The sequence below is a fragment of the Camellia sinensis genome, chromosome 7 (assembly GCF_055761805.1).
Source record: "Camellia sinensis isolate YWXY chromosome 7, ASM5576180v1, whole genome shotgun sequence".
NCBI classification, from domain to species: Eukaryota; Viridiplantae; Streptophyta; class Magnoliopsida; order Ericales; family Theaceae; genus Camellia; species Camellia sinensis.
The window spans coordinates 42,699,407-42,771,495 of NC_138967.1; the positions used below are offsets into that span (position 1 = coordinate 42,699,407).

General features: G+C 40.4%; 1 protein-coding gene and 1 long non-coding RNA gene across 2 annotated transcripts; both read left to right on the top strand.

The window, feature by feature from the left end:
• The first annotated feature begins 42,740 nt into the window (after positions 1-42,740).
• Positions 42,741-43,661, top strand: LOC145795065 (UPF0481 protein At3g47200-like). The gene has a single exon (XM_082877807.1). The coding sequence runs from the start codon at positions 42,741-42,743 to the stop codon at positions 43,644-43,646; it is 906 nt and encodes a 301-aa protein (XP_082733933.1). The 3' UTR covers positions 43,647-43,661.
• Positions 43,662-48,174: 4,513 nt separating this feature from the next.
• Positions 48,175-48,836, top strand: LOC145794636 (uncharacterized). The gene is made up of 3 exons (XR_014334565.1): positions 48,175-48,377; positions 48,592-48,679; positions 48,752-48,836. It is a non-coding gene; the product is annotated as an uncharacterized LOC145794636 (long non-coding RNA).
• Positions 48,837-72,089: the final 23,253 nt, after the last annotated feature.

Genomic DNA, 72,089 nt, shown 5'->3' on the forward strand with positions numbered 1-72,089 from the left:
AAAGGCGGTCTCCTCCACCCTACATCAAGTGGTGAAATACCCCTATGGGAAGGGAGTAGCCATTGTTTTCAGAAATTCATCAATTCATCCGCCGCCGGAGGTATCTACGCCTGTTCTAGAAATCGAGCACGGTATGGAATATGTGTTCATATCAGGTTTTACCTTAGCTGAGGCTCGGGTTGTACAGGACATCATGGTAGCTAATGAAGGGGTATATGTCAGTGCTCAAGCAGTCTACCTCATGAACAAGCTCCAACACATCCCCGGGATGGGATTGGGAAAGAGCGGCCGGAAGGGCATCGTAGCATTGGCTGAAGTGCCACACAACCCTCATACCTTTGGATTGGGTTATCTACCCACCAAAGAGGACTGGGTAAGGAAAGGAAAGGAAATGGCCGGAAGAGCCAGAGCGAAACAGATGGGGAAGCCCTTTGACTTGATGCACCGGCCCATTCAGGGTACCCTAAACGGACGCTTCGTTCGGGAGGGGGAGGACTTTCCGTTCTGTGGCTTCCCAGAGCCGTGGTTGAACGCGGAAAAGAAGCGCGTGCCAGGGTTTGAGATTTTCTTTGATCTACAGTTACCTGGGGATGACATTGCTGAAGAGCAGACAGACCCATTAGCCAAGGCTGAGCAAAGTAAGGAAGTGCAGTCTGAGGACGCTGAAAATGAAATGGGGGTAGTATTGGCATGTCTACTTTCAGATCCTCCGATCGAACAGAAGTGCTTGGGGGATAACTCCTCGGTATGCATGATGGGGAATGAAACGGCTGCGGGCCTACCATCAACTATTTTGGATGCATCCATCGCACCCTCTCTCGTCTGGCAATATGAAGAGGGATTTTTATCAAGCAGCACCGAGTCAGGTAGTGAGCCGGAATCTAATTCCACCGAATCTTGTGAGTCGGAATCAGGTTCCAGCTCAACTGAGTCTGAGTCCGGTATTCCAGGGGGTGATAACCCGAATGCCACAGTCCTGTCTAGGTCGTCATTTTCTTTCTCTTTTGAGTCTGTTGTAACAGAAGAATCGGACGGCTTGGAAGTATTTAATGAGAATGATGTGGATGTGGTTTCTGAGTATTTTTCTGTGCCTTTGATTTATTGTTTAAATCAGGATTTTCAAATTTTTGATGAAAACGACGATGAAGAAATTCCTCCGGTTTTGCAACGATTAATTGATCAAGAGCAGGAAAGATTTGTCAAACCCTTAATGGATGAAATCACTTCTGTGAATGTTGGTACTGAGAAGGACCCGCGGCTGGTCCAGATCGGGTCCACGTTGTCTTCGGAGGAACGCGAGCGCTTAGTTGCTTTATTAAAAGATTTCAAAGACGTTTTCGCGTGGTCCTACGAAGACATGCCTGGAATCGATCCTGAGATTGTACAGCACCGGATCCCTCTTGACCCCGAGGCCCGACCGATCAAACAGGAGCTCAGAAGGATTCGTCCGGACTGGGCCATCAAAATTAAGGAAGAGGTCACCAAGCAAATCGATGCAGGCTTCCTGTTAGTATCCGAATACCCGACTTGGTTGGCCAACATTGTTCCGGTGTCGAAGAAGGATGGCAAGATCCGAGTATGCGTGGATTTCAGGGATTTGAATAGAGCTAGTCCGAATGACGACTTTCCCTTGCCACATATTGATGAGTTGGTGGATTTTACAGTGGGGCATGCTTTGCTCTCGTTTATGGATGGTTTCTCAGGCTACAATCAGATAGTGATGGCACCCGAAGACCGGGAGAAAACTGCTTTCACCACCCCGTGGGGGACATACTGTTACAGAGTGATGCCGTTTGGGTTGAAGAATGCTGGGGCCACATATCAACGGGCTGCGACCACAATATTGCATGATATGATCCACAAAGAGGTTGAGGTGTACATAGATGACATGATTGTCAAGTCCAAAGAAAGAGAAGGCCACTACACCGCCTTGCAAAAGTTTTTCCAAAGGATCAGAGAATTTCGGTTACGGCTAAATCCTCAGAAGTGTACATTCGGTGTTACAGCGGGAAAAATGCTGGGATTTCTGATTACACAAAGGAGCATCAAAGTCGACCCTTCCAAAATCAAGGCCATCTTAGAAATGCCACCACCAAGGACTGAAAAGGAGGCGTGAGGCTTTCTAGGTAAAGTGCAATTCATAAGACGGTTTATTTCAAAACTAACCTTGACTTGTAAACCACTTTTTGGTCACCTGAAGAAAGGAAAGAAATTCCAATGGGACGGCCGATGTCAAGCAGCTTTTGAATAGATCAAAGAATATTTACAGAACCTGCCCGTGTTGTCACCACTAGAGCTGGGGAAATCGTTGATATTGTACCTTTCAGTAACTGAGACTACCATGGGTTGCATGCTTGCGCAAGAATCAGAGGACAAAGTGGAGAGAGCCATCTACTATCTGAGCAAGAAGATGCTGGATTACGAGACCCGCTACACTCCACTGGAGAAGGCTTGTTTGGCCTTGGTATGGACTACCAGGAAACTACGGCACTACCTGTTAGCTCACTCTGTAATGTTGGTTTCACGCTTGGATCCCATTAAATATCTTTTCGAGAAACTGGCACTTACGGGTAGGCTAGCTCGTTGGCTGCTGTTGCTTTCTGAATTTGATCTAAAGTATGTGACACGCAAGTCAGTAAAAGGAAGAGCGGTAGTGGAGTTCCTTGCCGACCACCCGGTTGAAGGGGATGAGGCGGTTGAGTACCTATTCCCAGATGAAGCCATTCTGCACATCGAAGATGAAACTTGGACGATGTACTTTGACAGAGCGTCAAACCAGTACGGGTATGGGATAGAAGTGTTGTTGATAGCGTCTGACGATTCCCGTATCCCTTTAGCATTCAAGCTCCGGTTCAAAGTCTCGAACAATGAAGCAGAATATGAGGCATGTATTGCCGGCCTAGAAGCAGCCCTAGAACTAGGGGCAAGGCGGTTGGACGTCATTGGGGACTCGAACCTTGTTGTGTCTCTAGCAAAAGGAGACTGGAAAGTCAAAGAAGAGAAGATGATAATTTACCACCAGACCTTGGATTTGTTAATTCCTCGGTTTGAGAAGCTAAATTTCACCCACCTAGTGAGAGAGAACAACAGGTTCGCAGATTCACTAGCAACTCTATCTTCCATGATAGACATCCCGTCCGGAGTCCGGATGCGTCCAGTCATTATTGACCAAAAGTTTGCGCCAGCATATGAGTCAATTTCTGCCATAGATGAGGCTCAGGACGACAACCCCTGGTATTACGATATTTGGAACTTCTTGGAGAAAGAGATGTATCCACCAGGGGCAAATGCCAAAGATAATAGGGCGATCAGAAGAATGGCCGTTCAGTTCATCATCTGTGGGGGTAAGCTATATAAGAGGGGCCATCTGGGAATGCACAAGCTATGTGTCGAAGCCAAAGAATCGAAGCGCCTGATGGAGGCCATCCATGGAGGAGAGTGTAGTGCACACATGAGCGGAGTAATGCTAGCACGGAAGATCCTCCGACAGGGTTACTACTGGTCCACCATGAACAAGGATTGTATTAGCTTTGTTCGGCGATGCCACAAATGTCAAATCCATGCGAATCGCATGAATATCCCGCCGTCGAAGCTGTACAACATGACTTCACCACGGCCATTTTCAGTTTGGGGAATTGATGTGTTCGGGGCTGTTACTCCAAAAGGGTCGAATGGGCATGAGTTTATCTTGGTCGCGATAGATTATTTCACGAAGTGGGTCGAGGCCCAATCATATGCCGTGTTGAAGGCGTCGCACGTTGCAAAGTTTATCAAAAACAACATCATCTGTCGCTACGGGGTCCCAAACGAGATTATTTCGGATAATGGTTCCCACTTTAAGAAGGAAGTAATTGACTTGTTGGAGAAATATAACGTGACCTTTCATAAGTCATCCACATACCGGCCGCAAACCAACGGAGCAGTTGAGGCTGCCAACAAGAACATTAAGCATATACTGCAGAAGATGGTGGAAACCTACCGGGATTGGCCAAATAAACTGCCATTTGCTCTGTGGGGTTACAGGACTTCAATTAGAACTTCTACCGGAGCGACTCCGTATTCATTGGTTTATGGGATGGAGGCCGTTCTACCTATCGAAATTGAGGTTCCGTCATTACGAGTATTGGCTGAATGTCAAATAGCCGAAGCAGATTGGCAGCAGAGCAGGTTTGTGGAACTCATGCTCTTTGATGAGAGAAGACTGAAAGCACTGTACCATGTTCAAAGTTATCAGCGCAGAATTACCTGGGCTTTCAACAAGAAAGTTAAGTCCAGGAATCTAAAGGAAGGGGATTTGGTGCTCAAGGACAACCGAGCTCCCATCCATGACCCAAGGGGCAAGTTCAGACCTAATTGGACGGGTCCCTACATCATCAAAGCTATCTGGTCTGGTGGAGCTGTGGTTCTGATGGACCTAGATGGCCTGGAATTTTCCCAACCGATCAACATGGACAAGTTGAAGAAATATTACCCTTGAGAGGCTCGCTAGGCCGAAAATCCGAAAGGGCGACCTAGGCAAAAGTTAGAGCATAGAAAATTAGAAAATATAAAAACTGAGCTCACAAGGTTGAAAACCCGCAAAGGGCGACCTTGGCAAAAGTTAGAGCGTAAAAGGAGAGTGAAAATACTCGAGTGAACCTAAGCCTGAACTACGTAAGGCTTGATTCCCATCTTTGGGATATGTAGGCAACTTCCTCCTGGAGTTCAGCCATAACCCTTTTCCCCGATCAATTTTGTCCATTTGATCATCTCGGTCATCTTTGTCTATTCAGCATTCAAGGGTTCGGTTATGATCTCCGGTGCAGCGCTCTTCAGACTAGGGGCAACTTTCCAGTTGCAGGGATCCGGGGTTGTGCATCTCGGTGACAGATCTTAGGCGTATCCAGTTCTGATCCACATCGAAAATGATTTTGAGAAGTTTTAATAAAAGCTGACTTTGTTCAAAATAATCTTTTTACAACTTTGACCATTTTTGGACCAAAGTGGAAAATTTTCAGTACCACAACCTTCAATTTCATTGATTTCAAAACAGAGTTCTCCTGCTCTTGCATACAATCGAAGTTGCTTTTTATTACATTCATGACGAAAACTTGAAAGTACTCATAAAGCAATAAATCCGGGGCATAGTCAAGTCAGGTGCTCCTGCGCCCCCTCCCAGAGCTGGTCGAAGCTTCTGACGCCAAGGTGGGCCCGACCTGTGCCTCCTCATTAAGCCAATCCAAGCACTCATCAGACAAAGTGCAACTGAAAGTAGGAGTGGGGGCCAGGAGTTCTCTCGTCCTCCACGCGGTGGCCTGCCAAGCAAGCTGTGCGCCTCGGGCTGGGAATGCAACAGGATACTCTATCCCCTCTAGCGGGCAGGTCTGATCATGGCCAAATTGGCGTCGAATCCGGAATGGGAAGTAGAATACATAGTGAGTAAGACCAATCAATTGAATCCCAGTCTGCCGGAACATATTGTAACTCATTGCCGGAAGGCTCAGCCAAGGGCACCGCCAAGCAATACGGTCTGCGGACAAGTGGCACATCCAAGAGAAACCACCATCCTTCATCCAGGGCATTGACTAGACGGTGCCGGAAGAAGTAGCCGCGAGCTGAATATGCTGGGCAAGAGTCCACAACCTGCAGTTTGTGCATCAACCATACCTGGGGAGGGATGAAAAATGAGAGAATAAAGAATAGAGAGATGTACGAGGAGAGAAAATCGAGAATAGGGTTTTGTGAGAAAAGACCAAGCTTGAGGGCCGAGTGATGTGAGCAATGCATATGTGAGATTGGGTGGGAAACATTACCTGTAGTAACAGTGGACTCCCTGCTAATCTGGTCGTCTCATGACGATAAAAGGCGTCTAAGCCCATCAACGTCTCAGCCAGAGTCATGGCAATACAGCTCTTGCCCTCCTTCAAGCCTTGGGCAACCTCGGTCAGCCGGACACTAGACCCTCCGGAGCCTGAGACAAATAGAAAATGAGATAGCATGCACAAACAGAGGGCGTGTCGCCAGAAGCCTTGCCAGTGATGGTTGTTGCGATCACCAGCATCGGAAAACCGATCGGTCAAACTCGGAATGTCCAGCATCCCGTCACAAATCAGAGACCGAACGTCACGCATACTGAGTCCACACATTCGCCCTAAGGATTGGGCATGGCCAAAATTAAGTTTTGGCAGGAGCTCCTCGTCGCACTCGGACTCCATTAAGGCTCAGAAATCTTCAAAGGTAGGACATATCTCTTGCCCAGCGAAGCTAAAGACATGCGTCACCGGATTCCAAAACCTTGCCGCGACATGGAGAAAAGGGAGATGCAATGGGGTACGACCCAGAGTGAATAGTGCATTTATGCCGAAACCCCGGAAATTCAACTTTTCCGAGCCATCCAAGCTAGCAATCCAAGCTGTGAGATTTTGACCAAGAAACTCTTCCATTAGAGCAGATCAGTGTGGAATTGAGAAAAACTACGAAGCTGGGGTCTTTTGTAGGAGATAAGGTTGGATGGATGACAAGTGTCAACATTCTGGTGATTCCCTCATTCATAGCCGGCCGGCCAAATATCCTGCCGACCAGCCATTATCTTTTGCCGACCGAACAAATTTCTAGCCGGTGGCCATTCCTTGTGGCCGATAGCCTCTACCCCTGGCTGATGGGCTTCCTCCTGGTTCCCTGAGCTGTTTATGCTAGGGATTGGAGAACTCCACCACCTCCGATCCCTTCCCCGGTGATCGATTCTTGCGGAGTCACACCTGTCTGCTTATCAAGTCATTGAACATTTGCTTATCGAGTTGTACTTCACTCTCTTTGAGTTTTTGATTTGTCTATCGAGTTGTACTCACACTTGTTCGGTTATATCATGCCTTTGCTTTGCTTATCGAGTTGTAAGTCGGTTCACTACCTGATTATTACGATGCAAATATTCGGTGTTCAAAATAGGTTCAATTTCGTTCACATTGTGGTGTGATACCTTGCGATGCGATGCATAGAAAGTTTACAAATGCAACATCTTTTGAACAAAATGGTTGTTTCATTCCCGTCACGTGTTTTGCAAAATTTGTAATTTTGAGAAAAAAATAAAACCTGCCCGAGGCAGTGCATTGTGCTTAAACTACCAGTAAAAAATAAAAGTAAAGCATAGAATGGCAAGGTAGCAAAGTGTCGGAATTGATACCAGTAAAACTCCCCTTGCGGTCAACGCACCCTCCGCACCTTTGTTCGGGTTAACTACATGGTTTGGCGCCTTCATCACTCGAGACAATACGGGAAAGCACACTTTTGAAACGTGAACATTCGAGTTGACCTCAGGCCACAACTTCTGCGAGCAATGCTCGATACGTACGAAGAACGTCCCGTCCCGTATCCTTTTCATGTCTTGTGAACTCCACAAATCGTTTCAATTATGCTGTGTTACAGTACTTTACATTCCAGCATCGTGAATGACATGTTTTTACTTACATGTGTACATTCAACTCTTCTCATACACACTACTTGCGTAGACCGCATGTTTTGCTTGCGTAGACCGCATGTTTCACTTGCGTAGACCACATGTTTTCGTTGTGTAGACCTCATGTTTCACTTGCGTAGACCGCATGTTTTCCTTGCGTAGACCGCATGTTTTCCTTGCGTAGACCGCATGTTTTCCTTGCGTAGACCGCATGTTTGTTCAATTTCATTGCTTACGTAGACCGCATATTTTGCTTGCGTAGACCGCATGTTTGTTCAATTTCATTACTTGCATAGACCGCATGTTTTGCTTGCGTAGACCGCATATTTGTAATCAATTTCATTACTTGCGTAGACCGCATGTTTTACTTGCGTAGACCGCACGTTTGAAACCAATTTCATTGCTTGCGTAGACCGCATGTTTCACTTGCGTAGACCGCATGTTTTCCTTGCGTAGACCGCATGTTTCGCTTGCGTAGACCGCATGTTTGTAATCAATTTCATTACCTGCGTAGACCGCATGTTTTGCTTGCGTAGACCGCATGTTCTGCTTGCGTTGACCGCATTCTTATGTTCAAATTCATTACTTGCGTAGACCGCGATGCTTTCTTTGCATAGACCGCATGTTCTGCTTGCATAGACCGCATGCTTATGTTCAATTTCATTGCTTGCGTAGACCGCATGCTTATGATCAATTTCGTTGCCTACGTAGACTGCGAGCTCCACTTATATGTCTGCGCTTTCACAGCATTGTTATGCTTCCCACTTGCTTTGCGTTGTCACGCATTTTGAGTACACTAATATGCATGTTGCTAACGATATCGTACCTGTTAAGTTTGTTTTCTTTGCAGGCACGATATTGTATGTACGGTTCATTTGAGGCTGGTGCAACCAGACGAGCCGCACAAGTATTGTATCCTCCGAATGAGACGTATCGAGAATTACATAATTCTCTTACATCCTTTCTGCATTGTAGTGTAGTTTGGTGTATGCTAGCTTAAAACTATCGCATGTGTGCTTCGTTATAGCTTTTCTTTGCATGATCATAAGTTATGCTCGGCTTTGTGCATTGTCTTGCATTTTGGCCCTGCCTTCGGGCGCATACCCTGTTTATTTTGCATGTTTGTCTAAGTCTTCGGCCTTGTCAAAAATGGGTCGTCTCTGGGCTTTGACATTCACTCCCGTCATTGTTATGACTTTTGAGTTCTGTCAAAGAGGGGCAACTGTAGACACCCCATTTTTGACCGTCCTCAAGACTTGGATGTCGCCGTTTGAACACTCGGTGATCATCCATGTTTGTGTTCGTCTTGAGTTCCCGGAGGTCTCGGCTTGCGCGCCTTGCCTCAGGATCTCTCGACTCGACTGTTTAGTGTCTGGTTTTGCACCAAACACTTGTGTTTTGCCTTGGAGGGGCAGGGAATGCCTTGTGAGGCATCTCCACACATCACCGGCCATGGCCAGAGGCCACCGGCTGGTGTTTTGTTGCCATCGGCAATGTATATTGCCGGTCGGCATTCTTTGTTGCCGGCTGGCAGTCCATTTTGTCAAAATGGCAATTTTGAATGGCCGATCACTGTTCATCTACTTTTGGTAGATATTTTGTGCCAGCTGTGATAGCTGGCACCCACTCTGTTCCCTTCCATACACGTGTACGGAGGGATTTCCCTCTAAGCAAGCTTGTTTGGTAAGCTTTGCAAGGGGGACTTCTATAAGAGGAGAGCTCTCCTCCTTCTTCTAGGTTGGCAATTTTGAAAGAAACACCAGAGCTTATACATATACATACACACTCTCTCTCTCTATATTTCCCTCTTTCTCCTCCCTTGTGTGTGTTTTGTGGCCTAAAAGTGCATTTTTACCTTAGTTTTTCACTAACACACACACTACCACACCTTACTTCGACTTTGGGGGATTTTGAGGGTTGTTTGTTGAGGTTTTGGACTAGTTTTGGTCAATAGAGGGTGGCTGGACCAACTGCTCTTCAAAGGTTCTTCAAGGGTAATCACTTTACTTTAGTTTTCCCAATTTTGCATTGGCTTTTGACCTATCTTGCTTTCTGTTTTAGGCTTTGTGTATAACATGAAAAAGCTTTGTATTTTCATGCTTAAGATATCTCATTGAGGTCGTTTTGGCATTGGGGGTCGAACTCCTCCCCTTAGTCCTCTTTTGGCCTATTTTGGTGCCCTTTTCTTTAAGCTTTGTTTACTTTGTTGTGTTGGTCTTCTCACCACTGAAATCTAGTGGATTTTTAGTGGTGATGGAGTGCTTTTGAGGTCTTGCATAGGGGAGGGACACCCCTCTCCCCTTTTGTCTCTCTTTTATCCTTGTTTTGGCTTAAAGGGCAACATGCATGCTTGATCATTTTTGGTCCCATTTCAGAAGCTTTTTGGGTGTTTTGGGTCATATTATATCTCTGTCCAATGGTGGTTTGTTGGCCCTTAGCATGCATTTTATACTTGCTTTGTAATTCTCCATCTTGCCTAGAAGTGTGCTATGTGTTTAGCCTAGCATATCCTCTTGTTTTGGCTTTGCTTTGTGAGGCTCTTGGCCATATTTTGTCATGCATGAGGTTTGTTGGCCACTGATTTGGACTTGTTTAGCATGCTTGGTATAGTTACTTTGCATTTTGGCTTGTAAGCCTCGAGTGTGTGAGTCTCTAGCATGTTTAGCTTACCTTAATCTCATAACTTGACATCATTGTAGATCATATTTCAGTCCCTAATCCATACTCGTATGTTTGTCTTCATCATCTCTTTCATGCTTTGAGGGGTTGTCCTTTTATGCCTTGGAAATGGTCATTGTGCATGCCCATGCATTTAGATATTAGGCTGCCATATCAGTGGGTTTTGAGGGTCCTTTTTGTATACTAGAACTCTGTTTCGTATTGAAAAATTCATGCCATGTTTGGTTGGGATAAGTATTGAGTGATGCTCTCTTTTGGTGACCTCGAACGCCCTTGTTTTGGACTCATTCCTTGGCATGTTTTGACCATGATCTACGCATGCTTTAGTCTTGTTTTGGAGTCCCTTGGGACTGTTTTAGGTCATTTTGGTCCTTTAAGGTTTGGTTGACATAGCTTTTGTAACGCCCTCAAGATAATAACATTAAACCCATCAATAGAGACATGCATTGATATATAAAAGTTCCACATCCTTTTATTCACCAGAGTTTCATTACAAAAGTATTACATGTTAACGACAAAAGCAAAATGCCCTACAGGCTTACAGCTTTCCAAGTTAACACTTGGTTACAACAAAAGAGTGCTAACTCATCTACACATTAAGCCCTCGGCTTGAATAAACATGTAATACATCAAAGGGAACTTAAACAACAAAAATCTGCCCGCCTCTAGCCTCCCAAGCTATGACCTTGGAGGTGGCATGCTACCTGTACCTGAAAATGATGTTCCCACATAGGGTGAGCCACAGCCCAGTAGAAATACACTAAACCAACCATGAACAATGACTAAAAGATTAGCAATTGATAGATGGCCATCAGTGATACATCCACATAAATCACACTTTATGTCATACGACTTATGAGTCCAAGTTACTTTTCATTTTCCCTTTTTCAACAGATAAGCATATTAGCTCTATCATCATCTCAACAGATATGTATAAAAACTATATCTCACATTCACAGATAAGCATATAAGCTATATCCACATTCTCCACAAATATGTATAACAACTATATCCCACATTCACAGATAAGCATATAAGTTGTATCCACACTTCACAAAGATAAGCATATGAGCTCTATCTTCACTTCTCTAGACAAGCATATGAGCTGTATCTACGGAGTTCATCCCTTATCTTCTCCCAATACTATCCGGTTTAGAGGTACATCTCCCATCTTTCCCTAAACCGCGGAGTACATCCCCCATCTCCTCCTCTACACATAACGTATACAAACATTGGTTCTATATACAATCACTCAATACATACAGTTAATGTATTCTATCAACCGTCAAATTCCATGACACATTCCATTGATTAGTTTTCATTTGCCTAATCATCATGCATTGTCTACAACAATCACGACTATCCTCCACCGATAGCCCAAAGCAGTTATTTCTAAACTAAAAATAAATGCACAAATGGATATTCAATCAACATTTCATTTCGGTGAGTGATAAATAATTCAACTACACCCTTTAACCCCATGCACTCCCAATCTCAACAATTTCATTCCGTTTCCTCATTTCTCGCAATTCATTATCCCAATTAATCAAACAATGTAATTAGGTCATTTTCCATAATTAACATTACAACCCTTAGGTCCCATTTCCATCAATGATTCAACGTTTATTCCATTTCTTTATGCCAAACATGCATCTAGGTTTATTATAAATAAAACCCCAACTTTTGTAAAATAACACAAAAGCCCCAAACTTTCACAAAACTACCAAACCAACCCCAACATCCCAAAATACTAAAATTTAAAGACAAAATCCATAGAGAGGAGTAGGATATCCCTACCTCAAATCCGGAGCCCCAAGGGAGAAGATGACAAAACCCAACATGCTCCAAATCCCGAAATTTTCAGATTAAAATGTAGCCCTCGACGATCAACAACTTTTTTGTAAAGGCCAAAGATGAGCAAATCACTCCTACTAGATCAAAACCTAGAGAGAAGGTAGAGTTCTAGAGTGAGAGGCTCAACAATGGTGTTTTTGGAAAAGTAGGAGAGAGAAGAGAAAGTTAAAAAGTGATTTGAAAAGTCAAAATTCGGAACTTAAACCCAGTCTCCCCGCTCGAGCGTCAAACTCCCCGCTCGAGCGTCACTCACAGACTCCCGCTCGAGCGTCAACCATCCCGCTCGAGCGGCGGATGCACACTCCCAGAACTTTTACAGAACTAGGTTCCCGCTCGAGCGTCAACTCTCCCGCTCGAGCGTCACACACAGAACCCCGCTCGAGCGGCCAATCCCATGCTCGAGTTTCCAACACTGCATAGGAAATACTAGATGGGTGCAATTTCCGCTCGAGCGCCAAAACCCCCGCTCGAGCGGACAGGTCAAAATCTGGGCAACTAGTTTTGGTTTGTAAACTCAACCAACCTGTAACAAACCTGCCCAACACATCCCATCACTCAAACACAAAGTAAAAAGGATGTAAACAAGATAATAATCAACTACCAACATCCACGGACATATGTCTGGATCACTGTACAACAAGGGTAAATCCGGGATCGCTATAACCTCCCCCCCTTAAAGAATTTCGTCCCCGAAATTAAGCACAAGCTTTCAAAAACCGGTTTTCCTCCATTTTAAACAATGTTACATTCTAACATTCAACAATTCGACCCATTACCGGTCATCCCATCCCTTTAACAAGAGGCATTTCACAATATGTAAACAACATATGTACTTTCAATATGCATTAACATTACGCATTTCCTTTCCAATTTCAACAATATATTCAACATATATAATGTTACATTCAACTTCCATATGAGGCAAGTTTCAAAACATACTTCCAATAAACCAAAACATTTTTAATGTTTCACAACTTAAGACATATATAAAAGTTCTTAAGTTCAATAATAGTTCAAAATCTAAATACAAGATTACATATCAACAAACAAGTCCGGATATTTCTCACGAACTTCCAACTCACGTTCCCAAGTGGCTTCCTCCACTCCGTGATGTTTCCACAAGACTTTCACCAAAGGAATGGTCTTGCCACGCAGGACCTGATCCCGCCTATCCAAGACCCGAACCGGTCTCTCCTCATACGAGGCATCCTCATCTACCTCTAAATCGGTCCAATCCAATACATGTGATGGATCTGGCTCGTACTTCCGAAGCATACTCATATGAAACACGTCATGAACTCCGGACAACTGCGGCGGTAAAGCTAACCGATAAGCAACCTCTCTAACTCTCTCAAGGATCTCAAAAGGACCAATAAACCGAGGGGATAACTTCCCAGTCTTCCCAAACCTCATCAAGCCTCGCCTAGGTGATATTTTCAAGAAAACATGATCACCTACCTCAAACACCAAAGGCCTCCTCCTACGGTCAGCATAAGATTTCTGACGACTCTGAGCTGTAACAAGCCTCCTACGGATAAGTTCAACTTTCTCCGTCGTCTCCCTAACCAACTCCGGACCCAACAAAGGTGCATCACCGACCTCGGTCCAACAAACTGGAGACCTACACGGTCGGCCATACAAGGCCTCAAACGGTGCCATACCGATACTAGACTGAAAACTGTTGTTATAGGCAAACTCTACCAAGGGTAAGTGCCTCTCCCACGTCCCACTGAAGTCCAGGACACAACCCCGAAGCATATCCTCGAGGATCTGAATAGTATGCTCGGACTGTCCGTCAGTCTGAGGATGATAAGCCGTACTAAAGGTCAACTTGGTGCCCAAGGCACTCTGCAGGCTCTGCCACAACCTGGCGGTAAAACGAGGATCTTTATCTGAGACGATCGTCACTGGGACCCCGTGCAATCTCACTATGTCCCGAATATACAAGTCGGCAAGATGATCTACCGAATCTCTCACGCGCATAGGAATGAAGTGCGCTGACTTAGTCAACCGGTCTACAACCACCCAAATAGCATCACTACCCCACTGAGTCCTCGGAAGACCTACAACGAAGTCCATAGTGACCTGCTCCCACTTCCACTCGGCAATAGGCAAGGGTTGCAACAAACCCGCTGGCCTCTAATGCTCGACCTTCACTTGCTGGCAAGTAAGGCACTTCGATACGAAAACAGCCACATCTCTCTTCATACCCCGCCACCAAAACTGGTGACCCAAATCCCGATACATCTTAGTGCCTCCCGGATGCACCGCAAGACGTGAATGGTGAAACTCTCGGAGTACTTCCTCTCGGCAAGACTCCGGCACAAACAAACGGTTTCGGTATCTCACACTTAGGTCGGGATACACCGTCAAACCCTTCTTAACTTTCCCACTGGAGATCTTCTCTCGAAGGGATTCTACCTCAAGGTCACCTCTCTGTGCCTCTAACACTCTAGTCACAAGTGTAGGCTGCGCGACAACGGAAAACAAGGCCGCAGCCTCAACAGATTCGCCCAGTAGCAAATCAAACTCGCCAAGTGCTCCCAACATCTCCCATTCCCAGATGGCTATACAAGCTACATCACTAATGGATTTCCTACTAAGGGCATCGGCCACAAAATTGGCCTTTCCCGGGTGATAGTGCAACTCAAAATCATAGTCCTCAATGAACTCCATCCATCTCCTCTGTCTCAAATTCAAGTCTCTCTGTGTAAACAGATACTTCAAACTCTTGTGGTCCGAGAACACCTCGAACTTCTCACCATAAAGGTAGTGCCTCCAAATTTTCAAGGCAAAGATCACTGCTGCTAATTCTAGGTCGTGTGTGGGGTAATTCTTCTCGTGAATTTTCAACTGACGTGAGCCATAAGCTACCACTTTCCCTTCTTGCATCAACACACAACCCAAACCCTCTCGCAAGGCATCACAATAAACTGCATAACCCAACCCTCTCTCCGGAATAATCAAAACCGGAGCGGTGGTCAATCTAACTTTCAGCTCTTGGAACGACTTTTCACAAGTCTCACTCCATACAAACTTGACCCCTTTCCGCGTCAATCTAGTCAACGGCGAAGCTAGCCTGGAAAAATCCTTCACAAACCGACGGTAATACCCAGCTAATCCCAAAAAACTGCGGATCTCAAACACACTCTTAGGCTGTGCCCAATCTTGCACTGCCTGAACCTTGGATGCATCAACAGACACCCCTTCCCCGGATACTACGTGGCCTAAGAATTTGGCTTCCCTCAGCCAGAACTCACACTTTCCAAACTTGGCATACAGCCTATGGGCTCTAAGCAACTCAAGCACCACTCTCAAGTGTTCCTCGTGCTCCTCCTCTAAAGGCGAATAGATAAGGATGTTGTCCACGAAAACGACTACAAATCGATCCAACAATTCCCGGAAGATCCGGTTCATCAAGTCCATAAAGACTGCCGGTGCATTGGTAAGCCCGAATGGCATCACCAGAAACTCATAATGGCCATACCGCGTACGGAATGCCGTCTTAGGAATATCCTCCTCCCTGACCCTCAACTGGTGGTAACCCGATCTCAAGTCTACCTTAGAGAAACAACGGGAACCCTTCAACTGGTCAAACAAATCATCTATACGTGGCATAGGGTACTTATTCTTGACCGTAGCCCGATTCAACTTCCGGTAGTCTATACACAATCTCAAGGCACCATCTTTCTTTTTAGCAAAGAGGGCCGGTGCTCCCCACGGTGAAACACTAGGGCGAACAAAACCCTTATCTAGCAATTCCTGGAGCTGAACTTTCAACTCAACCAACTCTGCTGGAGCAAAACGGTAAGGTGCCATAGAAATCGGCGCCGTGCCAGGCACTAAATAAATAGAGAACTCTATCTCTCGGTGAGGTGGCAAACTAACAAGGTCTTCGGGAAAGACATCCGAATACTCACAAACCACCCTCGGCAATACAAGTTGGGTCTCACTACACACACCACTCTCAAAGCTAGCAAGTAGACCACTAAGCTCACTTCGCCCTCGCGAATCATACCCCGGTGGTAAAACACAACCAACCCGGTCTCCCAAGAAGTGGAACCACTCCCCGCTCAAGGTACATAACGTGACCCTCTGGCAGTAGCAATCGATAACAGCCCGGTATGACGATAGCCAGTCCATACCCAAAATAACATCAAAGCCCTTCATGGGCATGACAACAAACGGAAAATGAAGCCTATGGTCGGCGACCTCTATATCACAACCTCTAACACCCTGTTTCAAGATCAACTCACCACCAATAGGCGATACCACACAAATAGGAGATGCTAACTGTGCTAACTCCAATTCCAAAACAGATGCAAATGCAGCAGATACAAAAGAATGAGATGCACTCGTGTCAATCAACACACTAGCAACCGAGTTGCAAAACAGAAAAGTACCTCTCACTACTGGCGGAGCCGGTACTAAATCCTGCGCGGTAACAACATACACGCGCCCTGTAGGTCCCTGATCTACCTGCTCACCCCTCGGAGCAAAAGACTGCTGCATAGACTGGGATGACGAAGCTCCCTGATTGGCCCTCGAGGCCTGCACAGACTGAGCTGGCTGAAAACTCTGCGTCTGCCTGGAACCAGACGCTCCCGAAGTGGCACTCAACTGTGGGCAAAACCTCTTCAGGTGCCCAGGCTGTCCACACTGATAATAAGACAAGGGCTGCCCCCTGCCCAAACTCTGACTCTGCGGTCTAGCTGAAGAAGAAGCAGCTCTCTGACCCCCACCTTTCTGCGGGCAAACTGAAACCTTGTGACCCAGCTGGCCATACTTGTAACAAGCAAACTCCCCCTGATTGCCTCTCCCCGAGCCTACACTCGGCACTGGAAAGGTCGATCTAGAAACTGCACCCTGAGACTGCTGAGGGTTATAACCCCTCTATCTCCTGCCATCACCCTGACCATCCTGGCTCCTCTTGGAGCCCCTCTGCTCTTCCTCCTCTTCCTGCATCATAATTTCCATATGAGCAGCAGCATCTACCAGGTGTCTATACTCTCGGATGTAAGACCCACCAACTCTCAACTTGAGGCCCTGCCTCAACTTCCGCTCAAACTCATAGCAACGGCGTTCCTCGGACGCCACCAGTTCAGGTGCAAACCTGGACAGACTGGTAAAAGTAGCCTCAAACTCGGCCACTGACAGGCCCTGCTGTTTAAGCCGGCTAAACTGATCCCTCAGCTTCTCCCTAGCTGCTGCAGACAAAAACCTCTCCTGAAAAGCATTTACAAACGCCTCCCATGTACCCCCAACACGAGCCTTCTCGTACTTCCACCATTGACCCGCATCTCCCTTCAGCTGGAAGGATGCCAAGGTCACTTTCAGTGCTCCGTCCTCGATGCCAAGCATCTCGAACGTCTTACTCATTTGCTCTAGCCACTCATCAGCCTTCAGTGGCTCCTTCGGATCCCCGATAAACTCATCCGGATTAGACCGGAAAAACTCCCTCTTCAAGAAAGAAGGCCCTGCCTCAGCTACCTGATTCCCAGCTCTAAGAATACCCAAAACTCCTGCTATCTCTCTGGCCAAGGCACCCATGGCCTGCTGACCCGCTGGCTCGGCCACATTGGCCTGGCCAACTCCCTCCTGTACTGCCGGAATCTCATCCAGTAAAGGTACTTCCTGCCTCGCAGGTCTACCACGCCTAGCACCTCTTCCTCGTCCTGACATCCTAATAAAGGTAATACAGAACATTAGCACATTCATAAATGTGCCGAAACTAAACACTCACGTCCTAGTGCACGGACAACAGTAATTCACTCCACGTAAGCACATAAACACATAAACACTTACGAATTTCATCTCCGGATAATGATAGTCCCGAGGCGTTACTAGAGTTCCGGTTAGAAACAGCATTGATCAAGTGCTTTTCCAACAAGACTCCCAGAAACCCAAGGATCCAATCAACATCCTAGAAACTACATTCCATACCCACATAGTCACATAAGCATGTTATCAATTAAGCACATAGCATATGATACTACATATAAGTCTCTATCAAGCGAGACGAACCCATTGTGATCCTAATCACTTCCCACGTACCCAAAGTATTCGAACCCGGTACGCTTTGATACCAAGTTGTAACGCCCTCAAAATAATAGCATTAAACCCATCAATAGAGACATGCATTGATATATAAAAGTTCCACATCCTTTTATTCACCAGAGTTTCATTACAAAAGTATTACTTGTTAACGACAAAAGCAAAATGCCCTACGAGCTTACAGCTTTCCAAGTTAACACTTGGTTACAACAAAAGAGTGCTAACTCATCTACACATTAAGCCCTCGGCTTGAATATACATGTAATACATCAAAGGGAACTTAAACAACAAAAATCTGCCCGCCTCTAGCCTCCCAAGCTATGACCTTGGAGGTGGCATGCTACCTGTACCTGAAAATGATGTTCCCATATAGGGTGAGCCACAGCCCAGTAGAAATACACTAAACCAACCATGAACAATGACTAAAAGATTAGCAATTGATAGATGGCCATCACTGATACATCCACATAAATCACACTTTATGTCATTCGACTTATGAGTTCAAGTTACTTTTCATTTTCCCTTTTTCAACAGATAAGCATATTAGCTCTATCATCATCTCAACAGATATGTATAAAAACTATATCTCACATTCACAGATAAGCATATAAGCTATATCCACATTCTCCACAGATATGTATAACAACTATATCCCACATTCACAGATAAGTATATAAGCTGTATCCACACTTCACAAAGATAAACATATGAGCTATATCTTCACTTCTCTAGACAAGCATATGAGCTGTATCTACGGAGTTCATCCCATATCTTCTCCCAATACTATCCGGTTTAGAGGTACATCCCTCATCTTCCCCTAAACCGCGGAGTACATCCCCCATCTCCTCCTCTACACATAACGTATACAAACACATTGGTTCTATATACAATCACTCAATACATACAATTAATGTATTCTATCAACTGTCAAATTCCATGACACATTCCATTGACTAGTTTTTATTTTCCTAATCATCATGCATTGTTTACAACAATCACGACTATCCTCCACCGATAGCCCAAAGCAGTTATTTCTAAATAGAAAATAAATGCACAAATGGATATTCAATCAACATTTCATTTCGGTGAGTGATAAACAATTCAACTACACCCTTTAACCCCATGCACTCCCAATCTCAACAATTTCATTCCGTTTCCTCATTTCTCGCAATTAATTATCCCAATTAATCAAACAATGTAATTAGGTCATTTTCCATAATTAACATTACAACCCTTAGGTCCCATTTCCATCAATGATTCAAGGTTTATTCCATTTCTTTATGCCAAACATGCATCTAGGTTTATTATAAATAAAACCCCAACTTTTGTAAAATAACACAAAAGCCCCAAACTTTCACAAAATTACCAAACCAACCCCAACATCCCAAAATACTAAAATTTAAAGACAAAATCCATAGAGAGGAGTAGGATATCCCTACCTCAAATCCGGAGCCCCAAGGGAGAAGATGACAAAACCCAACGTGCTCCAAATCCCGAAATTTTCAGATTAAAATGTAGCCCTCGACGATCAACAACTTTTTTGTAAAGGCCAAAGATGAGCAAATCACTCCTACTAGATCAAAACCTAGAGAGAAGGTAGAGTTCTAGAGTGAGAGGCTCAACAATGGTGTTTTTGGAAAGTAGGAGAGAGAAGAGAAAGTGAAAAAGCGATTTGAAAAGTCAAAACTCGGAACTTAAACCCAGTCTCCCCACTCGAGCGTCAAACTCTCCGCTCGAGCGTCACTCACAGACTCCCGCTCGAGCGTCAACCATCCCGCTCGAGCGACGGATGCACACTCCCAGAACTTTTACAGAACTAGGTCTCCGCTCGAGCGTCAACTCTCCCACTCGAGCGTCACACACAGAACCCCGCTCGAGCGGCCAATCCCACGCTCGAGCTTCCAACACTGCACAAGAAATACTGGATGGGTGCAATTCCCGCTCGAGCGCCAAAACCCCCGCTCGAGCGGATAGGTCAAAATCTGGGCAACTAGTTTTGGTTTCTAAACTCAACCAACCTGTAACAAACCTGCCCAACACATCCCATCACTCAAACACAAAGTAAAAAGGATGTAAACAAGACAATAATCAACTACCAACATCCACGGACACATGTCCGGATCACTGTACAACAAGGGTAAATCCGGGATCGCTATAGCTTTGGTTTGACCCCCTTTATTGGCTTCAAGTAGTGGTCATTGTTGCATGCCTTACTTGCATGATTTGTTCGATTTGGCATCATCCTCTATTCATTTTTAGAGCCTAGCATGTTGGTTTATTGCCCTTTTATATCGCCTTTAAGTATGCTTAGAGTCGTCCCCTTTCATGCTTGGGTGAGGGACCTTGATGTGTGCATGCTTGCATGCATCATTTGTGCTCTTGTACATCATTTTGGCCACTGTTTATGGCAAGGTTGAGGTCTGCCATTTATGGTTTAAGTCCACCATTGCATGCTTATCATATGTTTGTTGCTTATTTGGTTCATTATATGTTGTCCCATGCTAGCCTTATGGCATATTGGTCCATGTTTGCATCACATTTGCATCTCATATGACTAGCATTTTGCATACTTAACATGGTAGATTGCATCACATTTGACATGTTTTGCATCTTAGAATTATGTTACATTTTGAGCCATGTTGGCATAACATGTATTGCATTGCTTGGTTTGGGGTGTCAAACCAAGTGTGAGGGATGAAGGGTGTTTGTACTTCGAGTGACAAAACACACCTCAACCCTCGGTCACCGAGGCCCTTGACTTTGGCATGATAGGATCTTGGTCCTCATTTATGTGTTGCGTGCATTTGTACATCAAATTGCAACCTTGGCTCCTTAGGCTATCATGCATCAAATGCACTATTGATAGCCCGAGGGTCAAGGGCTATACTCCCTTGAGTCCGTTACATGATTGGGAGAGTAGCCATTCATACACTTGCTTGAAATTCCATGCCATACACTGTCTGTCCTTGTTGCTGTCAAAAACCAGATTCTGCAGGAACTTTCTGCCGACCGGCAGTGTTTAGTGCCGACCGGCAACCCTTCCTGGGCCGATATCTTCATCAACAGCCGATGGATATTTTCAATGGCTGGTGGACATTTCCTTCAGCCGATGGTGTTCCACAGTGTTCAGGGGACCTGTCCCAGAACTTTGGCAATTTTCAGAGAAGCAGGGCAGTGTAAACAGAGGCGGCAGTGGTATGGTACGGACTTTCTGGGCAAGACGGGTTCGAGCATGCATCATTCGCGCATCCCAAGGCGAGGGCTGTGGCCACCTTTCTTTTTGAATTCATTCTGTTAATTAATTAGAAATTCTGTAATAATTCATGTGTTTATTATTCGGACTGTAATATTTATTTGGACCCTCCGAGTGAGGGCAATTGTGTAATAAGTGTGCGTGAGTGTGTGTATGTCTTCCAACCCCACATCTTTCTTCCCTTTTATTTACCCGCTTATGATGGTAGACTAGGGCATATTTAAATTAGCATACCTTATGCTATGCATGCGTGCATCCATACATTTGTCTTGCATGCACCTGGCTCGCGCACATCATTCTAACTGCATCTGTATTTCAATTCCAAATTGAATACGTGTTAGTTGCAGCATTTCACATACCATGTTTAGGATAGCCGAGCCTGTTTGGATTGCATCTTTGCATGTGTTGCATTAGCCATTTCAAATATGAACTAGGATCATGCATGTGATTACTAACTAGTTCCTGTCTTGGCTTGGAGTACTCTGTAAGTTCTTTTGCTTTAGCATCCTTGCATGCGTGTGAGTGTTGCCATAACGGCATGATTACCATGAGGCTAGCTGCTTATGTGATATAACTGCTTGAATGCCTGCAGATGGAGGTTGAGTTACCTAAATTGGAAAAAACGCATTAAAGTTGTGAATTTTAAGCCCACTTGAGGGTGGCAAAACCTGCATTTTAACCTACTTGCGAGTAGCAAGCCATTTTCAAAACAAACATGAAATGTTTTTGCTCCAATTTAGGCGATTTGATCTATACTTGTTTGTTGTGCGCATAACATAGTAATGCTAGGCTAATAAATGGAATAAGAACACATAATGCTTTCAAAACGGATATCATGGTTAGTAGAGACCGATCTTCAGATCGGGCGAGAGGGGGTGCTCATAGCTGACCTTCCCCAATCGTACCCAAGTTCCCGAGTCGAGGCAACTTTGGTGATGACGGACACGTGGCCTTTGGCACCGAGTCATGGTTTCCTAAATTCCCCCAAAATAAAATATTTAGGTGGCGACTCTGTATCTGGCAAAGCAGTCTATGTTTGGCACTTCTTTTCAAAAATCTGTTTCTCAAAACGATTTGCCGGATTTGGACTCTTTGGTTTAGATTAAGAACCGTGACACAAATCGAGTCCAAACTGTAGCGAGGGCCCCCTACGCGGGCGCGTCTACAACATTGCCTTGCTCCTCTGAAATTTATGAATGTTTCTAGAATCCTTCTGAATCACTCCCTGAGTGTTGCGGAATATCACCGGCCACAATTCGAATCCACCGGCCATGGGAATAGGCTTATCGACCAAATATTGAACCACCGGCTAGACACTGATGGTCGGTCGGCACCAAAAGTGGTCGGCCGGCCATTTCTTCCTGCAGAGCCCTGTTTTGACAGCAACAGAGGACAGACAGTGCATGGTATGGAATTTTCAAAGCAATGTGTGCATGGCTACTCTCCCTATCATGCTATGGGCTCAAGGGAGTTTGGTACTCGACCCTCGGACCACCAATCGCGTATTTCGATGTGTGATGGTCCAAGAAGTCAAGTATGTATTTCAATGTGAATGAATGCAACAAAACACATGAGTGCCACACGCCCTATCATGTTGAGATCAAGGACATCGGCGACCGAGGATTGAGGCGCGTTACGTCACTTTGAGTACGAATGCCCCTCATTCCTCATGCTTGGTTTGACACCCCAAACCAAGCAAAATGTAATACAAGTATGCAATATGACTCAAGTATGCAACATGAGGCTAAGGTAACAAACATGCCAAGTGCAATGTGCTAAACATGCAAGATACAATGCAATGCAACCTATCATGCAAGCTAGGATATGGAATGCAACTAGCTAAACAACATGCAAACGTGCAAAGATGAGACAATGCGAGCATAAAACCAAAGTAATGCAACAAGTCAAAACATGCAATGGTGGACTTAAACCGCAAAGGGGCAGACCTCAACCTTGCCATAAACAGTGGCCAAAGATGATGCGAATGATGGACAAATGCTCATGCAAACATGCGCACCAATGGGCCTAAAGTTAAGGCACAAAGGGTGACTTTCAAGAACACTCAAAAGATGATAACCATGGACATTAGACCAACATGTTAAACTCTAAAAATGCATAGAGGATGATGCCAAACCAACCATGTTATGCAAGTAAGGCATGTAATAATGACTAAAACTTGAGGCCAACAAAGGGGTCCAAACCATAGCTGTGTCAACCAAACCCCAAAGGACCAACATGGCTTAAAACAGTCCTAAGGCACTCCAAAACAAGACTTAAGCATGCATAGAACATGATCAAAACATGCCAAGGAATGGGCCCAAAACAAAGGGCATTCAAAGCCACGAAAGGGAGCATTGTTCTACACCCACCCCAACCAAACATGGCATGGATTATTTAATGCAAAACAGAGTTTCAATACATCAAAATGCACCCCAAAACCCACTGATATGGCAGCCCAAAGCCTCAAACACATAGGCATATACCAAGGCCCTAACATAGAGCATAAGATCACATCTCTTCAAGGCATCAAAAGGATAGAAAATGCAAGCATGTAAGCACAAAACATGGACTGAAATGGCATAATAAGTGATTCCAAATTACTGAAATAGCCTAGGTAATGCAAGCTAATGGCTCACACACTCAAGGCTCACAAGCCAAAATGCAAAGAGGCTATACCAAACATGGCAAACATGATCAAATCAGCACCCAACAGACCTTAAGCATGATAAAATATGACCAAAAACTTCATGAAGTCAAGCTAGAACATGCAAGCATGGAGATCTAAAGGCAAGATGCATTTCTAGGCAAAATGGAGGAATACAAGGCAAGTATATTATGCATGCAAGGGGGCAATAAACCAACATAGAACAAAGGTAAAACATGCTAAATAAACTCCAAATAACCTCTGAAACAAGACCAAACAAAACTAAGCATGCATGCTACCCTTATGAGCCAAAAACATGAACAAACGAGACACAAAGGGAGAAGGGTGTCCCTCCCCTATGCAAGACTTCAAAACCTCTTCTTCAACACTGAGAATCCTCTGGATTTTAGAGGTGAGAAGGCCATTGCACAAAAGTATTCAAAGCTCAACCAAAGAAGGTACAAAAGGGGCCCAACAAGGCTCAAGAGGGAGAGGTCGACCTCAAACACAAAAGAGACCTTAATGAAACATCTTAAGCATGAAAAATCAGAGTTTTTATCAGTTATACACAAAGCTCAAAATAGCATGAAAAGTGGGCTAAAAGCTAGTGCAAGATTGGGAAATATAAAGCAAAAGTGTTTACCCTTGAAGAACACTTCAAGAACAACAAGTCCAACGCCCGTTTTCTAATCAAAATCACCTCAAAACTCCAAGAACAAACTCTCAACACCTCCAAAACCGAAGTATGGTGTAATACTAGGTGCCTTAGTGCAAAACTAAGAACAAAACACCCTTTTAGGCCCTCTAACACACACAAATGAAGAGAGAGAGGGAGATATAGAGAGAGAGTGGTGTATATATGCTATATAACTCTGATTTGCTAAACCTCTTCAAAGGAGAAGGAAGGCTTCCTTTTATAGAGGAAGACAAAGTGCTAAGCTTCTAAGGGAAGCTAATAAAAGGGGTCAAGACTTCTTAAAGAAGCTAAGGCTGAGGGGCCAAGACTTCCTGAGGAAGCTGAGACAGGGGTCCAAGCTTCTTAAGGAAGCTAAGACAAAGGTCCAAGCTTCCTCATGAAGCTAGACCAAAAGGGTGCAAATGGTGCAAATTCTTCCATACACGTGTATGGAGGAAAGGTCCGTGCACTCCAGCTGGTACAGCTGGCATGCATAATGCCTCAAAAAGGCAAAAATGAGGTGTCGGCCAGAGAAAGATACTATCGGCCAAATAAATGGCCGGCCGACCACACAAAGAGCCGATACACCTAATACAAGTGCCGACTGACCAAATATTTGGTTGGTAGCATGAAAAGTAAGGCCGGTGGCTTCATTCCACGGCCGGTGGGTTTTAGGGGATGGCTAACAAGCCACCTCCTACCCTCATGTGCAAAAACCACAAGTCTTTGGTCCACAACCAAGCACAAAACAGTCAAGTCGTGAGATCCTAAGGCAAGGCACGCAACCGAGTCCTCCGGGATCTCAAAACAAACACGAACATGGATGATCACCGAGTGTTCAAACGGTGACTTCCAAGTCTTGAGGATGGTCAAAAATTGGGTGTCTACACAGACACAAAAAATTAGACCCACTCGAGCGCAATAAAAGTCACTCAAGCTCCAAGTCACAATTAGCAAAGCACTAACCGCTCGAGCGCAATGAGGCCCACTTGAGCGTAGAATACACTCATCCAGTATTTTACAAACTTCAGATAGTCGCTCGAGCGCTAGAAGGGCCGCTCTAGCTCAAACCCACTCGAGCGTGGGAAACTCCGCTTGAGCTTGAAAAACACTTCTGCAGTATTTTTTTTACAGATGCTCAAAGTACTGAATGAATGCAAACCTCACTCGAGCACAAGAAGACCCGCTCGAGCGGAATACCAAAATTCTGGACAACAAAGTTCTAGACCAAATAGCAACCAAGCTGTTCTAAACACGCCCAAGACATTCCAAAACTCAAATTCAAAGAGTCGAAGAAGAAAAGTATAGACAATGACATACAACCACGGAACCCGAGTCCGAAATACAATAAATGACGGGGAGAAACTGGGATCGCTATAACCTCCCCCCCTTAAAAAATTTCGTCCTCGAAATTACAAATTAAGTTCAAAATCAACGTTCGGTCATTCCCAACCATGTTATTCTTACAAATCCAATACCATGACTCATCCTCCGGCCATTTATTCCCACCGACTTGATACACGAGCCCCATATTGAGACGAAATTTACAATTTCCAAAACACTGACCATGTTTAATCAAAATTCAAATTTTCAATAAGTGTACATGGCATATACAATACTCCCAAGGTAACATAATACACGTGATATTCCATATTTCCAAACATATGCAATGTTTATAATAAAATCATGTTTCCAAGATGTCTATGACATATACAATGTTCTCATAGTTCATCAACAAAACAAAGTTTTCAACATATACTCAAACATTAGCAAATAGGTCCGAATATTTCTTTTGGACCTCCAATTCATGCTCCCAAGTTTCTTTCTCAACCTGATGATATTTCCACAACACCTTAATTAATGGAAAGGTTCTGCTTCACAAGACTCGATAACCACAATAACAGTAATGATTTCAACAACTACAGCGCTCTAATACATCCATCACGTCTCAACTATCGACAATACCCATACCAGTATTGAGTGCTTAACACTCCAACGTAGGAAACACGAAACCACACGTACATAAGGCTTTTGGTCAACTCTCATAGAACAAGATCGCAAAATAAAGCACGAATAATCAATAGCATTTATGCACATTAATGCCTGACAATTTCAAGTCCTTGCCAAAAGACACATCACATGTAACCAACAACTCAAGCTAGATCAAAATCTGACTTCTCATAAGATCTTCCGTCCAGGTTAAAGAAGTTGCTTTATTTACCCCATTTGTTCCAAAATACACAATTTTTCCCAAAAGGGTGTTCAGACTTACACCGTCACAATTTAAACACCACATTAACGACTGGTCACAGCAATGCTCAAAGATTTTTAGATTATTTTCCGAAAATAAAAATTACAATTTCACATTTTGACCCAAAACCGTTTTAGTTTATGAAGAGCATCCAAATTTATTTTATTTTATTTTATTTTTTGTCTTCCTCAAAATTATTCATCATCATTCCTTCAGTGAATCACAACACAGTCATCCTATAAAACCCAACACACTCACGGTGGTGCTACAATACCCCAAACGACATTTTCATGATGAGAGCCCCCGAAAATCTTAGAAATGCTAGCAACGTAGTAACACAAAGAAAGAAATTGCACACCCATTAATCACATAATGGTACAAAGCGCTTATAAGACCAAAGTTCTCAACAGGAATCCCAAACCGGTCACTACCACTCGAAACAACCTTCCAGCTGTCCAGGTGGGATTTACATTCCACACCAAGACACCGTTTAATTACACAACCTACAATGTCAACCAACCCAAGTATTGACTAATCAACTATCCAGCATTATTCACCCGTTCCAGTCTTCAAATACCAACACACCACTTAACCTTACCCAGCTTTGGACTAATACCAACATCTTGCCCAACCTCACCAACTCTTAAATGGAGTTCCATACACGACCTCTCTGGTCCAATGAATCACTCTAAATTCTTCAAAGTTAATTCATGGTGCTCTGATTTTTCATTCACCCCTCACACGTATGCTTAAGTGGCATGCACATTTTCGCTTCACATTTAAGTCCTAACGAAACTTTTCAAGTAAAACATAATATACCATCTCAGTCAACGCACACACCCATGCCTTACACTACGCGCACAAGGACTGAACAAGTTGAAATAACTCAGACAGAGTGCATCACTCACTCTACACAATCTTATGACCTCACTCGGAGTTTTACTATCCAAACTGGACGACAGACACCCACATCAAAGTGACCCAACATCATCAAACATTAAACTACTCAATTCCATCATTAACCACACTATTGCCTTACAAAGGCACTCTCCTGGGATTGCCCTATGCCCGATCCCCTCCTACACATCATTTAATAACAACATACGAACCACACCACCACACACCATACTAGCCAAACCTCCTCACTTAATGCCTAATATCCTACACCCACACTGAATCCCTTATTCCGAGAAGGTACTCACAACCTCGACCGAATTCACAATAATGAAATTCACATACTTGTTCCCTCGCACCAAGTTAACTAGCAAGACTTACCACGCCATAACACCTATCGTTACCACGTAATCTCCCAAACCAAATTATACATTCATCCCTCAGTAACCAATAAGGTCAACTCTTTAATCTACATACTACTCATCACTTAATACACTAGTACAACCAGAACACTAAGTCTCTTAGTCCACCCACCATCGGTTGATACTTATAGAACAATTACCTTAAACCGAGCCCTAGGCACACACATGAGACCTACAAGCTTTTCAAAGTCTTACCATCCCAACTCTATAGAAGGACAAATGAAGTTTCCAACACACTCACTGATATTCCAAACCCCAACTCAAAACACCAAACCACTGTAACCCTACACATGGGTCACACACTAACTATGGGCTATACACCCGATCGATCCTTCCCATAACATCTCTTAACTTAACTAGAATTGAGATACACACTCCTCACACCCACCAAATACAATAGGGAATCCTAGAACTAAGGAAACGCTCGCTATACCATTGTTCAAAATATAATACCAGCTACTCAGAGCACACTACCCATCGACGTCAACAATCACTACTACGATAAAGGGCTAACATCTCTCTACAAGAAACAACCAACCAAATAATACAGAGATCCGTTACCATAACCTGCCTTTAGGGTACAAATCTGCGAAACTATACGCAATTCACCATTGAGGACAACGCGTTGTATATATAAAACCTAGTGCCAATCACACACTTCACGACCTCTCGAGGAGTTCCCACGACAATAGACCAAAATCTCTAACACGCACATAAAGTCAAATAAGTAGCGCTCATGAAATTCTGCACACTCGGCAAGTATAACTGTTCTCACCCCATGGTTGTTTCGACCAAAACACGCACTCCTCAATAACTCTTTTAAATCTCAAAATACGGCTCGCCGGCCACCATATTTCCACATCAAGTCACAAGTATATACATGCATCAACACAAAAAAATTTCGATCCCACAACAACTTGTCATATTAATAAAACTTGAGAGTCATTACATACTCCAATTTACCCAGTCGATGGAAATAAACAAGCAAGCAAAGGTGTATACATATAAACAAGCAATTTTGATGTTTCAACATCCCCCAAAACACATTGGTTACACAACAGAACCCAATGATTACAAAACATTAAATTACTGGTTACAAAATAGCATAGTCCAAAACAAAACCATCTCATCGCTACTACCATCGTTACCGTCCCTCGCTGGATCTAAAATTGGTTATTCTCAAACCTAAGATATCCTGCGAGCTTACAAGCTAAGGACAAGAACTACTGATGTGTCCCCATTGGTCACACCTGGAACAACTGCATAATTCCCCACTAGGGGTCTGAGAACTCGACTCTCCCGAGGCCCACGAAATCTGGCCTGCTTGTTTCTCATAACGGTAATGCCCCTTCCTAGATGAATAAGGTTGAACCCAACTAGGTTGCAACACTCCCAAAGAAGCCCTCGACTGGGTACATAAACGTTTAAGATGACCCGACTGATTACACCCCCAGCAAGTAAGTGGTTCCCGAATACGTGATTGGTTCAAGGTCTGAACTGGCGAGGATCCCAATGATTGCTTCTCCATTGAGCACCTGATCACTCTCGATCTTGGCTGACTGGATGATCCCAACAGTACAACTACTAGTTGAACTACCAACTTTGCCCCTTTCCTCTGTGGGCAAGCCGGAGACTTGTGGCCCAGCTGACCACATTTGAAACAAGTGAAATTCCTCTGCTTACCCTTCCCCAAACCCAAACTCGGCACTGGAAAGGTAGAGCTAGACTGAGCTCTCTGAAACTGTTGTGCGTTAAAGCTCTTCTGCCTCTTAAAAGGTCTACTAACACCCCGAGTCACTGGGGTTGCCAAGATGGCCTCCCCTCTACTCTGATCCATGACTAATACCGTTGCCTCTACATGAGCCGCAGCTTCAACAAGTACACTATAACTTCTATGCCAAGATCCAGCAATCCTTTCTCGGATGTCATCACACAACCTACTCTCAAACTCCGAACAACGAAGTTCCTTAGTCTCCACCAACTCCAGAGCAAATCTTGACAGGTTAGCAAACCACGCTTCAAACTGTACCAAAGGTATAATACCTTGGCGTAGCTCCACAAACTGTTTTCGCAACTCTTCCCATATGGAAGGAGGGAAATTGTTACTTCCTTGCCTAGGCATCCTAATAAGTGTAGCCCAAAGATTAGCATAGTAATAAATGTACCGAGGCCAATTCACTCAAGTTCTAGTACAATAGACAACACTAACTCATTCCACATGAGCACGTAATCACATAAACACATACAAATTTCATTTCCAGAATATGACCGTCCCGTGGCATTGCTAGGGTTCTAGTTAGAAACGGCAGTAATCAAGTACCTTTCCAACAGGACTCCCAGAAACCCATGGACTCGATCAACATCCTAGAAATTAAACCCCATACCCATATAGTCACATAAGCATGTTATCACATAAACACTTAATATCATGCATAAGTCTCTAACAAGCGAGACAAACCCATTGTGGTACTAACCACTTCCCACGTACCCAAATCATTCAAACCCGGTACGCTTTGATACAAAGTTGTAACGCCCTCAAAAAAATACAAGACAACCATTCACAAATTGTTATAAACATATGAGAAATACCATCTCTTCATTCATCAGAGTTTCCTATTCAAAAGACATTACATGCATTACATTTTCATAAACATTAATCTTGAAACTATAGCATGTAACTCTAACTTTTAGACAACAAAATAAGTGCCCAAAAGGGCTTACAGCTTTCCAAGTTAACACTTGGTTACAACAAAAGAAGAGTTCTAACTTTTTACATATAAAGCCCTCGGCTTAGATTTACATTTAACACCAAATATAAATAACAAAATGGAGTCTTCGACTCATAAACCTCCCAAACTAAGATCTTGGAGGCTGCATATCACTTGTACCTGAAAAAAAATGATGCCCCAAGTAGGGTGAGCCAAAGCCCAGTAGAGATATGCTAAACAGTATATAAGAATTAACTAAAACATCAACATTCGATAAATGTTCAATGCTTGTAAACCAACTTATACCCTTTTCGTAACCAATCAACATTGACATCCATATTTCAATCCACTTCCATTTATTTATCCGAATCAATTCATTGACATGGTTCATTTTTTTATTCAAACAATTCAAATGAGACTACAACTCATATTATCAACACTTCAATCATAACACCAATCATACATTTCTATTTTCTTGCCATTTTACGGAACTACATCCGAGGGAACCGGCACCAATATATGCATATAAACTCAAGTTTTGCCATTTTACGAAGTTTTCATCTGAGGGAACTGGCACCCATATATACACAAGATTTCATGATTTTCCATTTTACGGAATTTTCATCTGAGGGAATCGGCACCCATATATGCAAGGTTTTGGGACTTTCACCCTGGACACTCCGGCCAACTTAATTATAAATGGAGTCCATCCCCTATCTCCTCCCAAACAATGTTACATATACAATGTATTTGAAAGCATGCCATATGCAATGACTACCACAATTCATATATTCCACAGTTTTATCAATCCGTCATATTCAATGACATAGTTCACATGATTAATTCCAATTTACCTAGTCCTTATGCAGTTTCTACAACAATCATAGCTACCCTCCACCGATAGCCCAAAACAAATATTTCTAACAGATAAACAAATCTATCAAACAGACAATCTGCAAATTTTCCATAGGTGCATGACTAACCAAATCTAACTACACCATCTTATCACATGTTCCTTCAATTCCATAATTTTCAAGCCAATTTCACTAATTACACAATGAATTCACTATTTATACAAAATAGTCATTTAATTCCAAACTAGGGCATTTCCCCCCCCCCCCAAGTTCCAAAAACATTGACCCATGGTCTAAATCTCACAATTTCAACAACTATACACCATTAACCTCATTTTCAAGATCCCTCTTACACATAAGGAGTTTAAGTTTAAACATGCCTTTTTCTCAAATCAACACCCAAACCCTAACTTCATCCAAGCCAACCATTTATACGAAATAACCAATATTTATGTTAAAGCTCATAGAAATGAGTAGATTATCCTTACCTCAAGAAGAGAAGACGAGCCAAACAAGAGATAACTCCAAGGATGACGAAACCCCACTCTATTCGGTTCAAAAGGTAGATCTTGAGATGCTCCAACTCTTTAATGCAGACACAATTGTGTAGAGAACACTTGATCTAGGCCAAAAAGTAGAGAGATGGAGTATTTTAGAAAGAGAAGGTGTGGATTTAGGTTTTTGAAAAGTTTTAGAGAGAGAAAGGACAGAAAAAGTGATTTAAAAAGTCATTTTCATGATCTGATATACGCGCAGTCCTCTCGAGCGAAGAGTTTGACGCTCGAGCGTCAGACACAAAAAATTAGACCCGCTCGAGCGCAATAAAAGCCGTTCAAGCTCCAAGACAACATCAGCAAGGCATTACCTGCTCGAGCGTAATGAGACCCGCTCGAGCGTAGAATACACTCGTCCAGTATTTTATAGACTTCAGATAGTCGCTCGAGTGCCAGAAGGGTCGCTCTAGCTTAGACCCGCTCGAGCGTAGGAAACTTCGCTCAAGCGTGAAAAACACTTCTGCAGTATTTTTTTTACAGATGCACAAAGTATTGAATGAATGCAAACCCCGCTCGAGCGCAAAAAGACCCGCTCGAGCGGAATACCAAAATTTTGGGCAACAAAGTTCTAGACCAAATAGCAACCAACCTGTTCTAAACACGCCCAAGACATTCCAAAACTCAAATTCAAAGAGTGGAGAAGAAAAGTGTAGACAACGACATACAACCACAGAACCCGAGTCCGGAATACAATAAATGACGGGGAGAAACCGGGATCGCTATAACAAATAGGACTTAGTTATTCATATTAAAACTTGATAGGACTCATTAATAATTTTAAGAGCAAAATAGGACTTATTGATTATTTTTTTCAATAATAAATACACTAAGATGAACCATGACCCAAAGTTTTATGAATCACAATACCAATTTTGAGCTCATATTAATTAATCTGTCTAAATCACTTTCAATATATTTTTCACAAACCAAACAAAATCTATGGTAGTCTATTAAAAAATAAATTCTTACAGCTTGAACTAAAAGGTGATTTAGGCCAAGTTTGGGAAGACTAAATAAGTGCACTTTTTGTCTTTTTAGACTAAAAAGTTGAGGTTGAAAATATGAATGTTTGGGTTAACTTTTTGACTTTTTATGGAAAAATGTGTAATAAAAAATTGTAAAAATTGATTTGTAGGAGAAAATTAGAATTGAGAGTTGTGCAGCCGTAATTGTTGACTTTTGGTGAATAGTGATAACTTTTTAACTTTTTGAGTAACTTTTTGACTTTTTAGCTTTTTGGGGTGTTCCCAAACTTGGCCTTAGTAAAATGATCATTTCCATTTGGAGTGTCAAGTCAAAAAGTCTAGTAAGGGAGGTCTATGTAATTCAAAACCTTCAGTGGAACTCTCTGTAATTTCAACAAACCTGCAGGGGGTCACTATAATAAATCCTTTTTTATTATTGAAAATAGAGCAATCACATTTATGTTGATTTTTGGACAACATTATTGGCCCGACTAGTCTCTGTTTTGTTTTTGTTTTTGTTTTTGCTTTTGTTTTTATTATAAGTAGAACCCATGGGTCATGTATAATGATAATTGTACAGGAAATAAAAAAATGATATAAAAGATTATTTTTAGATTTATTTTTAGGGTGTTGTTAACCTATATTCTAAGAGCATATTTTAAGAAAGTAATTAATGATATTAATTACCTCCATTTGTATAGAGAGTATAAAATACTAAATACAAATAAATATAATGATTTTAAAAAACTAGACACTTTTTACATGGACAGAAATACCCTCATTTTTAGAGTAATGAAATTGACCTATTTATAAGATTCAAATATTAATATATAGTGTCAGCTCAAATAATTAAAGCCACCGTGTATTAAGAAAAATAAAAAAAAAAACATGTAAAATAAAATATGTAGAAGCTCCTAGTACGATAAAAATTAAAAATAATAAAAATAAAATAAAATAAAACAAAATAATAGTACCCTTTTAAATAAAAAAATAAAAATATTATTATTTTATTATAAATAAATATGTATTTATAAATCACATAAATAATATGTTTTCATTTGAAAGGTCATTTAAATCAAAACAATTTTTTGAAATCCATTGATCAATTTCACTTACAATTGGATTTCGATTTATTAATGTTATAATATTATAGCCAAAAAAAAAAAAATCCATTGATGCCATAATGTTATAACAGCAAAATAAATAAATAAAAATGCATTTCAATTTACTTTAAAAAATAAAAACCAAATAAATAAAAATAATTTATTTAGAATTATATAATCACTATATTTGTTGCAAATTAAAAAAAAAATTATAAATATTATAAAATAAAATAATAGAAGGAAAATTAAGAGATGAAATTGAGGGAAATACAAAAGGGTATCTTAGCCTCTGTAAAAAATTTAATACAACTTGAAAGTCTAAAAAATCTTAATTAAGATTTAATGAAGTATAAGTTTATAAATTAAGACTTGTATATAAATATATCCCTTATTTTTTTAAAAAAGGAAAATAAGTGCATGGAAAGTATTAGTGGAATTTAAATAAATTTCCATTTTTAGCCTTCTCTCTCTCTCTCTCTCTCTCTCTCTCTCTCTCTTCCGCGTATCTCACTATCTCCGCCATGTCCCTCATCAAATCATAACTTGTTAAAGCAAAATAGGATTTATTGATTATTTTTCCAATAATAAATATACTAAGATGGATCATAACCCAAAATTTTATGAATTACGGTCCCAATTTTGAGCTCATATCAATTAATCTATCTATATCACTTTGAACTTGTTTTTTACAAGTCAATCAAAATATAATTTATGGTAGCCTAATAAAGAATAAATTCTTACAGCTTGAACTAAAAGGTAATTTAGTAAAATAACTATTTCCATTTACAGTGTTAAGTCCAAAGTTCGATAAGGGAGGTTCATGTAATTTCAAAACCTTCAGAGGAATGCTTAGTAATTTCAACAAACTTGAAGGGGGGGATAACAAATCCTTTTTTATTAGTTGAAAAGAGAGCAATCACATTTATGTTGATTTTTGGACAACATTATTGGTCCGGACTCTCATCACGGATTATTGGTCCCCACTAATCTCTGTTTCGATTTTTTGTTTTTTGTTTTTATTTTTATTTTTATAAATAGAGCAATCACATTTATGTTGATTTTTGGACAACATTATTGGTCCCGACTAGTCTCTGTTTTGTTTTTGTTTTTGTTTTTGCTTTTGTTTTTATTATAAGTAGAACCCATGGGTCATGTATAATAATAATTGTACAGGAAATAAAAAAATTATATAAAAGATTATTTTTAGATTTATTTTTAGGGTGTTGTTAACCTGTATTCTAAGAGCATATTTTAAGAAAGTAATTAATGATATTAATTACCTCCATTTGTATAGAGAGTATAAAATACTAAATACAAATAAATATAATGATTTTAAAAAACTAGACACTTTTTACATGGACAGAAATACCCTCATTTTTAGAGTAATGAAATTGACCTATTTATAAGATTCAAATATTAATACATAGTGTCAGCTCAAATAATTAAAGCCACCGTGTATTAAGAAAAAAAAAAAAAAAAAACATGTAACATAAAATATGTAGAAGCTCCTAGTACGATAAAAATTAAAAATAATAAAAATAAAATAAAATAAAACAAAATAATAGTACACTTTTAAATAAAAAAATAAAAATATTATTATTTTATTATAAATAAATATGTATTTATAAATCACATAAATAATATGTTTTCATTTGAAAGCTCATTTAAATCAAAACAATTTTTTGAAATCCATTGATCAATTTCACTTACAATTGGATTTCGATTTATTAATGTTATAATATTATAGCCAAAAAAAAAAAATATCCATTGATGCCATAATGTTATAACAGCAAAATAAATAAATAAAAATGCATTTCAATTTACTTTAAAAAATAAAAACCAAATAAATAAAAATAATTTATTTAGAATTATATAATCACTATATTTGTTGCAAATTAAAAAAAATTATAAATATTATAAAATAAAATAATAGAAGGAAAATTAAGAGATGAAATTGAGGGAAATACAAAAAGGGTATCTTACACTACAGGAAATGTCACTTTTGGCGACCAAAATATTGGTCGCCAAAAGCCCCATTTTTGGTCGCCGAAACAAATTAGCGACTAATATTTTTCGTCGCCAAAGTCGTCGCCTATAGCCTGTCGGCGATAGTATTGGCGACTAAACTATTTTTGGTCGCTGAAAGTGAAGGTTTTGGCTACTAAACTCTGGTTAGTCGGCAAAGATTATCTTTTGGCGACTAAAATGTTAGTCTCCAAAAGTGAACATTCGGCTACCAAACTCTGAGTAGTAGGGAAAGGGTATATTTTGGCGACTAAATATTTAGTCGCCAAAAGTATTCAAATAAAATAAATTAAATTTTCAGCGACTAAAACTTTTTGTCGGGAATAAGTTTTAGTCACAACATTACTACATTTAGGGACTAAAGAATTTAGTCGCCAAAAATATTATTTTTCATTTTATTAAACTTTTGGCTACTAACCATTTAGTCACTAAAAGTTCTACCTTAGGCGTGGTGACTTTTGCCGACTAAAACTATTCGTAGCCAAAAACCTATTAAGATTCATTTATTTACTTTTTGCCACCAAAAGTTTTAGTCGCCAAATGATACCCTTTTTTCCGTGACTAAAAAATTTAGTAGCCAATTGTTTATTTCTCTCATTCTCAACTTTTTTAGCTACTAATTATTTTGTGGTAAAAACGTTTTGGGTTATGTTTTTGCTACTAAATTATTAGTAGCCAAAACTTTTGATTACCTATTTGGCTACCAAAACATTTGGTGGCCAAATAATTTTCTGTTTTTTTTTTTTTAAAAAAAAAATTGTAAACAACCTGTATTCATTTATATTACATGTACCCTGTATAAACAATATAATCCATCAACACTAAAATATATTATCAACCATTAAAGCATTCAACATAATACATGAATAACCATGATTTAAATCCATACATAATACATGAATAACCAACGCCAATAATTTAAATTACAACCTGTACCCTGTATAAACAATATAATCCATCAACACTAAAATATATTAGGGTCAATAATCCATACATAATCCATACAAATTCCATACACTCCAAGTCCAATCCAACGTCAATAATTTAAATCTATACATAATACATGAATAGCCAAATTAATTTGTTCGAACCACTATATATACAAATAGAGGTATAAAAACAATGCCCTCCCGTAATTGTCAAAATTATATATCCACATTTGTATGTCCAAAATCATCTGAAAAAAAAATAAAATTCATTAGTTGGGTGCCTATAAAATGTTAAGACGGCTTAAAAGCTTTCCCTGTTAATGACATAGATATTCTTACATATAACACTTCTATGTTGAGATATCAGTTCCACAAATTAACTCTACATTTTAGTTAAAATAAGGAGAGAGAAACAATTTATAAAATTAAATGTCTCAGAGAAACAATAGAAAAATAATGATATTTACACAACACTTTTAGAAAAGGGCCACCACATATGTGACCACACTCAAATGTAAAAAATTTAATAGAACTTGAAAGTCTAAAAAATCTTAATTAAGATTTAATGAAGTATAAGTTTATAAATTAAGACTTGTATATAAATATGTCCCTTATTTTTTTTAAAAAGGAAAATAAGTGCATGGAAAGTATTAGTGGAATTTAAATAAATTTCCATTTTTAGCCTTCTCTCTCTCTCTCTCTCTCTCTCTCTCTCTCTCTCTCTCTCTCTCTCTCTCTCTCTCTTTTCCGCGTATCTCACTATCTCCACCATGTCCCTCATCAAATCATAACTTGTTAAAGCAAAATAGGATTTATTGATTATTTTTCCAATAATAAATATACTAAGATGGATCATAACCCAAAATTTTATGAATTACGGTACCAATTTTGAGCTCATATCAATTAATCTATCTATATCACTTTGAACTTGTTTTTTACAAACCAATCAAAATATAATTTATGGTAGCCTAATAAAGAATAAATTCTTACAGCTTGAACTAAAAGGTAATTTAGTAAAATAACTATTTCCATTTACAGTGTTAAGTCAAAAGTCCGATAAGGGAGGTTCATGTAATTTCAAAGCCTTCAGAGGAATGCTTAGTAATTTCAACAAACTTGAAGGGGGGGATAACAAATCCTTTTTTATTAGTTGAAAATAGAGCAATCACATTTATGTTGATTTTTGGACAACATTATTGGTCCCGACTCTCATCACGGATTATTGGTCCCCACTAATCTCTGTTTCGATTTTTTTGTTTTTTGTTTTTTTTTTTATTTTTATAAATAGAGCAATCACATTTATGTTGATTTTTGGACAACATTATTGGTCCCAACTAGTCTCTGTTTTGTTTTTGTTTTTGTTTTTGTTTTTTTTTTCATGATCCCTAACTTTTCCCTTAGATTACCCATACAATAAAACACCACACACTAATCACACACTAATCAAGAGATGAAAAATCTTCATGATGAATTTTATGATATATTTTTCATGATCCCTAACATTATTGTTTTGACATATGGTCTTGGAAATTTGTGTGTGACAGACATAACATGGCAGGGATAAATGCCGATCATATCCTCGATATTGATAGAAAGCTTGCCGAGTTGACTCCTGTACCATTTGAACGTTGCATCTTTAGAGTACATGATCGACTGCGCAACGAAAATAAAAAAGCTTACGAACCAGAAGTAGTTGCTATTGGTCCTTATCACCATGGTAAGGATAATCTACAACCAATGGAATAGGACAAATTACGCTACTTGAAACGGCTTCTTCATAGAAGAAATGAAACGAGTGCGGAAAGATACATCGTGGAGATGAGAAAATCTGAACAAAGAGCACGCGAGTTTTATGCAGAACCCATTAATAGCCTTGATTCAAATGCGTTTGTAGAAATGATGCTTCTTGACAGTTGCTTCATCCTTGAGTTCCTTCGCGACATGGCAAACCTGGAGGACCCGAACGACGAGACGACAAACCTGGAAGACCAGAACGACGAGATTGATGAAAGGTAAAGTAAACTAAGATATCTTTATTTAATTAAACTAAGAGATTACAAGTCATGTTTATATATCAGTACAGGTAACAAACTAACAAACTATTAACCTAACCACACTTCTAACTAACCACACATCATGTAACTATGTAACCAACTAAAGCTATTACAAACTAACTCAAACAGTTAACAGCAGATTACATTACACTGAATGAACCTCATCTTGGATTACACTGAATGAACCTCATCTTGGACCTCTTGGACCTCTTTCTTATCAGGCCCCCGCAAGCTGAGAGGGGGAAGACCAACACGAAGCTTGGAAGTGAGAAAAGAAAATCTGGCAGTGGACAGAGATTTGGTGAAGATGTCAGCCAATTGATCCAAAGAAGGAACATATTTGAGACAGAATTGGTGACGAGCAACCTTTTCACGAATGAAATGACAGTCCACTTCAATGTGTTTAGAGCGGCTGTGAAAGACCGGATTAGCAGCCAAGGACAAGGCAGACATGTTGTCACACCAAAGAACAGGTGGAGATGGTTGAGGAATGTGAAAATCAGCAAGAAGCATTTGCAACCAAGTGAGTTCTGCAGCAGTGTGTGCTAAGGACCGATATTCAGCCTCGGTGGAGGAGCGAGACACAGTGGACTGTTTCTTGGAAGACCAAGAGATGAGATTAGAACCCAAGAACACACAGTAACCAGAGGTGGAATGTCTGTCAGTGGCATCCCCAGCCCAATTAGAGTCAGAGTAGGCTGTGAGATGAAAAGAACTAGGAGCAAAGAGAAGACCATGAGAAATGGAGCCTTTAATGTATCGTAAGATACGTTTCACAGCAGAGAAATGGGCCACAGTAGGGGCATGCATATGTTGGCAGGCTTGGTTGACAGCATAAGAGAGCTCAGGACGAGTGATAGTAAGATACTGAAGGGCACCCACAAGGCTGCGATAGAGAAAAGGTTGGGAGAATGGGAGAGAATCAGCAGCAGTAAGAGAAGGTTTAGCTGATGAAGGAGTAGCACAAGGCTTGCAGGTTGTCATGCCAGCTTTAAGAAGAAGCTCCAAGGCATATTTCTGCTGGGAGAGAAAGAAGCCTTGAGCAGTGGACTGAACAGAAATACCTAAGAAATAGGAAATATCCCCCAATTCTTTCATGGAAAAAACATTGTGCATTTGAGTTAATAAGGAATGAAGGTAGGATGAATCAGAACCAGTAAGAAGAATGTCATCGACATATATAAGAAGAAAGGTAAGGGAAGAAGAGGTAGAATGAATGAAGAGAGAAGAATCACAACGACTCTGAAGAAAACCTTTAGAGAGAAGAAAGGAGGAGAAAGTAGAATACCAGGCTCGAGGAGCCTGTTTCAAACCATAAAGAGCCTTGTGAAGTTTGCAAACAAGGGTAGGCTGAGAAGGATCCACAAAACCAGGAGGCTGTTCCATGTATACATCTTCATCCAACTTGCCATGTAAAAAGGCATTAGATATGTCAAGTTGTTTTAGAGGCCAATGATGATGAAGAGCTAAAGAGATAAAAATGCGAATTGTGGGTTGCTTGGCCACAGGGCTAAAGGTATCATGAAAGTCAATACCATGTTGCTGATGAAAACCCTTAGCGACAAGTCGGGCTTTGTGCCGAGCAACTGAGCCATCAGAATTCTTTTTAACTTTGAAGACCCATTTACACCCTATAGCGTGCTTAGAAGGGGGTAGAGAAACAAGAGACCATGTGCCTTGATGTTGAAGAGCAGCATATTCATCAAACATGGCTTGGAGCCAGACTGGAGAGTCAAGAGCAGATGGATAAGAGAGGGGCTCAATATCAGGAGAAGGAGAGGAGCCAGTAGGAGAAGTGAGAATAGAAGAGAAACAAGTAGAATGAGATTTGGATTGGGTTTGCATATGATGAGAATTGAGAGTAGCAGGAGGAGGAAGAGGTAAAACAACAGAAATAGAATTAATAGGAATAGATGGAGGAGAAGGATCAGAAGGAGACAAGGCAGAGGAAGGCTGGGCAGATATAGGCTGTGCAAATTGGGCAGGAGGAGCCAGATCAGAAGACTGGGGTTGTGAAGATGACTGTGGTTGGACAGATGAAGATGCTGGCTGGGAAGAGCACTGCGCCTGGACAGATGTAGACTGTGGCTGTGTAGATGTAGGTTGAGCTGGGACAGATGTAGACTGTAGTTCAGTTACTTATGCTGCTTCTACTGACATTTGGCATCAGAGATTAGGCCATCCTTCTACTCTTAAGTTTCATTTGCTTAAACACAAATTGCCTTTGTCTGTAGTTTCCAATAAAAGTACCTTTTCTTGTGTACATTGCTCTGTAGCCAAATGTCATAGGCTACCTTTTACATTGTCTAATTCCACTGTAACTAATCCACTGGCTTTGATTCACAGTGATGTATGGGGTCCCTTTAATAAATCTGCTTCTCCTTACAAATCCTATGTGTTATTCATTGATGATTTTACCAGATTCACTTGGCTTTATCCTCTTGTTTATAAAAGTGAAGTGTGTGCCAAATTTATGGAATTCAAAGCTTTTTTGGAAAAACAGTTTGGTTTTCCTCTCAAAATTCTTCGTAGTGATGGAGGTGGTGAATACAAGAATCATCCTCTTCAACATTATCTTCACACTCATGGTGTTCACCATCAGTTTTCCTGTCCACATACTCCCTCTCAAAATGGAGTGGCTGAGAGGAAGCACTTACATCTCACTGAAACTGCTATTTCTCTTCTTCATCAGTCCTCTATGCCTCTTCTTTATTGGTTTGATGCCATCGCTGCTGCCACCTATTTGATCAATCGTTTACCTAGTGTTTCTCTTAATAATTGCTCTCCTTTTGAGTTGTTGTATCATACTTCTCCTGATTACTCTCTACTAAAAGTATTTGGCTGTCTTTGCTTCCCCTGGCTTAAACCTTATGCTTCTCATAAGTTGGCCCCTAAGTCGACTCCTTGTGTTTTTCTAGGTTATCATCCTAGTGTTAAGGGCTATAGATGTTTAGATCCTTAGCCTGGTCATATTCATTTATCTAGACATGTTACTTTTCATGAACATGAGTTTCCTTTTTCTTCTTCTACTTCTGTTTCTTCTGTTTCTTCTCTTCCTCTTTTACAGGATTTCTTTTGGTCACCCTCTCCTCAACATAGTTATTCTCAATCTGCTCTGATACCATGATGAAAGGTAAAGTAAACTAAGATATCTTTATTTAATTAAACTAAGAGATTACAAGTCATGTTTATATATCAGTTCAGGTAACAAACTAACAAACTATTAACCTAACCACACTTCTAACTAACCACACATCATGTAACTATGTAACTAACTAAAGTTGTTACAAACTAACTCAAACAGTTAACAGCAGATTACATTACACTGAATGAACCTCATCTTGGATTACACTGAATGAACCTCATCTTGGACCTCTTTCTTATCAGAGATGACAAACCTGGAAGACCAGAACGACCCGATGCCAAACCCGATGACAGACCTGATAGACCTGGAATGGTATATTGAAGTTTCCTTAAGACGTGATTTATTGTTATTTGAAAATCAACTTCCATTCTTTATCGTCAAGAAGTTGTTCGACATGACCATCACCGAAAATTCTACAGACTCGCTAGACAACTTCATTCGCAAGTTCTTTATGTATTTTGATTGGATAACACCAGAACCAGGTAAATTTTTACCAGATCATTTGCCCATCAACCATCTTCTAGGCCTGTTGCATTATTGTTGTTGCTACCAATTTCATTTAAAGGTATCCTCCACAAGCAATCCTGATGAAATAAAAGAAAAGTCCCTTAAATCTGCAACAGAGCTCCGAGAAGCCGGGATCAAATTCAAGGAGATTGAGAAAGAGACTTTGTTCAACATAAGGTTTGAAAAGGGGACATTGGAAATCCCGACTTTAAATGTTGAAGACGATACAGAGTCTGTTTTCAGAAATTTAATTGCATATGAGCAATACCATCCAGATACTTCATGGCATCATTTCACTGCTTATCACAACTTAATGGATTACCTCGTGAACACCTCAAAAGATGTCAAAATACTTACGGACGATGGAATTATTCGTAGCCTTTTAGGTGAAAATGAAGTGGTTGCGACTATGTTAAACAAGCTCGGCAACAATATCACAACATCTTATGAAGGTTACGAAAAAGTTTATAACGATGCGAATGGGCATTGCAAGAGGAAACGGAACTTATGGTTGGCGACCTTAAGACGGGATTATTTCAACACTCCATGGGCATTCATATCTTTTGTTGCTGCTGTTGTGTTGCTTTTGTTCACTGTGTTACAAACCATATTTACCATTCATCCCGTTGGAAAATCTAACTAGATATCTCTGCTTCAAGTCTTGTTTTATTTCTTGTTGTGCCACTAAATAAAAGAAGCTGAACTATGTGAGTGAGGTAGGTTGGTTGGTTTTGTTACTCACTCCTCTTGTTTTGGCTCCGTGATTCTTTGACGAAGAATGGGAGCCTCGTGTGATGGTTTCTTTTCACTTATCAATAATATCTGTTTCTATTGTTCAATATTAAAAAAAAAAAAAGGAAAAATTATTTATAAGTCAAATTTGAGAAACTTATGCTACATATGGAACTACGAAAAAACTTATGTTCCCATAAGTCCTATGTGAAGTTTGTTGACACATTTACCCTTAATATTAGTTGTTAATATCATAAATAATGGTAAAACCATATATAAGAAATTGATTGTTACCATAGATCAAGTTTGCGAAACGTAACGTGACACCTACATAAACCTAACGTAACGTGACCATATCAGATAAAACACTACATAAACGTCCTGACATCGTAACGTGACACCTACATAAACGTAATGTAACGTGTCACATTAACGTGTCACGTTCCGTTTTCCAAACTTACTAGGTTTTTTATTTTTTAAATTGAAAGCGAAAATGTTACTTGTTCGTGTATTTTGAAATTCATATTTACATAGATATGATCTATAGGTTTCACCTAGTAAGTTTCACATTTTCACATTCACATAGATATGATCTATGGTAACATTCAATTTCTCATATAGAAAATTGAATGTTACCATAGATTAAGTTTACGAAACGTAACGTGACACTTACATAAATATAACGTAACGTGACCATATCAGATGGGATATTACATAAACGTAACGTGAAATGACACCTACATAAACGTAACGTAACGTAACGTGATACCTACATAAACGTAACGTCATGTGTCACATTACATTTCACAAATAGGATATTGTGGAATACATTCTTATCTAAATAGGACTTAAGACTCTATAAGAAATTTCACAGAACCTAACATAACATAAGTGTCCGAAATAGGACTTATAAATAAGACTAAAAAAAAATATATATATATATATATATAGTGATCAATTAGTTGAAAGGTTTGGAAATTGCAATCAATGCATAAGCTGCGGTGGTAGCTGAAGGTATAGGCAATTTAGATGTTTGTCTAGGCTCAACAGTAAAAGAAAGTGATCATTTATTATATATTTCTTGGTTAATGCTACAGGGCCTCGAGAGTTTCAGGTGTGAATAGTGCGAATTTGTGGTTATCGGTCGCCCGGCCGAATGATCATCTGGATGACTGGATGCACTACAAGAAAACTGGGTATATGAGACGGAACTATTTGCGACGGCACACTTGCCGTCTCAAAAAGTCACTTTTTGCGACGGCAAAAAATGCCGTCTCAAAAAAGCAGAGTATTTGCGACGGCATCATTTGCCGTCTCAAAAAAGCAGAGCATTTGCGACGGCACTAAATACCGTCGCAAATACTCTCATTTTTTGAGACGACAAATAGTGCCGTCGCAAATGCTCTGCTTTTTTGAGACGGTAAATGGTGCCGTCGCAAATACTCTGCTTTTTTGAGACGGCATTTTTTGTCGTCGCAAAAAGTGACTTTCGTGTTTTTTTTTTAGTGAATATTTTTAAAATTTTAAATATTTTTTTTAGATGTACCTTACTTAGATGTATCTACAAAATAAAAAAATTATGAAAAAATATTTTTAAAAATTAATAAATACATAAAAATACAAAAAAATGTATTGAATTATTGTATTTTTGGTATTTAGTGAATTTTTAAAAGATTTTTTTTACATTTTTTTTAATTTTTAGGTGTATTTATGTTAGGTGTGTCTAAAAATTTTAAAAAATACTTAAAATATTTAAAAAATTTAGTAAAAACAATATAACACGGAAAACAAGAAAGTTTAATTTTCTCAAAAGAGTTTTTGGAAAACTCTAACCTAGCATAGTGATTGTGGTTTTGAGATAGCTTCATATATATACAGTCACAAAATGGTTTGAATAAATTCAACGGTATTTTTCTGTCGCAAAAAAAATTAAAAAAAATAATGTCGTCTTACTCTTTTGATATACCATTTCTCTTTTCATTCATTTTTTCATCTTCCAGTCTCTCTGTCTCTATCTCTCTCTCTCTCTTCTCTTTATCTCTTTCACTTATCACTCTTCTTTCTATGTCTGCCTGTTTCTCTCTCTCATTCTCTCTGTGTCTCTCGCCTATCTCTCTTCTCTCTATCTCTCTCATTTCTTTTTTCTCTCTCTCTCTCTATCTCTCTCGCTCATTTTTCTTCTCTTTCTGTCTCTCTCTTTTTCTGTGTCTCTCTCTCGCTCATCTTTTTTCGCTCTATTTCTCTTTCTTTTTGTCTATCTCTCGCTTATCTCTTGTTTCTCTCTCTCTCTATCTCTCCATCTCTCTCTCTATCTCTTTTTCTGTCTATCTCTTTCTTCCTGTCTCTCTCTCACTCATCACTCTTCTCTCACTCTCTCTCTGTCTACTTGTCTATTTGTCTATTTCTCCCTCACTATGTTCGCCTTGTTCACTCTCTTACTCCCATCTTCTCTATTTATCGAGCTCCTTCTCGATTTATCGATCCACTATAAGAAAATACACTTTTAGCAACCACTTTGTCTATCTCTCTCTCTCGCTCATCACTCTATCTCTGTCTCTCTCTCTCTCTATCTCTCTTCTTTATCTGTCTCTCACAAAATTAAAATATTTTTAAAATATTTAAAAAAATTGATTTAAATTAAGTTTTGAAAAGAGTTTTGAATTATATGTCTTCTTTATTTATTGAGCTCCCTTTCAATTTATCGATCCACTACAAGAAAATACATTTTTAGCGACCACTTTGTCTCTTTCTTGCTCATCATTCTGTCTCTTTCTCTGTCTCTCTATCTCTTTTCTTTATTCGTCTCTCATTCATCTCTCTTTCTCACCACCCATCTTCTCTACCACATTTACCACTACTGCAAATGCCATTTAACTACCACCACTATTCTCTTTCTCTCTTTCACTCATCACTCTTCTTTCTCTGTCTGTTTGTCTATCTGTCTGTTTGTCTGTCTGTCTGTGTGTCTTTCGTTCATCTTTCTTCTTTCTATCTCTCTCATTTGTCTTCTCTCTATGTCTCTCTCGCTCATCTCTCTTCTCTCTATCTCTCTCATCTCTTTTCTCTCTCTGTCTCTCTCGCTCATCTCTTTTTTCTCTCTCTATTTCTCTCGCCCATCTCTCTTCTCTCTATCTCTCTATTTTTCTATTCTCTCTCTCGTTCATCTCTTTTTGCTTTCTTTCTATATGTCTCCCTCATCTCTTGTTTTTCTCTATTTTTCTATATGTCTCTCTCTATCTCTTTCTCTCTTTGTCTCTCTGTCTCTCTATATCTCTTTTTCTCTTTATCTCTCTCTCACTTATCACTTTTCTCTCTTTCTTTCTCTCTCTGTGTCTGTTTGTTTGTCTCTCACTCTTTTGTTTCTCTCTCTTTCTCTCTATGTGTTTGTCTATCTGTTTGTCTCTCTCCCCCATTGTGTTCACATTACTCACTCTCTCCCTCATCGCTTCTCTATTTACTGAGCTCTCCACTACAAGAAAATGCACTTTTAGCGACCATTTTGTCTCTCTTTGTTCTTACCCCCTCTCTCGAGATAGACGGCGACGGCGGAGACAACCGGTGACTCCACCACCGTTCCTAACCTAAATGACTTCCCGGACCTCATCCTCCTCCTCATCCTCTCATTTCTTCTCCCCACTCTTGATGCTATTCGAACCACCTGTCTCTCTCACAAATGGCGAAACCTCTGGTTCTCTCTCTCCTCTCTCAACTTCGACTACCCTCTCTTCCCTCCCTCCGACTTTCCCTCCGACACCCGTCGTCTCTTGGGTAGGTGAGGATGGAAAGTATGGTGAAGAAATATCAGCAAAAATTTAGAAAAGTCGTCTTCTCTATCTGTCTATCTCTCTCTTTTTCTCTATGTCTCTCGTCCATCTCTTTTCTCTCTATCTCTTTCATATATCTTCTCTCTCTGTCTCTTTTCTCTCTCTCTTATTTTTTTCTCTCTCGCTCTCTCGCTCATCTCTTTCTGTCTCTCTCTCTCTCTTATTTATCTATTTTCGCTCTTTTTTTTTTCTCTCTCTCTGTCTCTCTCTTTGTCTATATCTTTTCACCCATTTTTTCATCTTCTTCTCTCTCTTTTCTTTCTCTCTCTTATTCATCAGTCTTCTCTCTCTCTCTCTGTCTCTCATTCATTTATCTCTTCTCTCATTTATCTTCTCTCTTTTTCATTGACCACAAAAAATTAACTTTATTTTAATGGAAAATATTATTCCTACTTTTACCAAATAAAAAAATAATAATAATTTTTTATTCATTAAAATAAATATAAAACAAATAAAATTTTAACTTTACCAAATAAAAAAAAAATTCATCAACTATAAAAATTATTTTAAATCTAATATTATTCCTATTTTTTTTTTTTGTTCCCTGCTTTCAAATCTAACCGTCCATCTCTCACCATCTCACTCACCTCATCTATGACAAACAAAAGAAAAAACCCTAACTGCTGTCTCTACCTCACTCTCTCAGTCTCATCTCATCTCATCACTGTCTCTCTCACTCTCTCGTTTCGTTGTTAATCTTCATGTTTTGCACCGATCGGCGATCACTCTCATCTTATCACTGTCTCTCTCTCACTCTCTCGTTGTTCATCTCATCGCACCGATCGTCTCACTCTCTCATCGCACCGATCTACTCACGGGTAAGCCTCTATCTCTCTTAATCTTTGTCTCTCTCTCTCTCTCGCCCCGATCGAATCTGAATCTGTGTTTTGTGTGTTTGTTTTGGTCTGAATCGCATCACACCGATCGTCTCACTCTCTCATCGCACCAATCTACTCACGGGTAAGCTTCTGTCTCTCTCTCTTGCCTCGATCGAATCTGAATCTGTGTTCTGTGTGTTTGTTGGACCAACAGATCTGAATCTGTGTTCTGTGTGTTTGTTTTGGTCTGAATCGCATCACACCGATCGTCTCACTCTCTCATCGCACCGATCTACTCACGGGTAAGCTTCTATCTCTCTCTCTTGCCTCGATCGAATCTGAATCTGTGTTCTGTGTGTTTGTTGGACCAACAGATCTGAATCTGTGTTCTGTGTGTTTGTTTTGGTCTGAATCTGTGATCTGAATCTGTGTTCTGTGTGATCTGAATCTGTGTTCTGTGTGTTTGTTTGTGTGTTTTGGAATTAAATTACACGCTGCAAGTCTTCTTCTCAATTTTGGTCTCTATTATATTCATTTGCTTGATTCTGTGTTCGTATCCTATTTGCGTTCAAATTGTGCTTTTCACTGTGGAAATTTTAGTCTTTTTGATTATATATAGGATGGTGAAAGAGTGAAATTTTCATTTCTCCCCCCCTCCCCCTTTTTTTGCTAATTGGAAGTGAACAAGTTTTTTGTTGGCTCTGTATTTGAAGGTTTTCGGTTCTTATAGCATGTTTGATTCCATTACCAGGAACTGTATTTTTTAAAAATAAATGTAGGAAATAAAATGACATGGAAATAAAATCATGGGGTCTTTTATTTTGTTTTGGATTTCTTCAAAATGAAAAAAAGAATAATTGTTTGTGCGTGTGTTTAGTGAAGCAAAACAGTAAGGAATAGTGTATCATTGAAAAATGCTTGTTGTTCTAAAGTTTTCGGAAAGTTTGATGGTGAGTTTCGAGGAAAAAACAAATGTCATTATATATGTTTGTTTCTTTATTTTAGGTTTTTGAATTTTAAACAGTGGGGTCTTGCTGTTGGAAGTGTTTGTTAGTATGCCAATGGCTTATACTAACTTTGGAACCTTGGGGAAATATATATTACTTGTCATTTTTTTTATTCCAATTTGGGTTTTAGAACTGCTTGATGTAGCTTTATCTGTTTGTCATGCTTTAACAGTATAGTTACTTATATCAGCGGATTAGATGGTGAGCTAAGCTAAAATACTGCTTAGATGTTTTTAACAGATAAATTTGGTTGATGGAAATTTGAACAGTTGCCACTTCTACCACCCTAGCACCAAGTGTCTAAGAATTGGGTGTAGTTTGATTTGGTTGTTTGGAATTTATGAACTGATCTAACATGGTCATGACACTTCACTTAATCATAGTTTGATTTGAATAGGTCATTGCGAAGTCACATACCAGGGGAACTTATAATTGGTGAACATATGCCAGAAGTGGGCGTGGTTGGGGTGATAAATGCATATGTCTGAATCAGCATAACTAAAAGGTGTAGCGACTGTGTTTGCATGGAGATGAGCCCCATACAGACTACCAAATCTGAAATATTTGTTGTATAAATTTAGAAGTTGCTTTGAACAGCCTTTTTGAACAACACACGCAGGTGAGGGCAGTGGGATTAGCACCTTCATACAGTTGTTAAATGAGTATGTAATCGTCTTGTATTTAAACACATTTCCTTTTCGGTAGATAAATTATCCACGTGTCAGATGTAGGGGGATGTTCTGTTAGTGTGTCTACCACACCAAGTTTTATAGTCTTCTAGTGTATCATAAGATAGAACCATGAGAAACCCCTTATCAAGATCATATTTATTCAATTCCATAATAGAGAACACAGCTATAGATTCTAACCACACAGCCAACTGTATATGAATTTATCTAGTTGCTTTAGGTCAATATCATTAGCTCGTTATATAGCTATCTTTGTGGTATATACTGGAATCAAATATTTTTTACTACTATGTAGCATTGGTAAGCTGATGCTTTTGGTTGATCTTAAGAGGAGCTGAGTTTCTTAATATCCCGACTGTTAAAACAATGTTTTTGTTTACATCTTTGCACTTCCCTCCCTCTTAGTGCCACTGCTGCTGGTATGCTAGCCTAGCATTTAAGAATGTGATGATCTAGTGGTATGATAAGATTATGCGAATCACTAGAAACATGTGAATTGTATTAAATTTTGTTAAATTGCGATTAGAGTGGACTACTAATAATACTTATCAAAAGGGAATAGACTAAGGTTTTTTTTTTTATCTAGTTGCTTTAGGTCAATATCATTAGCTCGTTATATAGCTATCTTTGTGGTATATACTGGAATCAAATATTTTTTACTACTATGTAGCATTGGTAAGCTGATGCTTTTGGTTGATCTTAAGAGGAGCTGAGTTTCTTAATATCCCGACTGTTAAAACAATGTTTTTGTTTACATCTTTGCACTTCCCTCCCACTTAGTGCCACTGCTGCTGGTATGCTAGCCTAGCATTTAAGAATGTGATGATCTAGTGGTATGATGAGATTATGCGAATCACTAGAAACATGTGAATTGTATTAAATTTTGTTAAATTGCGATTAGAGTGGACTACTAATAATACTTATCAAAAAGGGACTACTAATAATACTAATAATTCGAACTAGGTGATTTTTTCAAGGAACCTAATTATAGGTGGTGGTGTATTCCCTCACATCAAGGAACCTGATTATAGGTGGTGGTGTATTCCCTCACATCAAGGAACCTGATTATCTGGTATGTGTGAGGGGAATCAGAAACTAAACGCATGAGATTTTTTCAAGCGCATTTTTAACACCAAAAAACTTATTGATAAGTATGTTATGATCCAATTTATCAAAATTTGAATGTTTGTAATGGTTTTAATCAATGTTGTGCACCTAAGAACATGTTTTCTAGATGTTATTGAATTTTAGGTTGGTTTTAAGGCTTAAAAAGTGGAGAATTTTGTCTAGTAGGGAATTGCACTATCTAGAGTATTTAGAAATGCTAGTAGAATAGATTAGATAATTCATAAAAATATAGTAATTGTAAGTCAATATTTGTTGTTACAATGGTAATACAAGTAATATGACAACACTAGTGGCTAATATAAGGTATCCTATATGTATTACCTCATTGATTCATGAGTTTACACGTAAAACAAATGACGTATATGACTCTTAATTTTTTGAATTAGTAGATTACCATTTAAAATTCATAGTTTTTATTTTAAATCAATAAGTTAGTAATATAGATTAATGAAATTAGGATTTTCAATTAAAGAATATGACAATGAAGAATTTAAAAAGAGGAAAATAATTTAAAATAAAAGAATAATTTGAGTGTTAATGTTTAAGGAAGAATAAGAGATTTTCAGTTTAGAGTTTTACTTTTAAACATTTTTAATGTCCTAACAGAGGTAAAATTGAATATCGTACCATAACAGTGATGTAATGGCTTGTAATCTGCAGTTGCGTGCAGCTTTGACTTTTTTTGTTATGGAGCTCCAAAATCCCTTTATGTAACAGCTATTACATAATGTAGTGGCCGTTTTTTAAACTCATGGTTGTCAGTCTTGATTGCACAGAGCCAAAGCTTTCTGGTTAATTCTGGTTGATGGCTTCAAGTTTAATATATAATGTCATGAGAACTAATTTGTTTACATTAGAAACACCTTGCATTGTATCCTCTTGTTTAGAGATTGAAAAACTTGGGCAAGTGATTGAATGTTTCCTCTTGGTTAAGTCTAAGCTTTGTTATGTCTTTTCTCTTTTGGTGGTAATAAAAGCTTACTTACCAAAAAAACAAAAAAAGAATGTTACAGATTACTTGACAAAAGCTATGATATGGATAAATTAAAACATAGAAAATGATACATTGTTTATTTTTCAGATTTAAAAATTCAAGTATTGTCATGTTGACAAAAATTCAAAACCTATTGCATATTTTTGCGTGTCATTTGTTATTCTCCAATCATGAAACACTAAGTTCTCTGTTTTGTTTACACATGCATGTCTATTACTTATTATTTTTTTTATACATGATTAGGTTCATGTATGCTTGTTATATCTTATCTTTTATGGATTTGTTTTATCTTAGCATCTTTTGTTTTAGTATGGCTGAAAAAATATGATATATATATATATATATATTGTACCTGTATCTGCGCCTGCGTTTGCACCTGCACCTGCACCTGCTGCTGCTCCTACCTCTACAGTTACTGCCATGTGAGTATTTTTCTTCTTTGGTTAACTTGTGAAGACTGAAAAGCATGATTTTTTTTTGTCTGTTTATTTAATTTGGACAATACTGGTTACCTTTGTTAATCCAATAATGTGTGTTCAACCAGACCAGAGTCTAATGTCTATGGTCAAGCAGCATCGAATTTGGTTGCTGGAAGTAACCTTGATGGAGCGGTCCGGCAAATTCTTGATATGGGTGGAGGGACTTGGGATAGGGATACTGTTGTTCGAGCTCTTCGTGCTGCTTACAACCCAGAGAGAGCTGTTGAATATTTATATTCTGTCAGCGTCTTTACTTGTATTTGATCTCTTTTGTGAATTTATTTTTCAAATGGGAAGTGCAGAAGCATGACGAAAATTTTTGTTTTTGATTACAAGCCATTATGTAATTATTGATTACAAGCCATTATGTAATCAAAAATTTTTTGTTTTTGATTACAATTTTTGTTTGTGAACAACATTATGTATTGGATAATTTTGTTGATGTATTGTTATGAATGGAAGAATATTTTAATTATGGATGAATTATTATTTTTATACTGGACTTTTTATATTATTATGTAATTATTGATTTTTTTTTAGTTATTTTTTATTTAATACAGGTTATTTTCATATATTTATTTATTTATTTTTTGAGAGGGCAGTCCCCTCACCTTCTCAAATAGGGGTTTTTTGCGACGGCAGTAATGCGTCGCAAAAGATAGGGCATTTGGTTGAAAATGAGGACTTTTAGTGACGGTGTAATTTGCTGTCGCCAATAGTGCTTTAGCGACGGCACCAAGTGCTGTCTCAAATAACCCTTTAGCGACGGTACTTGTGCCGTCGCAAATACCCCTTTTAGCGACGGCAAAACAGTGCTGTCTCAAAAAAATTTCAAATTTTCACACGTTAATGGCGACGACATTTTTCCGTCGCAAAAGGCTTCTTTGCCGTCGCAAACCAAAGGCGACGGCGTCATACCGTCGCTAAAGCCCTTTTGCAACCCCCTCTGTTGCGACCCCCCACTTGCCGTCGCAAAAGGCCACTTACCGTCGCAAAAAACCTTTTGAGACGGCGTTTTGGGTATTTGCGACAGCATTTTACCGTCGCAAAAAATCAAATTTTTTGTAGTGATGAAACACTTATTTACCGCGGTTGTCAGTCCTTTTGCTGAACGACTGGTCGGATGATCGACCGGTTAAACAAATTGAAAGCAAATTTGTCCCTCAATATTCGAGGCCTGTAGTACGATCCATATTTCTTTCCCCTTTAATATTCACTATACCGAAAGGAACAAAAACCGACAACCGATTGTCATCAAAGAAGTTGCTAATAAGATGTGCTGCCAGATGAATAGGCTAGTAAACAAAAGTCACGATTGAATAAGAAGTTTCCTGGTGTGATTTTGTTCATACCGGAGTGTTGGTTCAAGTCTAGCTCGTGACGGAGAGCACAAAAATATATATATATATATATATATAGTTAAAATAATTCTTGAAATAAAAAAAAAAGTAGCCAAAAATCTCTCAATAAATATATAAAAGTATTTAAATATTAAATTATCAAATAAGAATTCCATTTCATCATTAGATTCTCAATAAATCCGACGGGGAGCAAGCATCCTCTTTTATTGGATATAAAAAGGGCCTCATAAAATTATGATAACACACAAAAATAAATAAATAAATAAAATTGTAAAAAATGCTTTGATTAGATTTTAGTCTTCAATCTCAAATAGGTTTGAGTAGCCTCTAACAAATTGACTTTTGTTAATGTTCAAACTAGATAATGAACTTTTAATAAACACCCCTCACCCCTAGCATATATCCATTAGATAATGAACTTCTAATAAACACCCCTCACACCTAGCATATATCCATTTTTATGGTCCTTGGTAACTTGTAGGTTGTGTTTAGTTGGAGAATTTGATGAGGGAAATGAAAAGGAAAAATAAAATATAATTTCACTTTTTATTTGGTTACAATGAAATACACAGACGAAAAGAAAGTAAGAGAAAAATGCAATCCCATTTTTTATCTTTTAGATTCACTCATGGTTTTCTTTATCTATTTCTCAACTAAACCAAACATAATTTGAAATTTAAATCCTATCAATTCTTACTCATTTTCTTCTTATTTTCTTTTTCCTTTTCATTTCACTTATCAAATGCTTCAACCAAATGCAGTTGTAGAGTTCCTCAAAAGTGTAGAAAAGAAATTGGATGTTCAAGTTGCTTCAAAATTCACTTTAGACAATTAGGAATAGGTGTAATACTCTCTTCTTTTTTTCTTTTTTCTTTTTCCTTTCCCCTTTTCATGAGCTAACCAAACAAAAGAACCCCTAAAATGAACACAAAAAAATAAATAAAGGAAACCACGCTCCTCTATTCTATACAGAGGGATTTGATACCTATTATTTCTTCTTTTATTGTGTGCTTATTAGGTTTGGTGATTGTTAAGCGGCTAGGTAATTTTTTTTGTCATAGTTGGACCTGTAGATATGCTTTATTGGATTATAATTATCTAGTTTGATTTAATTATTTTTATATTGACAATTAATCTCATACCAATTAAAAAAAATTGACAACTTTTAAAAGCTTTCACTAATGAGGACCTTTTAATATATACATATATATATTTTTTTTTATCAACTTTTACTATTGGGTCAAAGAAATATTTTTTCCACCTTTGACGATGAAGATTTCTTTTTGGGGCACTTGCAGACGGGTTTTATTGACCGGATTTATTTATCTATAAGTCATGTTCATTTTTTTTGCCTATCAATATCCGCAAAATGCCCTCTCTCACCTATAAGATCACTGCTCTGGCACCATATCACTGACAACTACCGACGATCACCTCTAGCTGTCGAAGACTAATTCCGGCCACCGACGACCACTTCCGACTGCCAGCGATCACCTATGGTCACCGTTTTTGACTGCCGACAGCCACCATCGACCTCCAACAACCCCTATAGCTGCTATCTTGGACTGCCGGTGACATTAGCTCCAACCTTCAACAATAGTTTTATTGTCAATTTTGATCTACAATACATCACTAGCACCACCGTCCCTCAGATTTAGTAGCGACAAGAAAAAAGGAGAAGAAGAATGAATGAGAGGGATAAGGAGTCCTTCCAAGAAGTTATTATTATCAATACAAGGAATCAAAGATAGATTCAATGATAATTTACCATTGGCTATTTATGAAAAAATTACAGAAGGCAAATCTACTCATCACTGTTACAAATCAACAAAGATAGACTTAATGATAATTTACCATTGGCTATTTATGAAAAAACAGAGACATATTTAGTGAAAAAATTATCACTGATATATAAAACCTTGGTTTGGTTTGAGAGAAATAAAGAGAGAAGGAACACTACAACAAAAAGCACATTTGGCGACCAAAAAATTGCCCACCAAAAATACAAATTTCATCGCCAAAAGAATCAGCGACAAGTGTACAATTGGTCGCCAAAGGCCTGTCACTAAAAGTATTAGCGACCAAATCATAAATTGTCACCTTATGTAGACATTTAGCGACAAGCAAAAATGGTAGCCAAAAATCATATATTTTGTCGCTGTAAAATTCTAATTTGTCGCTAAAAGGTTAAAATTTGGATAGGCTATGTAGTTCTAGCGACAAATAAATGCGTCGCCAAAAGTACTATTTAGCGACTGTAGACACCCCATTTTTTACCGTCCTCAAGACTTGGACGTCACCGTTTGAACACTCGGTGATCATCCATGTTTGTGTTCGTCCTGAGTTCTCGGAGGTCTCGGCCACGCGCCTTACCTAAAGACCTCTCGACTTGCCTGTTTTGTACTTGGTTTTGCACCAAACACTTGTTGTGTTGTTTCTGAGGGCAGGGAATAGCTTGTTGGCCATCCCCACACCTCACCGGCCATGGCTTGAGGCCACCGGCCATGTTTTGTTTCCACCGGCCATTGGTGATGGCCGGCCGACCATTGTTTTGGTCAAATTGTCATTTTTGGATGGTCGATCACCGTGTATCTGCTTTTGGTAGATATTTTATGCCAGCTGTGATAGCTGGCATCCACTTTGCCCCCCCTCCATACACGTGTATGGAGGGATTTCCCTCTTGCTTAGCTTGTTTTGTAAGCTTTGCAAGAGTGAACCTCTATAAAGGGAGGGCTTCTCCTCCCTCCTCATGGGTTAGAGGTTGAGCTCCAAAGGTCTAGATTAGGGTTACAAATAGTGTATCTATCTATCTCTATATCTCCCTCTCTTTTTGCCTTTGTGTGTGTTTAAGTGTGTTTTGTTCTTACTTTTGTGCATAAACACCTAGTATCACACCTTACCTTGGTTGCTGAGGTGCCAAAGGGTTGTTGTTAAGGTTTTTGAGTGGATTTAAGCTTGGAAAGGCTGCTGGAGCTCCATTCTTGAAAGAGGTCTTCAAGGGTAAGAACTTTACCCCTTTATTTCCTATTTTTGCATAGGCTTTTATCCATCCTTGCATCTATTTTTAAGCTTAGTCTATAACTAATAAAAGTTCTGATTTTGAGTGCTTAAAATAGTTGTTTAAGGTCTCTTTGAGGTTTGGGGTTGTTTGACCTCTCTTAGGCCTTGTTTGGCCTCATTTTTGTGCATTTTTGGTGAGCTCCGGGACCACCTTGTGTTGGCCTCCTCACCACTGAAATCCAGAGAGATTTTAGTGGTGGGGATGGTGTTTTGAGGTCCTAAGAAGGAGAGGGTCATCCCCTCTCCTTGTTGTCTTCAATACTTGCCATTTTAGCCTCATGTGTGAGCACCTTTCTTGAGTTCATGTTGGCCATGTCTTAAGTAGTATTTGTGCTTATTTTCCCATGATATAGCACTATTTTTAATTGGTTTAGACACACCAAGCATGCTTAGCATACTTGTCTTGTAATGCCATGAAATTGCCTTAACATGCTTTGTGCTTTGAGCCTTGTTTTTAGCATGATTTTGGCTTAGCTTTGTGAAGCTTTTATGCATGTTTTGATGTGCTTGAGGTCTGATTTTGGTCATTTGGGTCATCCATGACATGCTTTGTATAGCTACCATGCAATCTCCCTTGTAGGCCTTGAGTATTGGATCCTCTAGCATGCTCTACTTGCATCATTTCAATGGTTTGGCACCATTAGTCATGTCATTTCAGTCCATATAGCATGCTTGTATACTTGCATTTATGGCTCCTTTGATGTTTCAAAAGGTGTGTGTTTTGTGCTCCATGTTTGGGTCATTGTGCATGCCTTTAGACTTAGGCATTTGGAATGCCATTTAAGTGTGTTTTTGGTCTTGTTTAGACCTGCATTGGGACTGTTTTAAGTCCCCATGGCCCTCTGGGCCTTGCTTCATTTAGCCTTGGTTTGAGTCCCGTTGCTAGTTTTCAAGTTTTGGGCTTGGTTGCATGCCTTGATTGCTTTGTTTAGTTGGTTTGGCACCATCCTTAACATGATTTTCAAACCTTATAATGTGACAACCCACATTTCATGTCCTAGTCATGCTTGCATGCATTTATATATTTTGCCATGTTAAGTTGCTATAACAATCCATATTCATGTTGTAGTCATGTTCATGTTCATTTACATAGCTTTGTCTTGTTAAGTTTGCATTCATGAATCTTGTCTTGCCTGGTGGTTATGAGTTATGTCCAAGTATTGTATGCATGCTTTGTCCCTTTCCTGTTATGTTAAGCCTAGGTCATGTTAAGCCTAGGTCATGTTAAGCCTAGGTCATGCCATGCCTAGGTCATGTCAAGCCTAGGTCATGTTAAGCCTAGGTCATGTCAAGCCTAGGTCATGCCAAGCCTAGGTCATGTTAAGCCTAGGTCATGTTAAGCCTAGGTCATGCCAAGCCTAGGTCATGTTAAGCCTAGGTCATGCCAAGCCTAGGTCATGCCAAGCCTAGGTCATGTTAAGCCTAGGTCATGTTAAGCCTAGGTCATGCCAAGCCGAGGTCATCTTAAGCCTAGGTCACACCTTTGAACCTCTTACACCTTGGACCATCCTGGAACCGCTTTTGTGACCTCCACCATCACCTAGGCATATTGGCCGAGATGTTATCACCTAGGCGTCCGAGATCCTTAATCCTTGCACCTAGTGACCTTGTTCTGGGACTGGAATGACCTAGACCGAGGTGTGGCACATCTAGGCCAAGGTGTGGCACAGCTTAGTCAAGTGTTGTCCTTCCTAGCCGAGGTCATTGTCACCCTAGTTGCCGAAGTCTTGTGGTTAGCCGATGTCACCTCTTGCCGGAGTGCCATTCTGAGTAGCTTGCTAGATACGCCTTGTCAGAACCTTGTCTTGTCAATCCATCACCTTTTTGAAGAGAACCAACCAACCGTTGCCACGTGTCCGAGCTGAGAGTTAAGTCAGCCGGCAGAGAGAGAAACCCCTCATTTGTTGTATATTGTTTTGAAGAGTAGAGAGAGAAGCTCTAGAAGAGGGAGAAGAATTCTTGAGAGAGAGTAGATTTCCAAGCTTGATTCCTAGAGATCCAACCGTTAGATCCGCGTTCTAAGGTTAGATTCTTGATCTGCTCATGATGTTCTTTATGTTTATGTTATTGCATTGCATGATTGAAAATGATTTGTAAGCCATGCATTGCTTTGAAGTTCGGTTTTAGAAAGAGAAAATGGTTTTCATGTGTTCTTCAAGAAAAGTCATGTTTTGATCCGAAGGCTCATGCCTAGATCCATGTTTTTGTGTTTGTTCTTGCATGATTTTCAAAGTATGGGTACCCAGGTCCATGTTTTCGAACTCATAGCATGAAATCCCAGATCTTGTAATAACAAGTTATGATTTTAGCATTCATGTTCTTCATGTTCTTCATGCTCATGTTCTTCATGTTCTTCAAGGAGGAAACCCAGATTTCCAGACTTCATTTCCCTAGGTGTGATCACTGACACCACTCTTGCCTAGATCACACACCTAGGCCAAGCATCGTATCTCACCTTGGCCTACCTTGCATGATCACTTGCACGTTAGTTTATCTTGCATGCACACCTAGGCTAACCACTGCACACCTAGGCCGACCATGGTACACCCTTGCCAGCACCTTGTAACACCTCGGCAGGCAGCTGCATACTGAAGCCTAGGTAATCACACCTCGGCCAAGAGGTGTGGGACCTCGGCCAAGACCTCCTGAGTTCACTCAGCTAGGTCATTTTTGCCTAGATCATTTCTGTGCATCCGTTCCAAGACCTGCTTGGTACCCAGCATGTTTTCCCTAGATGTTTTCAGCATGTTTTCCCTAGGTATTTTCAGCATGTTTTCCCTAGGTATTTTCAGCATGTTTTCCCTAGGTATTTTCAGCATGTTTTCCCTAGATGTTTTCAGCATGTTTTCCCTAGATGTTTTCAGCATGTTTTCCCTAGATGTTTTCAGCATGTTTTCCCTAGGTATTTTCAGCATGTTTTCCCTAGGTATTTTCAGCATGTTTTCCCTAGATGTTTTCAGCATGTTTTCCCTAGATCATTTGCATTCATGTGAAGCTTGTTTTTAAGAGTGCGTTCAATAGACTTTGCCACGTGTTTGTAGGACTTGGACCTTTGCCTTGATCCCGACATCCCAAGAACTATGTGAGTGGTATTTTTAATAAAGTTATGTTATAACGTTTTGACAAAGCTTTGCCTCGTTTTGATAAAAGTATTTGATCAAGCATGAATGATTATCCCTATTTATATATCAAATACTATCTTGTTTTGATGACATGTCTTGAAAGTCCTTAGTTGCAGGGGACTATAATACAACTGCACTCTTGTCTTGAAAGTCCTTAGTTGTAGGGGACTATAATACAACTGCACTCTTGTCTTGAAAGTCCTTAGTTGCAGGGGACTATAATACAACTGCACTCTTGTCTTGAAAGTCCTTAGTTGCAGGGGACTATAATGCAACTGCACTCTTGTCTTGATATGTCATCACCCCATGTATTATGTAGATGTTATTAACATCCCAAGCAAGATTTGAAAGGCCAAGATTTGATTGATGAACTTGATTCATCCCATGTTTTGAACAAGCTATGATATATGTATTGTTTTGACAAGAACCTTGGAAATCATTCATTTAACCCCTTTATTACTTATACCATTCACTGAGTATCCAAGCTCACCCTCCCTATGTATATATGTAGGTAACAAGCAAGAAGTCGGCTACACCGAGATGTGTGTTTTACAAGATGTTTTGGATGCATGTTATGTCGGCAATATTTATGTCGGCCATTTTTGAAGCTTATGTATTTTGAACATGTCGGCTTGAGAAGCTCTTTTGCTAAGATGTGATGTGTATTTTGTACTTCATTTCTTTATGTATTCAAGTTGTAAAGCTATATAAAGATGTATGCCATTTCATTTGACTTATGCACTGCTCTTATGGACCACTTGTATTTTAGATTATTGCTTCCGCACTTGTGAGCCCCCTATATAAATACTCTGATTGCGTGTGAATTTTGGAAGTCGGCCTTCGGTAATCACGGATTACTGGCCATCACGGCACCAAACTACTAGGGGCGGTTTGGGGGCGTGACAGAATGGTATCAGAGCACAAGATCCTTATAGTACGTTATTCACACACTTTGAGTCCTAAAGAGCATAGGATGTCCCTTAGAAGAATGTTAGGATTGCATCATGTTGCTTGCTACTTGACAAGGTGTGCATCATCTCGGTATGAACATTTTGTTACATCGGCATGATCATGTTCCCTTGCATACATGTTCATTTGTTCATTTTGTTTAAGTGTCACATCCTGCATACCCCCAGCATCATGCGAAGAGGTAAAACCCCAGCTAGCCGAGGTTATCTCGAAGACCGAATAGACAGATTGGAAGAACTGGTTGAAGGTTTGACACGCGAGTTAAGGCAGGTAAGCCAACAGAACACTGACATCGCATCCACTCAAGCCGAGCAGACGGACGACCGACAAGCAGTACCACCTCCACCTCCTCCAGTACCACAAGTGCAACCACAGTCAGCCTCGTATGGAGATGGCACATTGCTCAACATGCCGACGTATTTTAGAGCATTGGACAAGGCCATCCTGACAGGAACCAACTTGAACAAGAGTCAGAATTTAGGGGAGAAACAGAAAAAGAGGCAGCACTATGACAATCGCAAGGTACCGTTCAATGCTAAGAGGAAGGCGAACATGGGCAGTTCCAGGAACACAGAGCAAGAAGGTAATAGTAAGCCGACATGTACGAGTTGCAAGAGGCGACATTTTGGAGTTTGTTATTGGGCATCGGGAGCGTGTTTTGAATGTGGCGGAATCGGTCACCGTGTGAAGGACTGTCTGTGGGCAAAGGCTAGAAAAGATAAGAAGAAATAAGAACTCGACATCCAGAGCCGCTAGGGGAACGAGGTAAGTGAAGTTTGGGGACCAAACTTCTTTAAGGGGGGAAGTATGTGACAACCCACATTTCATGTCCTAGTCATGCTTGCATGCATTTATATATTTTGCCATGTTAAGTTGCTATAACAATCCATATTCATGTTGTAGTCATGTTCATGTTCATTTACATAGCTTTGTCTTGTTAAGTTTGCATTCATGAATCTTGTCTTGCCTGGTGGTTATGAGTTATGTCCAAGTATTGTATGCATGCTTTGTCCCTTTCCTGTTATGTTAAGCCTAGGTCATGTTAAGCCTAGGTCATGTTAAGCCTAGGTCATGTCAAGCCTAGGTCATGTCAAGCCTAGGTCATGCCAAGCCTAGGTCATGTTAAGCCTAGGTCATGTTAAGCCTAGGTCATGCCAAGCCTAGGTCATGTTAAGCCTAGGTCATGCCAAGCCTAGGTCATGCCAAGCCTAGGTCATGTTAAGCCTAGGTCATGTTAAGCCTAGGTCATGCCAAGCCGAGGTCATCTTAAGCCTAGGTCACACCTTTGAACCTCTTACACCTTGGACCATCCTGGAACCGCTTTTGTGACCTCCACCATCACCTAGGCATATTGGCCGAGATGTTATCACCTAGGCGTCCGAGATCCTTAATCCTTGCACCTAGTGACCTTGTTCTGGGACTGGAATGACCTAGACCGAGGTGTGGCACATCTAGGCCAAGGTGTGGCACAGCTTAGTCAAGTGTTGTCCTTCCTAGCCGAGGTCATTGTCACCCTAGTTGCCGAAGTCTTGTGGTTAGCCGATGTCACCTCTTGCCGGAGTGCCATTCTGAGTAGCTTGCTAGATACGCCTTGTCAGAACCTTGTCTTGTCAATCCATCACCTTTTTGAAGAGAACCAACCAACCGTTGCCACGTGTCCGAGCTGAGAGTTAAGTCAGCCGGCAGAGAGAGAAACCCCTCATTTGTTGTATATTGTTTTGAAGAGTAGAGAGAGAAGCTCTAGAAGAGGGAGAAGAATTCTTGAGAGAGAGTAGATTTCCAAGCTTGATTCCTAGAGATCCAACCGTTAGATCCGCGTTCTAAGGTTAGATTCTTGATCTGCTCATGATGTTCTTTATGTTTATGTTATTGCATTGCATGATTGAAAATGATTTGTAAGCCATGCATTGCTTTGAAGTTCGGTTTTAGAAAGAGAAAATGGTTTTCATGTGTTCTTCAAGAAAAGTCATGTTTTGATCCGAAGGCTCATGCCTAGATCCATGTTTTTGTGTTTGTTCTTGCATGATTTTCAAAGTATGGGTACCCAGGTCCATGTTTTCGAACTCATAGCATGAAATCCCAGATCTTGTAATAACAAGTTATGATTTTAGCATTCATGTTCTTCATGTTCTTCATGCTCATGTTCTTCATGTTCTTCAAGGAGGAAACCCAGATTTCCAGACTTCATTTCCCTAGGTGTGATCACTGACACCACTCTTGCCTAGATCACACACCTAGGCCAAGCATCGTATCTCACCTTGGCCTACCTTGCATGATCACTTGCACGTTAGTTTATCTTGCATGCACACCTAGGCTAACCACTGCACACCTAGGCCGACCATGGTACACCCTTGCCAGCACCTTGTAACACCTCGGCAGGCAGCTGCATACTGAAGCCTAGGTAATCACACCTCGGCCAAGAGGTGTGGGACCTCGGCCAAGACCTCCTGAGTTCACTCAGCTAGGTCATTTTTGCCTAGATCATTTCTGTGCATCCGTTCCAAGACCTGCTTGGTACCCAGCATGTTTTCCCTAGATGTTTTCAGCATGTTTTCCCTAGGTATTTTCAGCATGTTTTCCCTAGGTATTTTCAGCATGTTTTCCCTAGGTATTTTCAGCATGTTTTCCCTAGGTATTTTCAGCATGTTTTCCCTAGATGTTTTCAGCATGTTTTCCCTAGATGTTTTCAGCATGTTTTCCCTAGATGTTTTCAGCATGTTTTCCGTAGATGTTTTCAGCATGTTTTCCCTAGGTATTTTCAGCATGTTTTCCCTAGGTATTTTCAGCATGTTTTCCCTAGGTATTTTCAGCATGTTTTCCCTAGATGTTTTCAGCATGTTTTCCCTAGATCATTTGCATTCATGTGAAGCTTGTTTTTAAGAGTGCGTTAAATAGACTTTGCCACGTGTTTGTAGGACTTGGACCTTTGCCTTGATCCCGACATCCCAAGAACTATGTGAGTGGTATTTTTAATAAAGTTATGTTATAACGTTTTGACAAAGCTTTGCCTCGTTTTGATAAAAGTATTTGATCAAGCATGAATGATTATCCCTATTTATATATCAAATACTATCTTGTTTTGATGACATGTCTTGAAAGTCCTTAGTTGCAGGGGACTATAATACAACTGCACTCTTGTCTTGAAAGTCCTTAGTTGCAGGGGACTATAATACAACTGCACTCTTGTCTTGAAAGTCCTTAGTTGCAGGGGACTATAATACAACTGCACTCTTGTCTTGAAAGTCCTTAGTTGCAGGGGACTATAATGCAACTGCACTCTTGTCTTGATATGTCATCACCCCATGTATTATGTAGATGTTATTAACATCCCAAGCAAGATTTGAAAGGCCAAGATTTGATTGATGAACTTGATTCATCCCATGTTTTGAACAAGCTATGATATATGTATTGTTTTGACAAGAACCTTGGAAATCATTCATTTAACCCCTTTATTACTTATACCATTCACTGAGTATCCAAGCTCACCCTCCCTATGTATATATGTAGGTAACAAGCAAGAAGTCGGCTACACCGAGATGTGTGTTTTACAAGATGTTTTGGATGCATGTTATGTCGGCAATATTTATGTCGGCCATTTTTGAAGCTTATGTATTTTGAACATGTCGGCTTGAGAAGCTCTTTTGCTAAGATGTGATGTGTATTTTGTACTTCATTTCTTTATGTATTCAAGTTGTAAAGCTATATAAAGATGTATGCCATTTCATTTGACTTATGCACTGCTCTTATGGACCACTTGTATTTTAGATTATTGCTTCCGCACTTGTGAGCCCCCTATATAAATACTCTGATTGCGTGTGAATTTTGGAAGTCGGATTACTGGCCATCACGGCACCAAACTACTAGGGGCGGTTTGGGGGCGTGACAGAATGGTATCAGAGCACAAGATCCTTATAGTACGTTATTCACACACTTTGAGTCCTAAAGAGCATAGGATGTCCCTTAGAAGAATGTTAGGATTGCATCATGTTGCTTGCTACTTGACAAGGTGTGCATCATCTCGGTATGAACATTTTGTTACATCGGCATGATCATGTTCCCTTGCATACATGTTCATTTGTTCATTTTGTTTAAGTGTCACATCCTGCATACCCCCAGCATCATGCGAAGAGGTAAAACCCCAGCTAGCCGAGGTTATCTCGAAGACCGAATAGACAGATTGGAAGAACTGGTTGAAGGTTTGACACGCGAGTTAAGGCAGGTAAGCCAACAGAACACTGACATCGCATCCACTCAGGCCGAGCAGACGGACGACCGACAAGCAGTACCACCTCCACCTCCTCCAGTACCACAAGTGCAACCACAGTCAGCCTCGTATGGAGATGGCACATTGCTCAACATGCCGACGTATTTTAGAGCATTGGACAAGGCCATCCTGACAGGAACCAACTTGAACAAGAGTCAGAATTTAGGGGAGAAACAGAAAAAGAGGCAGCACTATGACAATCGCAAGGTACCGTTCAATGCTAAGAGGAAGGCGAACATGGGCAGTTCCAGGAACACAGAGCAAGAAGGTAATAGTAAGCCGACATGTACGAGTTGCAAGAGGCGACATTTTGGAGTTTGTTATTGGGCATCGGGAGCGTGTTTTGAATGTGGCGGAATCGGTCACCGTGTGAAGGACTGTCTGTGGGCAAAGGCTAGAAAAGATAAGAAGAAATAAGAACTCGACATCCAGAGCCGCTAGGGGAACGAGGTAAGTGAAGTTTGGGGACAAAACTTCTTTAAGGGGGGAAGTATGTGACAACCCACATTTCATGTCCTAGTCATGCTTGCATGCATTTATATATTTTGCCATGTTAAGTTGCTATAACAATCCATATTCATGTTGTAGTCATGTTCATGTTCATTTACATAGCTTTGTCTTGTTAAGTTTGCATTCATGAATCTTGTCTTGCCTGGTGGTTATGAGTTATGTCCAAGTATTGTATGCATGCTTTGTCCCTTTCCTGTTATGTTAAGCCTAGGTCATGTTAAGCCTAGGTCATGTTAAGCCTAGGTCATGTCAAGCCTAGGTCATGTCAAGCCTAGGTCATGCCAAGCCTAGGTCATGTTAAGCCTAGGTCATGTTAAGCCTAGGTCATGCCAAGCCTAGGTCATGTTAAGCCTAGGTCATGCCAAGCCTAGGTCATGCCAAGCCTAGGTCATGTTAAGCCTAGGTCATGTTAAGCCTAGGTCATGCCAAGCCGAGGTCATCTTAAGCCTAGGTCACACCTTTGAACCTCTTACACCTTGGACCATCCTGGAACCGCTTTTGTGACCTCCACCATCACCTAGGCATATTGGCCGAGATGTTATCACCTAGGCGTCCGAGATCCTTAATCCTTGCACCTAGTGACCTTGTTCTGGGACTGGAATGACCTAGACCGAGGTGTGGCACATCTAGGCCAAGGTGTGGCACAGCTTAGTCAAGTGTTGTCCTTCCTAGCCGAGGTCATTGTCACCCTAGTTGCCGAAGTCTTGTGGTTAGCCGATGTCACCTCTTGCCGGAGTGCCATTCTGAGTAGCTTGCTAGATACGCCTTGTCAGAACCTTGTCTTGTCAATCCATCACCTTTTTGAAGAGAACCAACCAACCGTTGCCACGTGTCCGAGCTGAGAGTTAAGTCAGCCGGCAGAGAGAGAAACCCCTCATTTGTTGTATATTGTTTTGAAGAGTAGAGAGAGAAGCTCTAGAAGAGGGAGAAGAATTCTTGAGAGAGAGTAGATTTCCAAGCTTGATTCCTAGAGATCCAACCGTTAGATCCGCGTTCTAAGGTTAGATTCTTGATCTGCTCATGATGTTCTTTATGTTTATGTTATTGCATTGCATGATTGAAAATGATTTGTAAGCCATGCATTGCTTTGAAGTTCGGTTTTAGAAAGAGAAAATGGTTTTCATGTGTTCTTCAAGAAAAGTCATGTTTTGATCCGAAGGCTCATGCCTAGATCCATGTTTTTGTGTTTGTTCTTGCATGATTTTCAAAGTATGGGTACCCAGGTCCATGTTTTCGAACTCATAGCATGAAATCCCAGATCTTGTAATAACAAGTTATGATTTTAGCATTCATGTTCTTCATGTTCTTCATGCTCATGTTCTTCATGTTCTTCAAGGAGGAAACCCAGATTTCCAGACTTCATTTCCCTAGGTGTGATCACTGACACCACTCTTGCCTAGATCACACACCTAGGCCAAGCATCGTATCTCACCTTGGCCTACCTTGCATGATCACTTGCACGTTAGTTTATCTTGCATGCACACCTAGGCTAACCACTGCACACCTAGGCCGACCATGGTACACCCTTGCCAGCACCTTGTAACACCTCGGCAGGCAGCTGCATACTGAAGCCTAGGTAATCACACCTCGGCCAAGAGGTGTGGGACCTCGGCCAAGACCTCCTGAGTTCACTCAGCTAGGTCATTTTTGCCTAGATCATTTCTGTGCATCCGTTCCAAGACCTGCTTGGTACCCAGCATGTTTTCCCTAGATGTTTTCAGCATGTTTTCCCTAGGTATTTTCAGCATGTTTTCCCTAGGTATTTTCAGCATGTTTTCCCTAGGTATTTTCAGCATGTTTTCCCTAGATGTTTTCAGCATGTTTTCCCTAGATGTTTTCAGCATGTTTTCCCTAGATGTTTTCAGCATGTTTTCCCTAGGTATTTTCAGCATGTTTTCCCTAGGTATTTTCAGCATGTTTTCCCTAGATGTTTTCAGCATGTTTTCCCTAGATCATTTGCATTCATGTGAAGCTTGTTTTTAAGAGTGCGTTCAATAGACTTTCCCACGTGTTTGTAGGACTTGGACCTTTGCCTTGATCCCGACATCCCAAGAACTATGTGAGTGGTATTTTTAATAAAGTTATGTTATAACGTTTTGACAAAGCTTTGCCTCGTTTTGATAAAAGTATTTGATCAAGCATGAATGATTATCCCTATTTATATATCAAATACTATCTTGTTTTGATGACATGTCTTGAAAGTCCTTAGTTGCAGGGGAATATAATACAACTGCACTCTTGTCTTGAAAGTCCTTAGTTGCAGGGGACTATAATACAACTGCACTCTTGTCTTGAAAGTCCTTAGTTGCAGGGGACTATAATACAACTGCACTCTTGTCTTGAAAGTCCTTAGTTGCAGGGGACTATAATACAACTGCACTCTTGTCTTGAAAGTCCTTAGTTGCAGGGGACTATAATGCAACTGCACTCTTGTCTTGATATGTCATCACCCCATGTATTATGTAGATGTTATTAACATCCCAAGCAAGATTTGAAAGGCCAAGATTTGATTGATGAACTTGATTCATCCCATGTTTTGAACAAGCTATGATATATGTATTGTTTTGACAAGAACCTTGGAAATCATTCATTTAACCCCTTTATTACTTATACCATTCACTGAGTATCCAAGCTCACCCTCCCTATGTATATATGTAGGTAACAAGCAAGAAGTCGGCTACACCGAGATGTGTGTTTTACAAGATGTTTTGGATGCATGTTATGTCGGCAATATTTATGTCGGCCATTTTTGAAGCTTATGTATTTTGAACATGTCAGCTTGAGAAGCTCTTTTGCTAAGATGTGATGTGTATTTTGTACTTCATTTCTTTATGTATTCAAGTTGTAAAGCTATATAAAGATGTATGCCATTTCATTTGACTTATGCACTGCTCTTATGGACCACTTGTATTTTAGATTATTGCTTCCGCACTTGTGAGCCCCCTATATAAATACTCTGATTGCGTGTGAATTTTGGAAGTCGGCCTTCGGTAATCACGGATTACTGGCCATCACGGCACCAAACTACTAGGGGCGGTTTGGGGGCGTGACATATAATGTATGCCATTTGTCCATGTTTTGTCCCTTTTAAGTGTGCTTAAAAGTTGCTCTTTTATGCCTAAGTGTTGGACCATGTTTGCATGCATGTTTGTATGTGCATTTGTCCCTATGCTCATGTTGCATACTTAGCTCGCATGCTTAGATTGCATTTTGCATGCATGCCTTGTGTAGACACCCCATTTTTGACCGACCTTAAGACTCAGACGTCACCGATTGAGTGCTTGGTGATGTTGCATAATGTACTCGTTCAGAAGTTTCAGAGTCGCGGCCGTGAGCCCTGCCTCCGGACTTCCGAACCCTTTTCTGTGCCTTGTCTCGGTTTGTGAACCAGACTCGGTTTTCTCTATTTCTTATCCTGAGGGGAGGGAGAGGTCCCGTAGACCATCTCTCAATGTCCGTAGGCTACATTTGGTGGCCGTAGGCCATTTTGCCCATTTCGGAGCCCGGTTCCCGGTTTTTGGGACCGTAGGCCGTGTGCCTCGGTTCGGGACCGCTTAACCATCTCCGTTTGCTTTGATTTTTGGCATACTTCCTATTTGCTCCCTTTTGAGGGACACTGGAGTCCCAGAAACCCACTTCGTGGCCGAACGCCACTTTCGGTGTTTAACAACCCATTTTCGGGATCCCGAACTGCGCGTTTTGGACCCCGAACATTCGTTTTGCAACGGTTTTCGTTCATTTTTGGCAGGTACCTCTGTTTTATCACTGGAGAGGTCACTGAAGGGTGGGAGGCCAGCAATTGTTGCAGCAGCCAGTTATCTCTCCTCCGGAGCCTCCCGGCGCCCGTTTTTCCAACTTCCGGGCTAATGTTGAACACCCTAGGGTTAGTGTTGCCAACTTTCAACCACATATTTGTGATCTACACACCTGGGAGGCCCCTAAAAGTTGGTGGCCGGCCATTAAGGTTACCTGACCCTTTTGACCCCTTTCTTCCGGGCTAATGTTGAACCCCTTGGACCCTTCTTCTTGAACTTTGAACCACATATCTGTGATCTACACACCTGAGAGGCCCCTAAAAGTTTATGGCCGGCCAGTAATTCAACTTGACCCTTTTGACCCCCTCTTTTCCGAGCCAATGTTGAACCCCTTGGACCCACTTTCTTGGAATTTTAACTACATGGTTGTGTTGTACACACATGGGAGTACCTCCCCAGTAGCTGGCCGGCCAGAAAATCTCATTGAACCTTTTGACCCCTAGCCGGCCGGCCGGCCACCTCCAACAAAAGTGAGAGGCCGGCCGTGTTCCTTGCACTGTGCACTTTACAGCTGTGGGGCAATATCCCCCAGACAAGATATTTATCCGGGGGATATTTTGTGGGAGAGTTTTGCTCTCCTTTTCCCCCACCTTTACACCCCCTTTTGGACCCTTATAACCAGCTGGTGGCCTCCTTTGTTGGGGTTAGAAAACTTCATCTTCAAGCTTCCATACTCAACTCCATCTTCATCCCTCTCAATTCTTCAAAAAACCCTAAGCCCCTAAACATCATTCCTTCTACACCACCAAGCTCTACCACCACCATCTCATTTCCAGCAACAAGGAAGGATTCTTGAAGGTCAAAGCAGCTGCAAATCCATCCAAGAGGCAACAAAAGCTTGAGTCTTCAAGGGTAAGTAACACTTTTACCCTTTTGACCCTTTTTCTTGATCTATTTCTAAGCCCCACTTCCTTTTTGTTTCAAGCTCCGGCCCTAACTGAAAAGGGCCCTATTTTGAGCTCATCTTCACTTTTCATTGAGGGCTCAACCTTGTTTGAGCCCTCCATAATACACTTGCTTCGTTGATCCTCTTGTATGTCATAATTTTGCATGCTATTTTTGACCCATGAGCAATTTATTTTCGAGCATGTTGTAAACTGATATGAGGCTTATTTTGAGCCCCTCTTCAACATTGAAGAAGGGCTCAACACTATTTGGGACTTCCATGTTGTACCTACCTTTATACTCCTCTTTTCTTCCCCATTCTTGCATGCAATGGCAGCCTATCATACTTTTGTTTTTGGCCATTTTATAGTTCTGAAAAAGTTCTTATTTTGGTCCATACTTAATGTTTCATTTAGGTCCTTTCATGGTTTGGGGCCTCCATAGGTCACTTCATGTTATATCCCTCTTTTATTCCCCATTCTTGCATGTTTAGTTAGCCTACCATGCTTTTGTTTTTGGCCATTTTACAGTTCTATAAAAGTTCTTATTTTGGTCCATTCTACATGTTTTATTAAGGGTCTTTGGCTGTTTGGTGATTATTTTGCATACCTCATGTTATAGCCACTTTTGAGCCTTATTTTGCATCACATTTCTATCATGTTCGTATACTGATTTTGAGGCTGCCATATACTGTAAATATTCATATTTTTGGTCCCTCTTCAATGTTGTAGAAGGAAATTTTTTAGTATGGGTTTTGCTTATGCCACTTGCTTCATTACCCCTCTTTTGGCCCCTATTCTTGCATGCCATTTTTACCATACCTATGCTTGTTGTTTGGCCATGTTTATAACTGTGAAAGTGCATCTTTTGGGACTTTCTAGCTTCCGTCTTTGCATTGCATGCCCATATTTTGCATGTTTGGCATAGCTATAGGCCATTTCGGGTGCCTAATGTTGCATTTCGGGACATTTCCTTGCATTTCATGTCATTTCGCATCATTTCGGGACTGTTTTCCCCCATATTTTAATGCTGAAATTCCATTAGTATGCTTGCATATCATTTTTGCCACATTTCATCGCATTCCATCATTGCCTCGGTTTGCGTGCCCGTGTGCACGCATTTCGAGGCACTTCATTTTTATCCGCCGGCATCCTATGTGAGTGTGGCTGAGGCTCACTCATGTTGGTATAAGCCCATTTGTCATTTCCATGCCATTTCATCGCATTCCATCATTGCCTCGGTTTGCGTGCCCGTGTGCACGCATTTCGAGGCACTCCATTTTTTATCCGCCGGCATCCTATGTGAGTGTGGCTAAGGCTCACTCATGTTGGTATAAGTCCATTTGTCATTTCCATGCCATTTCATCGCATTCCATCATTGCCTCGGTTTGCGTGCCCGTGTGCACGCATTTCGAGGCACACCATTTTTT

What these genes read in the sequence shown, in the direction of transcription:
- LOC145795065 (XM_082877807.1), top strand. Translation starts at nt 42,741, where the DNA reads ATGACAAACCTGGAAGACCAGAACGACCCGATGCCAAACCCGATGACA.